The 55,410-nt window shown below is 45.2% G+C and overlaps 2 protein-coding genes across 2 annotated transcripts; one reads left to right on the top strand and one right to left on the bottom strand.

The window, feature by feature from the left end:
- Positions 1-27,426: 27,426 nt before the first annotated feature.
- LOC131479256 (merozoite 31 kDa surface antigen-like) lies at positions 27,427-28,473 on the bottom strand. Its single transcript, XM_058659803.1, has 2 exons — positions 27,915-28,473; positions 27,427-27,821 (listed from the first exon to the last, which is right to left on the bottom strand). Exons 1-2 carry the CDS (start codon positions 28,471-28,473, stop codon positions 27,427-27,429), a joined length of 954 nt encoding a protein of 317 aa, XP_058515786.1.
- Positions 28,474-49,132: 20,659 nt separating this feature from the next.
- LOC131479255 (merozoite 31 kDa surface antigen-like) lies at positions 49,133-49,940 on the top strand. Its single transcript, XM_058659802.1, has 2 exons — positions 49,133-49,703; positions 49,798-49,940. Exons 1-2 carry the CDS (start codon positions 49,133-49,135, stop codon positions 49,938-49,940), a joined length of 714 nt encoding a protein of 237 aa, XP_058515785.1.
- The last annotated feature ends 5,470 nt before the right edge of the window (positions 49,941-55,410 follow it).

Genomic DNA, 55,410 nt, shown 5'->3' with positions numbered 1-55,410 from the left:
AGTCTCCGCAAAGACACATCTCAGATGCTGTTAGGAGGGAGGACTGAAAAAGCATTGGAAACAAGCCGTCTTGAATAGCGCATGATAATAGACTACCGCTGATACTGACTGAGTGTACTACTCGCCCATACCCTCATTAAAATCTGACAGATATATACATGCGTTTCTCTCGTCTTCAATTCCTTCATAATTTTCAAGACAAAAGTAATGCGCAGCTGTGACCCTGCCTTGTGGAGAGGTCTCTAGCGGCAAAATAATGAGAATATTTACGGATACGAGGCATGATATACACAAATAAAGGCGTACAACACATACATACAAGGGCACGGAGAGGTATCCAGATTGTAGACAGTACGCATACCGACAGAGAAACACAGACATTCCACAGACACAGATCAACAAACAAACCGACACAGAGACAGGCACAGACAAAGACACATCGACCGAGACAGACACACAGAGACAGTTGCAGAGAGGAAGTGACATAACGACACACAGACAGACCATAGACCCACAGAGACAGGCACATTGACAGACAGAGTGAAGGGCAAAAACTGACATACCGACACACAGACAAACCGCCGACCCAAGGATACAGACAAACAGACATACAGGAAGAAAGTGGCTTAACAACACAGAGACATACCACTCACCTACAGACACAGACAAACATACGTACCACACCCGACGAGGACTTTCGTGTCCGGCGTACAAAAGATCTCCTTTAAGTAAAAGTATGCAGAAAGGGATGGTGTGATTTTGCCTACCGTCTTCCCGACTGCATATATTCATCGTGGAGCGGTGTGTGCGTGTGTGCGTGTGTGTGTGTGTGTGTGTGTGTGTGTGTGTGCACGTCACTGTCTGTATACCGACCTGCAGTCCACCATGCACGCACCCAAGCTCTTCCCACATAGAGGTCTTTGTATACGCGTGCTTGCAGGATGAATGCCCAGCATCTCATCACAATACCAGGGGCAAGCGCAGCACCCGCAGCCACACCATCAAACGTAGCAGCAACAGCGTTAGCGGCAGCAGCAACATCAATAATAGTAGTATCACTGCCAGCACTGAAACGGGAGACAGAGAAAGAGAGGGAAGGCCGGGACCACAGCAGCAGCAACAGCAGCAGCAGCGGCAGCAATAGCAGCAACACGCGCAACAGCAGCAACAGGCGCAACAGCAGCAACAGGCGCAACAGCAGCAACAGGCGCAACAGCAGCAAAAGCCACAGCAGCAGCAACAGCCACAGCAGCAGCAACAGCCACAGCAGCAGCAACAGCCACAGCAGCAGCAACAGCCACAGCAGCAGCAACAGCAACAGCAGCAGCAGTACTACAGCGGAGAAGTGCGGGATAAATATAGTCAACATCGGCTAATCCTGTGAGAGACACAAACAGGCAACAAGACAAGTCACTAGCTACTCAGCAGCAGCAAGCATTTACAGCAAAAGCAGAAGCAGAAGTACACGCAGATGCAGCAGCAGAAACAGATGCAGCAGCAGCTCGAGTGTGCAACTATAGCAGCAGAGAGATATACATATAGAAAGAGGCAGAGATATATATACATATATATATATATATATATATGCTCTGCACAGAGAGAGATAAACATATACACAAAGAGAGAAAGATATACATAAATACACGTATATACACAGAAAGAGAGATACATATATATCAATATGTATATATATGTATATCAGCAGGAGCGCGCGCAGCAGGAGGAGGAGCAGCCGGTAGAGCAGCTGTGGCAGCAGGAAGCAGCAGAAGGAGAAGGAGCAGGAGGACTAGCAGCACAAATGTGAGCCTATTTACACTACGCGGCAGTAGCAGCAAGAGTTTCAGCCAAAGAAACAACACAGGGACAGTTGACTAGAATTTGTACATATGTATGTACATGTATATATATTGAAGGTCATCAGCAATGTTTTGCTTGCGCCTGCAGACGCATGTAGCGAGGAGACGAGACGTGTGCTTCGTGGCAATCGTACCTTGGGGAAATAAGACTGTTTACTATGTAGTCTGATGCATTTCTTTGCGTAGAAGGTGAGATATTCTCTAGATGTATGAATCTATTAACTAATGTACACGCAGCCATATATATATATATATATATATATATATATATATATATATATATATATATATATATATATATATATATACGCAAATACACATATAGAGCTGCGAATGTGTATTAATATATTTGCGCAACTCATGCTGCAAAAGAATACATCTATTCACATGTAAGATATATGTACGTATTGACATAAATGTACATATATATATATATAATGGTAGTTAATATAAACATATATGTATACATATATATATGGATAGTATATATACTGGTATCTACAATCCTTTATACACAAATACATATACATATATATATATATATATACTGGTGCCTCTTCAATACATATAATTGATCTGGTGGATGAATAGGCGTGTATATATATCCCCGTATGCAATAGTTCTATATATATATGTATATAAGATACCGGTGTCTACAGTTCCATACGCGCATACACAGATTTATACTGGTCCCTTTATAATATATATATAGAAATATATATACCTAAATCAATTAATGAATACAACTGCGCAACCTCTGTATATTTCTAAAAATACATATGTATACCGAAATCGTACGACTGCATAGAGAAACATGCAAGTGCAAAGGCATGAACAGTCTGGTAGGTCCACATATTTATGCGCGCTCAATGTTGGTAACCATTAAGTGCAATATGCAGTTTACTACTGCTTTCAACCGTTCTTTTTCATCACTTCTGCAGCCGCATACCTTTTTTTTCCTCTATTCCGCAAAATCGTAACTTCCTTTCTTACTCTCGCTTTCACCCTTTCTTTCTTTCTGTCTCTCTGTCTATATCTCTCTCAAATATGTACCTCGTATATATGTATACATATGTGTATTTGAATGCTTGGTAAATGAATTACGCTTTCATAGGACTCCCATACATACACATACACATGTATATATGTATATGTTTCCAGAGGGGTGAATCTTATATCAAATCCCGTAGGGAGCAGTACCTTCATGAAGGGAAATCTCGGTTGCTGCCCCATGGATGTTCAGAATGATAATGCGTGTATTAGATACATACATACATACTTACATACATAAATACATACATATATATATATATACATCCATACATATATACATACATACCTATGTAACTACATATATGCATACGTACAACGACACACTCCCCCCTGTAGACATACAGTCACCGCATCTACTCACTATACATACACACACATACACAGACTCACTACGCAAATACATACAGACACACACCCACTACATACACATAATCGTGCACACACTACACAGATACTCACACCAACTACACACACATGCGCATACGCACACACACACACACACACACACACAAACACACATGCGCATACGCACACACACACACACATGCACAACCAGAACCCAAACAGAAACATACGTACACAATAACATACCCACACAGCCGCACAAGACATAGAAAAGGGCCCGATAATCAGTTCTCCTCCTCAGACACAGACACACACATATACACATACACACACACATACACATACTCACATACACATATACAGATACATACGCACACGAACACACAAAGATATGCACACATACCCACACGCACCCACACGCATTATCACACAGAGAGGCACGCACACACACACGAACGTACACGATTGTAGCGATGGAGCTTGCAGAAAAGGAGAGGAAGCGCACATACTACTGTAGCAGTAGGGTGTGTCGCGGTGTGCGTGTGTGTGTGTGTGTATGTCCGTGCGTGTGTGTGTGCCTATGTGCGCGTCAGTGTGTGTATATTCGAGCTGTCTGTACTACCTGTACATTTTACAGCGGATAATTGCACAATTACTGGATATCACTTTATTTTCTTGATATTCACAGCGAAGTTATAGACACGAAGGTGAATAGTATTACTAATAATATTACTAGTAGTACTAGTGATAGTATAGTAAGAATGAGTATGTTGAGTTGTTTCACATACAACAGGGGGATCGAAAGACACCGCTGACTACTATTAGTTTCGGTAGCAGTGACAGTATGAGTGGTAGGAGTGGTGTAGTTATATGATGTATTGAAATGCCTTGAATATACATGACTATACAGACAGACAACTGAGTAGTGTTCGTACTACTGGTAGTAGTGATTGTAGTACGAGTATAATATTAGTGGTAGTAGCATTGATAGTGGTGGTGGTAGTAGTGGTGAGAGTTGAATTGATAGTAGTAGCGGTATTAGGAGTGATAGTAGTAGTGATTGTAGAGTGAGCGGTAGGAGTAGCGTAGCATTGTGGTAATGGTAGTAGTAGTCTAGGTGTAGTGACAATGTGTACTGTGCTGCCTTGAGTACAAGTTTCTAGTTACGCTAGGGCGTGTGCTGGCATAGTATTCGACTGTAACAGTAGAGCAGTGCTGTATATCTATGATTAGGTACTTTCCAAATATACAGAGAGTGATGTACAGGGACCTATAAGGGAAGGGGAAAGTATACTCTTTGCAGGAAAAAATAAGGGTAGCTGTAGACCATTGTGTTTTTTGTTAAGCCATTATAGTAATATCACCCTACTAATGTTGCCCTAGTGTTATTACAGTCTGATATATATATATATATATATATGTATATAAATAAGCATGAACGTACAAATATACATACTATATTATATATATCAACGTCTACATATATGTATAAATACTGAACTAATGAGTAAACGTGCACAGTGTACTGTGTAATGGTATCAGGGTAGAAGTCTGTGGCCTTCGCAAAAAACAAGAAGGCAGCACTATATACACCTCGTCTGTTCTACTGAATAGGTGTACTGACTGTTAATACTAGTACCCTAGTGATATATTACTTATTAGAAGTATAGTGATATATTATTTACTATTAGCGGCATAGTGATATATAATACACTACGAGGGGCACAGTGATACATTTTATTTTAGTAGTGGCTTGGTGAGATATTATATACTACTAGTGGCTTAGTGAGATATTATATACTACTAGTGGCTTAGTGTGATAGTATATACTACTAGTGGCTTAGTGAGATAGTATATTCTACTAGTGGCCTAGTGAGATATTAACGACTATTAGTGGCACAGTGATGTGTTATATAACACTAGTGGCATAGTGATAATATAGTCCGCCTCTAACATATATATTTATATATACATATGTGTATGTATATAGTGAAGAAATTAGCATGTGTACACAATGCAATGTTCAGTTAGAGTAGTAGTAGTATATGTAGTATTGTAAGTAGTATTGTTGTATCATTAGTGATGATAGCAGCATTAGCAGTATCTGTATTACCAATAATAATGCTAGGTCAGACCATTTGCTGTCTAGCTATACACATCTAGTGGGATAACAGTAATGTCATAATATATTTTTATACTCTAGCATGACATATTTATATATGTAATATATATATATATATATATATTGTGAAGACCTTAACAAGTGTACAAAGTGCGCCGTTTCGTACTAGCGGGAGTAGTACTACTGTTCGTACTAGTAGTAGTAGTATTAGCAGTATTATTTGTACTCGTCATAGTAGTCGTGATAGCAATATTACTGGTGGTAGGAGTAATGGAGGTATTATTGTTGTAGTAGTGATGATAGAATAATTAGTAGTAGCGGCAGTTTTATTAACAGAAGTGGTAGTAGGAGTAACAGAAGTAGAAATAGTAGTACTAACTGAAGTATTATTTGTTGTAGTAGTATTAGTAATGATAGAGGTAGTTGTAGTTTCACTACTGGACATATTCGTTGTAGTAGTAGTCTTGGTTGTAGTAGTAGTAGTAATATGACTTGCAGTATTAATAATACAAGTACTAATCGTAGCAGTAGCAGTACTAGTATTAGCAGTTGTTGTAGTGATAACAGAAGTACTAGTAGCAGTAGTGTTAGTAGAGTAGTAGTAACAGTAGTAGAAGTATTAGTAGTAGTAGAATTAGTAGTATTAGGAGTGTTAGCTGTAGTAGTAGTAGTAGGAGCACTAGTTGAAATATTACCTGCACTAGTAGTGATAAAAGAGTACTGGTTGTATTAGTAGTACTAGTCGTGCTTAGTAGCAGTAGTAGTAATAAAAGTATCAGCAGCAGTAGTTAGTATTGGTAGAAGTATTATGAGTATTAGTAGCAGTGCTGAAGTGGTAGTGGTTCTACTGAAATCAGAGTACATTGTTTGTTACGTGTAGCTGTAGACAATGCAGTGGGTGGCGAAAACATAATACTATGCTTATCAAATATCAGAGTTTGCTACTGCTATATGTGGTAAAGAGTACTAGCAAGGTGTGTTCGTATGATGAATATATATATATATATATATATACTTTGATTGTGTGGAGTAGTATCATACTGAAAAATTTCAGCGTTTACTGTCTGGAAAATAAAAATGATGCTATTGTACATAATACACCTAATAACAATCGTAATCTATCGTAGACTGCTGTACAAGCTGTTATATATGTATGTATATATATGTTTGTATATGTATGTATGTACGTATGGTAGAAGAGAGTACAATATTGCCCAATACTATACGTATATTGTATCGCCGAGTAGCCTGCTGTCCAATTTGGTATATATATGTGTATATACAATAGGATGGAGTGTTTTATGACCTGTTTGATCCATATATATATATACACATATAGTAGGATAAGTAAGCTATTGCCCAACTTGCTAAACGCATATATGTATATATACATACATACATTAGTAGCAGGGCAGGGTATTTGACGACCTGTTTAGTATATACATATATATCGGTATGTCGTAGAATAGGGTAGAGTATCGTTCAAGTTGATATATATATATATTAAATGTACATCCATTTGAGCGTAGAGTAGAGTGTTGTCCAGTCAGATATATATACATATATATATATATAGTAGTAGTACTAATCGCAGTAGTAAAAGTAGTAGTGTGCTGGCTATATGTGACCTGGCAGAGTCTTCTGTATTCAGCTGAAAATATATGGGATTCCACATGTAGAGCACCAGATACACATATACGTGTATTATACTAGAACAACAGAAGAAACTAATCTGCTGTATATATATCTCTAATCGACTAGAAACTGTATATAGTGCACGAGGTACTCGTACTAGATTACAGCTGTAGACAGCACTCTACTCTCTCTCTCTAGAGATATATATAATGAGAGCGAGAGAAAGAGATAGGGAAAAAGGTACTTTATAAGTGTAGTGCACGGTGGACCTCGTATAAGAGTATAGTATAATAGACCAGTATGCATGTGTCTGTGTATGGCTGTAGGTATGTTTATATCGGTGTCTACTGTATGTGTCTGTGTTTGTGCGTGTCTGTGTCTGCCTATCTGACTGTGTCTCTATGTCGGTGTCTGTCTATCTGTGTCTAGCTGTCTGTATGTGTCTGGCTGTCTGTCTGTGTCGGGCAATCTGTCTATCTCTGTCTTTCTGTCTGTCTGTGTGTAGTCGTGCAGGTATGTACGCAGGTACGAGCGACTATCAGTATAAATAAGTGTATTACCTGTCTCTCCGCGTGTGTAGGTGGGTACTGTATGACATCATGAGAGGTAGAAGAGCGCAGATGCCCTCTGCGATGCAACTACTTCGGGAGTTGCTGCAGGGCTGCTATCGTGCCGTGTAGCGCTGATGAGCACCACGCTACGAACCGAAGGTACACCTATCGACGTCTGCTTCAAAAGGCAGTTACAGAAGGTAGTCTGCCTTTGCCAACAACACCTTCGAAGTAAAGTCCGAAATCTCACATAATTTTTCTTTCCCTGTATTTTTCATCCAGAAGCTATTCGTGCTCGTCTATTCAGCTGTTTCGGGGAGACTTGTGCCTGGGAAAAATTTTTCAGCAGCGGCTCCCGTTCCCTGGGGTCGGTGCACTGGCTGTCCACCGTCACACCCCCTCTGCGACTGCACGAGACACTCGTACCCCTTTTAGCGTAAACGTCGAGGTGTTTGCTTGTCTTCATGCCTGTAGGTCTTACTCTGCCTGTCACTTTTTTTTAAGCCTACGTGAGATCCCTTTCATCTCACCAGTAACGTGCGTGTCCCCGCGGCAGTCGGCAGTGCCTTGTACGCTGCGCAACTGTGTCCGCCAGGGCCGTCCTGCTACGGCAGTCACCAGGCCCCTTTGCTGGATCTACAGAAGACTCACAAGCACCAGAAAAGTGCTGCAGAGCCGCGAAAAGGACGTGCTGAAAGGCTCTTGTGAGGATACTACATATTCAATGGAAGCACAGCCCTTCTAACTATCGCCCCTGCTCCATCCAGCACGGCAGGACAGTGCCACGCGGAAGGGAGACGAGATTTGCGGGATCTTCCACACTGACAGATAGCTGTTTATTTTCTTGCGTACACGTACAAAGGATGCAACACCATGACACACTATACTTCCTTATTTGCTGGCCTCTCTGCGGCGCGTGGCTCACCTCGTCCTTGAGTGGACCCGCTGATGGCTGACCCACATTTCGACGAACAATGCAGGACGACAATACCTAATGCCTTGTGGTTCTCTTGCGAAGTTCGGGTGTAGGGTGCAGCCGTTAGGCTGTCACGCGCTTAGTGGATGGATGCGAGATGCGGCGTGTGGTGAGTTACCACCCCTGCACACATGGCCTCGCCAGTCCGGGGGCCGCCAGCGTATTCCATACGGCTGGGGAGACCCGCCGCTACGTCCGTCTGCGTCCAATCACAACGTTGGTGTCCACCAGCTGTTATAAAGTGGCTGATGGCTCGAAAGGCGCTCGCGAGTCCATTTGCAGCCCGACGCACACTGTGGGATACGGCATAGCCGCTGCATGCGACTCAAGTGCCTTTTGGTTGCTGATCTTTAGTGAGTATAACCGGTGGAGCGTTTGAGGCCCACAACTATCTAAAGGAGGACTTACAATGCTGTGACTGGTCTGTTAATCGTGGTGGTACCGTCCGCATCTGCAGTTGCCCGCAGCGTACCGTGGTATTCGATGGTCTATGCAGGCGTCACCGTGTTTGGAAATAAGTGTGTTGCGTTGACTGTAGCTGCGGACTCCTTTATCCTCATGAAATATGTACTCCTTGCTGTCTGTGCATCATCTCTTTGAATCCCCGCCAAGGCCGTCCACATATATCGAAAAAGTCAGTTGCATTGATACACAGGTACGGCGCATCCTGTGATCCCTCAACAGGAAGCGGGCTACGTACAAAGACTTAGCGGGCATCGGTCTTGGAAGACGATCTACGAGGGTGCCAGGTGTTGATCTGCCTCTAGCGACAGGTGACTTGGGATGGCGCCAGGTGTGCAGGTGCTTCTGGCTAGGGCAGCGGTCTCGGTACTGCTCGTGAACTTCGCTGCCGCCAACGGTGATGAGTCGACCGGACAGATCCAGACCCTAACGTGCAATAGTAAGACAGACGCGCAAAAAGCAGGCAGAGATGGAGAGGGTGGAGGGGCTACGACGGTCTTGAAAGGACAAGCCACATTACCGGGCGCCCAGATAGCACTGGCGTGCCTAGTAGCAAAGCACACCATCGACCCCAAACTTGAACCCATCCAAAGCAAATCAGAAAATAGTAAGAGAGTACAGTCCGTTTACGTGGACCCGAAAGGGCACAGTTCTGAGCCGTTGCACACTGCGGTTTCAGGTGCTACAGGAACGGCAGCTGGTGGATCCGGCGAGAACGGCACAGTAGTGACTCTTGACGTTTCCGCAGTTGCCAAATACAGAGAAGAACATTTACATACGCTGCAAAGCGACCGGTGCTGAGGCCTCCGTTGCCAATAGCCAAGAAGTGAGCGAAGCAGATGCGAAGAAGGTCTGCGTTTTCGCAGTGACGGTGACACCACCACTCCCACGAGGTAAGTACAAATAAAGGAATTACTACGTCTTAAGCTTAGAGCGAGGCACTTCCGTCTAGTTCACGGCATGTACTGGGTTGTTCTGTTACGCAGGTCCACAATCGTGCGTTGTTCCGGGCGCCACCGTCGTGTTTGGGATCCCAGGAGAGGGAGACTCGACGCAGTTCAGTTGCGGATCCGGAATGAATCTGAACCCGACAGATGGAACGAAGGTGCATTCGGAAGACTGCGCCACCGAAGAGGACCTGAAAGATATGACTCTTTCGGGCCCCGCGGTCCCCTCGCAGGGCTACTACACGTTGAGAGCTAATAAGAATCCCCCGAAGAAGAAGATTTGCTATTTGTGCGAGAATAATGCAGCAGCTGCCGTAAAGACCACCGAGAAGTGCAAGATAATGATCACCCTTCGCGGAGGCTCCCCATTATTTGCACGGTCAGTGTTCGGTGTCCCACTAATCTCTGTCCTGACGTTGCTTCATCTTGCTTAAGCATTCCAGCGCCTGCGTAACATCGGCAAAATCACGCGGACTTCGGTGCTGGCATGCAGCTTTACAATCCTCACTCCTGGTATGTGAGCCATAGGACGAAGCCGGTTGGTGCACAAGCACATGTCCAGTTGGGACCACTGTCGGAGAGCCACTAAACAGGAGCCTGTGTTGGCCAGCAGATACGAAGGCAGCTGCAGCGCCCAGCTGCGCAGGGCGCGCACACATGCTTGCCTGTGTGGAAAAGCGGTCGCGAAAAGCAAAGAACCACAAATGGAGCCTTGCTAGCCCCCTCGCGTAATAGGCTTGCAGCAATTGATAGCAACAGTAGGGTCAATGCAATGTACGTATAGCTACACTCTCTACTGTACATACACTCCTTTAGCCGCTAAAAGTGTCTTAGCGGCTGTAGTGCAGTAACGATTGTGACGCTAGCATCTGGTGTCGACCCGTGTGACCTCGACGTAGACAGGCAGTGCATGTGTCTTCCAGGCTTCGTCAGCGAGTGTGCTGCCTTGTTTCCTCCAGAATGCAAAATTGTGCACTCACATTATGCCCACGTCCCCCGCGTGCGTAGTTCGGGTGAATCGTCACGGCGCACAGCATCGCAAACTATTGATACAGAGCACCATGCACGTGTATGAGGCAGTGAAGATCGACACGTTCGTGAGGGTAGATCACAACATAACCACGCAAGTGAGTAGTCCCAGCAGATCGCAGCGTCAAGCGTTGAGCGACAGCGCTGCAGATCCTAGTGTCAGTACACCTGCACATACACATAGTGTGTGTACTTGCGTATGATTCTGTATGTTATATATGAGTTTGCAAGCGTGTCAGTACACCTGTATCGATGAACAGCGCCCACATACACTGATGCTTTGTACGATATAAACGAGGTGAGAAGCGTGTCAGTATACCTGTTTATGCGCAGAGCGGGTATAGATACCACGCATGACTCCATATGTGGTATATCTACATTCACATGGGGTATATATATATATATATATATATACGTAAGAGTTTGTAGGTTGCAAGCAGGAACAGTAGCAGTTACAGCAAGCAGGAGCAGTAGCAGTAGCAGCAAGTAGGAGCAGCAGCAGCACGGCGCGTGTTTGCTATTGAAAGTGGAATGGTAGTAGAAGAATGAGATGTGCTCACGAGACAGTCTCTGAAGATCACTCATGTGAAGCTTCCATAATTCCCCATGCTTTGTGAGTAGTAGTCATGACATCTTCTGCTACAGCATGAGCCTCATGACTTTCCTTTAATTCCGTCTGTTATAGAGAGATAGGGGTTCCGTCTTTCTTCGAAGCGTCATGGAGAGGTAGCTCTTGAGAGCCTGATACATGTTAAAGCAAGAAGCTTACAGTTCTCAGAAAACGCTGCCTGTGTTCACGCAGGTGAGGGGGCGGGGGTGACGCATGTACATGTGTAGGAGCGGCGTTGTGATAGTGCGGTGTGCATCACTCTTCACAGTTGTCGTCGTACACTTTTGTAGTAGATATGCAGTTGCTCCGCCTGCTTTTTCTGGGAAAGATGGAAGCAGAAGCGTCCTAGTCGTTTTCCAATGATACCCCCAACCGGTGAGTGCACTGCCAGTGCTCGTTCAAATAGGATAAGCCGCATGCTGGACGACGTCCTGTGGTGTACATACACCCATTTTAATCGCCCTAGACTTATACCTTCTGGGAAATTGGCTAGGGGCTATCGATAAGCAGGACGGCGATCTCTGCTGTACTTGTACCCATTTTGTTGCCCTAGGCTTAGTTCTCTCGACTACATAAAGGACTGGAGCTTTTCGCATGCTAAATCACGGCCTTCAGTGTATGTACACCCATTTTGGCTGCGTAAGGGTTATTCGTCCTCAAACCACATCTAGCAGCTTTCCGCATGCAGACAACGGCCTCTGATGTGCTTACACCCATTTCGGCTGCCATAGGCTTATTCATTATGAGATATCTGACTAGCGGCTTTCAGCAAGCTGGATGGGATATCTCATTTGTACATACGCCTACGTCTGCTGCCAATGAATTATTCTCGCCCACCGTCGTGGCTAGCGGCTGTAAACCTTTGCGAGCGGTCTCGCGAACACGCGTATGCGTGTTCATGTATATTCGCAGCCAACACTCCCGACGACGGACGAAAGTGACGGAAACTAGGTTGGGGAGGCTGCAGGAAGCATCGTTTTCTAGATGCACTCACCTGGTGCATTCGTGCGTCGTAGTGAAATACTTACCCATAAATACAGAAATTAATTACACGTTGTCCACACCGGCTGGTTTCTCAATCGTTCTATAGGCGTGCACGTGCTTCTAGGGACGTTGCAAAGAGAGAGGAAAACGTACGCCCGGCAAACGGCGTACGTCATACATGTCATCGTCTTGCGTGGATTTGTAATATAATATGTATGCCAGCCTTATCGTCTAGTATGTAGATATGAGGAACGCATTGGCATGTATACATACTGCTCATGTATGTGTACGCCTTAGCTTACACTACTAATACGTGTGTCTGCGGTAACGTATACTACTACTGTATGTGTATGTCGTAAAGTATAGCGAAGTTGCAAAACGAGAAATGTAGAGACGCCACACAAATGACGTGCGCTTCATACACATGCCAACGTCTTGAGTCATTATGGTGGTATATTTGTATGTGCATGTACGCTTCGTCCGCTTGACGAGATAACACGAACCAGTGCAACCACTGCGCCGCTGCTTTAGCTGTACGAAGAACGCCCATTCAAAGTACATTTGTGACACGCGTGCTCGTAGCCACACGTGCCACATCTGCCTACACAGACACCCGTGACGACACTCATTTTACCAAAATATATGTATAGGTATATATAGATATATCTATCTATCTATCTATCTATCTATATATATATATATATATATATACAGGCCCGTGTATGAGTTCTGGATAGAAGTTGTTTGACGTCAAGATAGATATGAACACGTAGAGAGAGAAGCAAGCGACGCCAGCTGCGGTTTGTTCTAAACATTCGTCACAATACACACAAACTTAGTTACACACATAGAGACATGAATATACAACGCTTTAAAGATACTACGCGCATACACATAGTGTTGTTGTGTACTTTAATTCTCTTTCAACACCCCTACGCAGCGGCATGCACGTACATATCCATCCGTGTACGGTCCTAACATGCGCTTCCGCCGCTATATATACATACATATACACACAAATATATGCATACGCATATATATATATATATATAGATGGAGACAGAGAGATAGAGAGATTGATGTGCACAAGCCTCGGGTCATCGTCGGTTGGTATCAGGGCACAGGACACATCCATGGAGCGTTGCCTTTTGTTTGTATGTAAAAAGACACGCGCATCGCCGACATGGAGAATCATAAAGCCGCCACGAACCTCTGCCACCCCTTCCGCCCTTCACGGCTTGCATACAGCTTTCGTCAGGCCGTAAACACACATTTCGAACGCTGTTATGGGGGAGTACTGAGAATGCATCCCGAGCAGGCCGTCCTGAAATTCAGCTCGACCATAGGCTAGCTCTGATAACGAGTAAGCCTGCTACTTTCCCATATCCCACATACAGTCAGACAAATATATACATGCACTTCTCTCTTCTTCATTCCCTTTATAGCTTTGAAGACATATAAAATATGCAGCAGTGACTCTATCCTGTGGAGAGGTCTATGACGGCAAAAAATATTAGTATGTGTAAGGATATGAGGCACAATATACACAAATCAGACCGCACAGGAAATACATAACGAACACACGGAGAAGTACACAGATTGTAGACAATAGGTAGACCGACGGAGAAAGACAGACAGTCTACAGACAACAGACCAACACAGATCCTGACACAGAGATAGACAGACACAGGCCGACCGGAACAGACAGGGACTAGCACGTAGAAACTGACGTAACGACGCACAGACGGACCACTGACCACAGAGACAGACAGACACACAAACCGACAGTCAAAAAACTGACGTAACGACACAAATAGATACCACCTACCCACAGACACAGACAAACACACGTACAACAGCTACGAGCCGGTGTGCAGGAGATGTTCATTGAAAGGGCATAAGCAGAAGGGACGGGTGTGAATTTGATGGCTTTTTTCCTGATTGAATTTATGAATTGTGAAGCTGTACGCGTGTGCATGTCACAGGTTACATACCGACCTGCATTCCACCCTAAACGCAGCCCCGCTCATCACACAGAGAGGTCTGTGTATATGCGTGCATGTGGGATGCATGTCCAGCATTGCATCACGATATCAGCAGCAGGAGCAGCATCCGCAGCCACACCAGCAACAGTAGCAGCAACAGCGTCAGTAGCAGCAGCAGCAGCACTGATAATACTAATGATAGCAACAATACCACCGCTAAAACGAGAGACAGAGAGAGATGGAAGGCGAGGATCGCAGCAGCAGCAACAGCAGCAGCGACAGCAGAAAGAACAGTGGCATTATCACAGTGGAGAAGTGCGGGAAGAAAGATGTAGTCAACATCAGCCAATCTTGCGAGAGATGCAGACAGGCACCAAGGTGAGCCACTAGCGGCTCACAACAGGAGACGATGTTGCATTTTCAGCAAAAACAAAAGCAGATGCAGAAGCAGATGCAGCGGCAGCAGCAGCGCGAGTGTGCAACTGTAGCAGCAGGAAGAGCAGCAGAAGGAGAAGAAGCAGCACAACTGTGAGCCATTCATAGTATGCGGCAGTAGCAGCAAGAGGTTGAGCTAAAGAAACGACACAGACACAATTGCCTAGGTAAAGCGCAGTAATTACATTTTTTTCTTCGCGCCGTAAATCTGTGGAGTATTATATATATAAAACCCTCGGGCATTCCGCATGCATGCTGCAATGGCAGAACAAAAAGCTGCGCTTAGCATGTGTCAAAATTTTTTTTTCGTATCTCCCTTGTCACCTGCATTCAACGCAGTGTAATCGTCACTTGCATATGACGCTTTCGTGCTTTCGTTCTCTCTTGCTTCCTCTCACTTTTCCAATTCCTTAACTCTTACGTAAGAAGTACCTGGAAATACACACTTTCTGTTGTACAGAGCGTATCTTCCTCTCTCCCGCTTCCTTTGTACCTCTTCAGTTCTTTCATTTTCTCTCTCCTTCTCTTCCTCTTTCTCTCTCTGTCTCTCTGTCTGTCTGTCTCTCTCTCTCTCTATAATGTTCTTCCTCTCTGCGACCACCCTTTTCCACTTGTGAAACACTGCCCTAACGATGTCAGTGCAGCTACATATATATATATATATACATATACTTATATTATTACGCATATACATATCTATTCCATACAAATATATGTATACATATATATATTCACCATTCTAGCGTCCTAACAGTCTATGTCTCTGTCTGCCTCGAAGTGTACATACATAAGTATATATATCTAGTGGCCTGATGGTGCGCGTTGTCATGTAGAATTATGAAAAGTGTATATCCACATATATTATTATATATATATATCTCGAAGATAATTAGCATTGTTTTTGCTTACGGATGCAGACGCATGTAGCGAAGAGAAGAGACCTGTGGTTCATGAGTAGGCACGTCATATCTGTGTTAGATGTACGAATGTGTACAGTGGTGTACACGCTTCTGTATATACATATAGATGTATACATACATACATACATACATACATAAACACATGTACAGCTACGGTTGTGTACTAATACATATGCTCAACCCATGCTCTAAACATATATATCTATTTATATGTAGAATATGAATACGTATTAACATGAGTATATATATCATGATAGTACAAGATAAACATTTATGTATGAATGTATGTATATGTATATAAGTATATATATATATATATCTATATATATATATATATATATATATATGGGTAGAATATATACTGGTATCTACAGGCCGATATACATACATATGTGCATATATATATCTCTCTCTCTCTATATATATACTGGTGCCTATAATACATATAGGCTGTTCGCTGGATGAATAGGCGTGTATATTTATACTTATATGCAGTAGTACTATACATGTATAAACGGGTGTCCACAGGTCCATATACACGCACATATGCATATACACTGCTCTTTTACAGAAGATATACGTGAACCAGTTGATGACTAACAATGTATAGCCTCGGTGTATATACATATATATATATATATACATACACACATACATATATACGTATGTCTACCGAGGCTGTACGATTGTGCACGTAACATTTTGGATGCATATGTAGTTTACTACTGCTTTCTACCTTTGGATTTTCTTTCCTCAGCCGCTTCCTTTTTTTCTCCTCCATTCTACGAAGTCTTAGCTTCCTCTCTCTCCCTCGCCTTCGCCCTTTCTTCCTTTCTTCCTGTCTCTCGCTCTGTCCATATCTCTTAATCATATACCTCATATATATGTATATGAACGCTTGGTTATTTGGTTAATTATGCATACAACTCCCAGATATATATATATATATATATATGTATATGTATGTATATGTAAATGTTTCCGAAGGGGTGGACCTGTTATTAGATCTGGTTGGGAGCAATACCTACATGAAGGAAAATCTCCGTTGCTGTACCATTAATGCTTGGAAGGATAATGCGACTGTGTAAATTATACACACATACATACGTATATACAAGCTTACATACTTATATACGTACATGTTTGCATACATACAACGACACACTCCACCTATACACATACAGTCACTTACACCCACTATCTACACATCCACACACATACACACTACACGAATACATTCACAGACACACCCACTACATACAGATAACTATACACACACACACACACACACACAAACACTACACACATACATACACCACTACACATACACACACCCATTACACACATACGCACACCCACTACACACACGTACACACACACACCTGAACTACACACACACACCGACACTAAACACACACACACACACACGCACACACTACACACATAAATACGCACACGCACACACACATACACACACACATACACACACACACACAAACCTATTCACTACACTAAGTACACAAACAGGAACATACATGCACACTAATACACCACACAACCGCACAAGACACAGAAGGGGGCTCGATAATCATATTTCCTCCTCAGACACAGACGCACATATACACAGACACACACATACATACGCACACGAACACACAACGATACACACACACACACATCCACGCACATGATTATAGTAAAGAAGTTTACAGAAGAGGAGAGGAAGGGCACACACTACTGTAGCATTGGTTTGTGTTGCCGTGTGTGTGTATGTGTGTGTTTGTATGTATGTCCGTATGTGTGGCTTTGTGTCTGTGTGTATTTGTGTGTGTGTCTAAGCGTGTGCCCAAGTGTGTGTCAGTATGTGTACATCCGTGCTTTCTGTCCCACAGGTAGCTGTACATTGTAGAGCGAGTAATCGCATTACTACTAAGTATTATATTATTTTACCGATTTTCATAGCATGGTCATAGACAGAGCTGAGTTTTATTACTGTGAATACTACTGGTAGTACTAGTAATAGTATAGTAAGAATATGATTAGTGAGCTGTTTTGAATGCAACTGCGGCTCTACGGACAGACCTGACTAATCTTAGTATTAGTGTTACTGGCAGTAGTAGTGGTAGTAGTGGTGTAGTAATGTAAAGTACAGAGCTGCTGTGAATACACATGAATATATAAATAGAAATCTGAGCAGTGTGCTAGTAGTACTGGTCGCAGTATTGGTTTTAGTTGTAGTGATATAGTATTGATAGTAGTGGTGATAGGAGTAGTGGTAGTTGTACTGATAATAGTAGTGGCAGAAGCAGTGATAGTTGTATTGATTGTAATGTGAGTAGTAATAGTAGTATTCACAACAGAATTAGTAGTCGTATAGTAATAATATGTATTGAGCTGCCACGAGATCACGCCACTAGTTACGCTAGGGCATGTGCTGACATAGTATTCGATTGTTATATTAGAGCAGTGCCGTATGTACCTGACTAGGTAATTACCGGGTATGCAGAAAGTAATGGACATAGACTATTAGGAAAGGGGAGAGTATACTTTCTGCAGAAAACATATACGTAGACCATCGTGTTCTCTGTTAAGCCATTTTGATAATAGCAGTCAAGTAGTACTGCCCTAGTGCAATCGTAGTCTGCTGTATATATATATATATATATATATATATATATACGTAGACGTGTGTAATACGTATACTATGTATAATATATGTCAACATCGACATAAAGGTATATATATATATATCAATAGTAAAGTAGTGCGTAGAGGTGCACAGTGCACTGTGTAATGGTAGCAGGGTAGAATTTTCTAGTCTCTGCAAAAAACATGTAGGCAGCACTATATATACATCCCATGTTCTACTAGAGAAGTGTACTGACTGTTACTACTAGTGCCCTAGTAAAATATTACATACTACTAGTGGCATATTGATATAACACATATTACTACTGCCACAGTGAGATATCACAAACTACTGGTGTCATAGTGACATATAACATACTACTAGTGACATAGTGATATATTACAGACTACTAGTGGCATAGCGATATTATATATGCTATTAGAGGCCTAGTAATATATTGTATACTCTTAGTGGCATAGACATATGTTACTTATTAACAGAGGCACATTGATATATCATATACTACTGGTAAAATAATACTATATACATACTACTAGTGGCTTACTGAGATATAATATACAACTAGTGGCATAGTGGTATACTATATACTACTAGTGGCATAGTGATATTATAGTCTGCTTTGCACATATATATATATATATATATATATATACGTACATATTCTGATGTATATAGAGAGGAAATTAGCACGTGTACGTAATGCAGTGTTCAGTTTTAGTAGTAGTAGTAGTAGCAGTATTGAAAAAATAGTTTTGTACTATTAGTGGTAACAGCAGTATTAGCAGTATTTGTATTATCAGTGGTAATGCTAGGGCAGACTGTTTGCTGTGTAGCTGTACATAGTGCAGAGGGATGACAATAATGTCATAATATATAGTGATACTTTAGCATGACGTACATATATACATATATATACTGTGAAAAACGTATCAAGTGTAGAAGGTGCGCGGTTTCGTACCAGCGGGAGGGGTACTATTGTTGATATATCTAGTAGAAGTAGCAGCATTAGTTATAGTCGTCAAAGTAGTAGTAATAGCAGTATCATTAGTGGTAGTATTGATGACAGTATTATTGTAGTAGTAGTAGTGGTAGTAGAAGAGTTGTTAGCAGTGGCAGTGGTAGTAGCACTAGAAGTAGTAGTGGGAGTAATAGAAGTAGCAGTAGTAGTACAAATAGTACAAATAGAGTATTAGTTGCAGTAGTAGTAGTAGTAATAATAGAAGCAGCTGCTGTTTTACTACTGGACATATTAGTTGTAGTAGTAGTAGTAGTACGGCTAATAGAAGTAGTAGTAGAAATATTACTTGCAGTAGTAATAGTACAAGTATTAGTTTAAGCAGAAGCAGTACTAGCAGGATTTTTAGTAGTGTTAGTAATTGAAGCATTGGTAGTAGTAGTGATAGAGGTATTATTAGTATTAGTAGCAGTGGTAAAGTAGTAGAGGTAGTACTATTTCCGAGTGAGGTGTATGCCCCATTTAGCTGCAGACAATGTGCCGGGTAGCGAAAACATAATATTATGCCAATCGTACATCACGGTCTGCTGCTACCACTATATGTGGTGAAGACTATTAGCCAGGCGTGTAAATACGATATACATACATATCTGTTTGTATGGAGTAGGATCGTAGTGAAAAATGCTGACGTTTGCTGTTCGCAAGACAAAGGATATGAGTGTACATAATGCCCTTAATAATATTCGTTTCCTATCGGAGCCTACTGGAAAACCTGTTATATATATGTATGCATATATATTACCGTACACGTATATATTGTAGAAAAGAGTAAGATGTTGTTCAATCTTCTTAACATATATACATGTATAGTATCGCGGAGTTGAATGCTGTCCAGTCTGCTATATATATATAGTACACCAGAGTATTTCACAACGTGTTTGATTAGTATATATGTATATATAAAACATCGTGAGATAGGTAAGCTAATGCCTAACCTGCTACAGGTATTTATATATATATACATTTACAGTAGAGCAGAGTGTTCTACAAACTGTTTTACATATATATATATATATATCGATATATCGATATATCGTAGAGTAGGGTAAGGTAACGTTCGAGTTGATATAGATATATATATATATATTTTAGTATACATCAAAGTACTGTCCAGTCCGATATATATATATATATATATATACGTATATATGCATATATAGTAGTACTAGTAGTAGCAATAGTAATGATAGTAGTGTACTGGGTATATGTGACTCGGCAGAGTCTTCTGTAATCAGCTGGAAGTATGTGGAGGTGCATATGTAGATCGCCGCATATATATACATGTGCGCGTGTTAAACTAGTACAATGTATGAGAACACTCTTTTATATATATATGTATATATATATATATATATACAGATATATATATGTATATATATATATGTATAATTGACTCGAAACTGTTGCAGTGCACGAAGTAATGATATTATTATTATTATTAGACTAGTACAATGTATGAGAACACTCTTTTATATATATATGTATATAAATATATACAGATATATGTATGTATATATATATATATAATTGACTCGAAACTGTTGCAGTGCACTAAGTAATGATATTAGTTTATAGCTGTAGACAGCAGTCGGCTCCGTATATGTGTGTATAGAGAGAGCTACAGATATATATATATATATATGTGTATAGTGCACGGAAGGACTTCTTCTAAGACTATAGACCAGTATGTGTGACTCTGTGTGTGGGTGTGGGTATCTCTGTATCGATGGGTATTGTATGTATCTGTGTCTGTGTGCCTGTGTCTGTTTATCTGTGTGTGTCTGGCGGTCTGTATGTGGTTGTATGTTTTTCTGTCTCTGTGCTTGTAGTGATATAGGTATGTACGTAGATATGAGTGACTGTCAGTATAAATTAGTGTATACGCTGTTCGTGTGGGTGTCTATAGGTGAGTCTTGTATGGCCTCTTGAAAGGGAGAAAAGGGCGCAGACATTCTCTTGCGGTGCAGCTACTTCAGAAGTTGCTGAAGGACTGCTGTGGCGCACCACGCTACGAAACCGACGTCAAACCTATAGAAGTCTGCTTCTGAAGGCATTTGCAGAAGATGTTTCGCCTTTGTTTGCCACCAACACCTTTGGGGTAAAGTCGGAAGTCACATATTCCCTTCCTTTCTTCATATCATACAAGAATATCTAACTAACGTTCTCCCACATACATATATATATACAGGCATATTACGTTCTGTATGTATATAGGTATGTGTATATGCATGGGTATATATACATACACATGTATTTATACTATGTTGTGCATTGTGCTGGGCATGACATTGTCCGTATGATCTGCTCAGTGGTTCATAAATACGCTAGACGCAGTTATTTATCTTTCGAATCTGATGATGATACGATGAGGCTGCCCTCTTCCCACAAGTTGCTACTGCTCGCTACATCTACTATTGTTGCTGTTGCACCTTACTTGCTTTCAAACGCTGCTGCTCCCTATCTGCTATTGCTTCTATAACGCTAGTGCTGCTGTCTCTCCAGGTGTACTACGGCTGCTGCTGCTACTCGTTCAGTTGCACTATATGTGTTGATACTGCTGCTGTAGCACCGTATTTGTTACTGCTGCGATTGCTATTGCTGCAGCTGTGGCACTGTCCCTACTACTGGTACTGTCGCGTTATACCTGTTGCTGCTGCTGCTCCTATAGCACATGTATCTGCTGCTTCTGCTATTCCACCTCCTCCTGCTGCTGCTGGACATCTGCTCGTGCTGGTGCTGGATATCTGCCCACTAACACTCCTGCTAGGTATACTACTTCCAAAACTGCTACTGCTACTACTACTACTCTTATTGCTACTACGTATACTAATACTACTGCAACTATCACTACTACTACCCCTACTACTGCTGCTAAGACTACTACCACTATTATAACCACACCGACTTCTACTACTACTACTACTACTACTACTACTACTACGATTACATATACTACCAGAAAAGAAGGAAATATGTTTTCTAGCGAGCTACATACATCTTCGTGTACATGTCTGGCGTCGCCTTGCACGTCCCCTACACAAGTGGCGAGGCCTACAAATCAAGAATAACGCTTTCTTAGGATTGATCCCAGACTTTGAAAATGTACAAAAATTCACGGTTGCGTCAGAATATTTGTGTGTTTCAAGCTTGCAATAGACTGCTTGCGTGTTATGAACTTGCAATGTACTCTCTGTATGTTACGCGTGCGAGAAGCCTCTGTGTGTTGCGCTTGCGAGAGAGTACGTATGTGTGACGACGCTTGCGAGAGCACATATACATATGTGACGCATGCGAGAATGCATGCATATATGCGACGCTTGCAAGAGTGTACATGTATATGTGAGCCTTGCGAGAGAATACTTTTATGTGACCCTTGCGAAAGTATATATATAGATTTATACATGTATATGTATGTGACGCTTGGGTGAGTCTAAATATATATTTATATACATATATGTATATGTGACGCTTGCCAGAGAATAAATTTATCTCTCTCTCTCTCTCTATATATATATATAATATATATGTACATACATGTAACGCTTGCGACATTAACTACACATATGCATACATAATATATATATATATATTTGTGAGGCTTGAGAAAGTATGTATATATATATATATATGACGCTTGCCACAGTATATTTGAACTGATGTATATGTATGTATATATATGTAACGCTTGCGACAGTATATACGTATATACATATATGTGTACGGTATGGAGAGAGTATGTCTGTATGTTACGTAAGTGTGTTGTGTGTTGGTAGGATACTTGTGTACTACGAACATGCGAGAGATAGCGTGTGTGTGTTACCGACCGGCATGTATGTAAGACTGACCACGCCTGCATGTGTGTGTCATACAAGAGAGTGTGTGTGTGTGTGTAAAATGATTTCTGTCTTTGTATGCACGTTGGTGAGGCATAATCTCATGTAGGCGAGGCCTCTCTTGCCGACATCCTGCATGCAGACGAGTGCTACGCAAGATGAACAGCATATCTCAGCCGGCCCCCAATATCAAAATAATATATTAGTGTGACAGGCAGGCTTCATGCGTGTGTGTAGACACACACGCACACACACGTGTTTAAGTCTGTCAGTCCATTGCTCACGAAAAGGCAGAGCTTCCTCCTACATTGTCGGTATACATAATCGCGAAGGCATTATTAGGAGGAGTAATAGTAGCAGTAGTATCAGTTGTGTTAGTGCTAGTATTAGTATTGGTGGTAGTACTAGTGGTATGTAAGTGGTCCTAGTGAGGTGGTGGCAGTGGCACTAGGCATCGACGAGAGGAGGCCATCCAAGTCAGCTAGGTGCCTGCTTGAATACATGTGTTAGTGGTTCAACAGGTTTCTTTCCGCACCGTTACTCACGTCGAACTAATTTAACGTAAACGTTTTACAAGCATGCACAAAATACACATAAATCTTTATTATCTCAAGTATCTATATCTATATGCATATATATATATATATATATATATATATTTATATATATATGGGTATCGCGTATGTGGGGCGACGATGTGCTATTGGCTTTTATAAGAAGGTGCCCTACTACAGGAGGAATTACAACGCTTTTCTGAAAAAGACTTGTGACAGAGAGGACTACTACACCACATACACGCACAGCGGCACGTGGCAAAATAAAACATACATAAGTGATGCTGCATGTAGCAAGGATCTTTTCACATGTAACATCTGCAATCATATATATATATGTCTGTGTAGGTGGACATGTATGTAGCTTCGTACTAATGCACCAAAGGTACGTCGGTTCAAAAGTGTATTTCGTAAAGATCGTATCTTTGTGGATTTTTCTCTGCAACGGCGGCGGTAGGCCTTCTTCATGTGGATGGCGTGCTCAGAGAATTCGGAGCATGACATGCTTATTTGTATGCAGACATCGCGTATAGCGTTATTTCCTCAGTCTGTCTTCTCTCTCGTAGCTATCACTGTATACATGTTCCCAAGCACAGACCTACAGCCCCCGCGCTAATGCTGCCCTTTCTTCAGTGTATATATATATCATCGAGGTGTTGCCAGATCACGTTAGATAGAGCTAGTAATGTTTTCCTCGCCGCGAAAGTTTCCCTCGGCGGCACGTGATCATTGAGTTGTGCCCAAACGTGAAGACCGTGACGCTTACAGCGGTCGTTACTCTTGCAACATGAGGAGCGTTGAAAGTCTAAACAACTCTTTGAGCAAGCCTGCGGACACACTATTTTAGCGGAGGCAACGCTCTCTTTTTATTCAAATAAATTATGGCATGCGCGGGATCTTATGAGGGGAATCTCATCTTGCGGAGACTTACACGTGTAGTAGAATTTTTGGGCACCGTTAAATTCTTTTTTTAAGGCGCGCGTCCCCTTCGTGTACACAGCACCAGTATGGCACTGTCATACTATGGGCACGCACACATATAAGAGCGTTCGCCCCTTCGTATTCTTCTCCACACTGGATACGCCGCCGTTTATGTATACAGCTACAAAATGGAAAGCAGCCCGAGAATTCACGCACGCGCGACGCAACTGGCACAGTGGCGGTCATATTCCTCTTCTTAATGGACAGGTTCACGTGTGTACACAGCTACGGTGTGGACCCCCGTCCTATTTCAAGGAGCACTGGCCAGTGCACTCACTGATTTGGGGCATTATGAGATACGATCAGGACGCTTCTGCGTCTAACCTTTTCTATTAAGAGCAGGCAGAGCAGCTGCTAGTCTACTACGAAAATGGGCAATGACAACAATGAGGAATGACGCACACCGCACTATCACACCACGTCTCCCCTACACGTACACATGCGTCCACTCCTGTCCGATCACCTGCATGAACATAGGCAGTGTTCTCTGAGAGCTGTTAAGCTTCTTGCTGCAGTGTATATCAAGCTCTTGAAAGCTACGTGTTCATGACGCATTGAAGAAAGATGGGACTCGACTCTACCTACCTCATACCGATTAAAGCAAAGTCTTGAGGCGCATGCTGTAGCACGTCACGATGACTACACACAAAGCAGAGAGAACTACGGAAACTTTACACGCGTGATCTGCAGCAATTGTCTTGTAAGCACTTGTCATACTGCTACTGCTGATGCTGCTTGCTGCTACTGCTGATGCAGCTTGTTGCTACTGCTGATGCTGCTTGTTGCTACTGCTGATGCTGCTTGTTGTTACTGCGGCTGCTTGCTGCTATTACATTCCTGTTGTGATCGTGCTAATTCTAACGGAGCGCGCGTATCAATGATCCTCCTCTTACGAACCATTTACACGTTTCCGAGCATGAAGAAAAACCCTGTGCCTAAAATCAAGGCTGTATTAAGCTGTGCCGCGTTGTTTACATGCTAAGGACCTGGGCGTCCACTGCACCAAAATGCAGACGTTCGTGTGTACAATATGCATTGCGTTGCGGTTTCGGTCGTCCTTTCTGTCAAGAGATTCCAAATCTGGCTTTTCCTTTTACTGAGATTTCCTCTTCATGCAACCACAACGCACTTTTGCCGAAGTCATGCAGTTCCTGTACCGTTTGACCTACCACTATTATACACGTTTGCTACAGTTTCGGTATTCATACGGGTGTACGCATGTGGACACCCCTGAATACACAAGCTTCCAGTTATATACTGGAGCAGCCGAATATACAGGTGGTTTTGATCACACCACATTCCCGGCAGCACCCATTTTGATGACTTCACGTCCGCACATGCCTCTCATCTCCTTCACGTAACATAAAAACTCGTACGTGTGTAGTTACACCTTACGTGTAGGTACGAGTGTACTGGCACTCCTATCAGCTCGTCAACTCGTGTATGTAACCTATCAACTCTTACGCCTCTATATACATCCCTTGTGTCAGTACAGGTACGACATATAAAGTCAAACGTGTATCTATACCTCTATGTGATGTACAGGGATACTGACAAGCGTGTCACCCAGTTTATCACAAAAAGTCATACATGTATACACCCAGTTTATCACAAAAAGTCATACATGTATATATACCCTATTCGTGTATACAAATGTACTGACACGCGTGCCAGCTCATACATAACGTACAGAGTCATACGTATACATATAACCTATGCGTATGTATATGTGTACTGACACTAGGGTCTGCAACGCCCTCACCCAACGCTCAACGCAGTTATCGAAGGCGACTACTCGCTGTCGCTTGCGTGGTTATGGTGTATCCAACCTCGCGAAATCGTTGGATCTTTACTGCCTCAAACACGTGCATGGTGCTCGGGTATCAAAGTACGCGACGCTACGCGCAGTGGAAATTCACCCGAACGAGGCACGCCGGGGATGTGGGCACATTTGAATGCATAGCTTCGCATTTTGGAGGAAGCAAGGCACACTGGCCAACGGAGCCGAAAAGACGCATACGCTGCTTGTCTACATCGAGGTCACGTGGGCCGACACAAGATGGTCGCACTCCTTTACTGTACTGCAGCCACGGGAAGATTTTCGAGAGTAAAGGAAAGTGGGACAGCAGAGTGTGTTGGGTACATCACTTTGGCCTCTCTCGCGCTATCAATCGCTGCAAGCCTGTGAGGCGTGTGGGCTCGAAAAGGTTTAATCCGTGGTACTTCGCTTTTCGTGACCTCTCCTCCGCAAACTAAAGCACGTGTACGCGCACTGCGCAGCTTGTCGCTGCAGCTGCCTCCGTATCTGCTGGCCAAAACAGGCTCCTACTTAGTGGCTCCCCGATACCGTGGCCAACCGGACATGTGCTCGCGCACCGGCCGGCTTCTTGTTGTGACTGACATAACGTAGCTCAGTATGAAAAGTTGCTTGCCGGCACCGAAGTCAGCCTGACTTTGCTGATGTCACACAGCCGCTTGAATGTTCAGGCAAGATGAAGCAACGCCAGCACACAGGGTAGTGCGACGCCGAACACTGATCGTGCAGAGAATTGGGAGCCTCCGCGAAGGGCGATCACTATTTTGCAGTTTTCGGTGGTCTTTTGGGCAAGTCCTGCATCTTCCTCACACAAGTAGCAAATCCTCTTCTTCGGCGGATTCTTGTCAGCTTTCAAAGTGTAGAAACCCGGTGACGTGCTCCCGGGGGGCGTAAGGGTCATATCTTTTAAACCCTCTTCGGTGATGCAGTCATCCGAATACACCTTCTTTCTGTCTGTCGGGCTCAGCTTCATTCCGGATCCACAGTTAAACTGCGTGGTGTCTCCCTCTCCTGGAATTCCCAACATGACAGTGGTGCCCAAAGCTGCGCACGACTGTGGACCTGCATGGCAGAACATCCTAAAACATGCCGTGAACTGGACGCACGCGTCTCGCTCCAAAGTTTGTACGTGGTGAATCATTTAGGGGTACTTACCTTGTGGAAGTGGCGCTGGCACCGTCAGTGCGAAAACGCAGACTTGCTTCCCATCTGCTCCCTTACGGCCCTTGACAACGACTGCGTTTTGATTCGCTTCGCAGCGTATGTAGATGGTTTTCTCTACATTTGGCAGCTGCGGAAAGGTTAGAATTACTGCTGTGTTGCCGCTCCTTGATCCACCGTCCGTTGTCCCTGTTGCGCCTGGAATCGCAGTTTGCAGCTGCACGGATGTGGGTCCCTCAGTGTCTACGTAAACAGACTCTACTCTTTTCTTATCATCACCCCCTTCGAGGGGACTAAGCTGGGGGTCCCACGTCTGATCGTTTCCTGCACACTCCAATTTTATCTGGGAACCCGGTGATGTGGCTTGCCATCTCAAGACAACCGGAGCCCCTCCATTCTCCACTTCTTTATTTGTAACTTGCCTGCTTGTCTGTTTTTCGCATTTTAGAGTCGGGATACCTTCGGAGGAGGTACTACCATTGGCGGCAGCGATGTACACGAGCAGCACCGAGACCACCGCCGTAGTCACAAGCAACTGCACACCCGACGCCATCCCAAGTGGCTTGTCGCTAGCGGCAGATCAATAGCTGGCAGCCGTCGACGTTGGCCAAGACCGGTGCCAGTCAAGTCTCTGTTTAGCCTAACGTAAGGTAATTCTCTCTCCCTGAATTTCATAGAGGATGGGCCATACCTGTGCATCAATGCAGCTGACCTTTTTGATCCATGCGGTCTGCCTGGGCGGGAATGCATAGGGATGTTACCCAGACGGCAAGAAGCAATAATCTCACGAGGATAAAGCAGAAAGCAGCTACAGTCAACGCAGCACAACTAAATCTACAAACGGTGGCGCCTGCATAGACCGTCAACTACTATGGCACGCTGCGGACAACTGCGGATGTGGACGTACCACAACGCATGATACATACACTCATAACATTGTAAGACCTTCCCTGAATAGCCATGGACCTCAACGCTCCACCGGTTGTACTCATAACAAATCAGCAACCAAAGAGCACCTGAGTCGCATACAGCGGCTGTCCGTATCCCATCGTGTGTATGAGGTGAAAATGGACTGCAATCGCGTCCGCGCCATCAGCTACTTTATAAACAGCTGGTGGACACCCACGTAAAGACCCACGTGGTGCTTTGGGAGCAGAAGGACGCAGCCGCGGGCCTCCCAGCCGTATGGAATACGGGGCGGCCCCCGGACTGGCGAGGCCATCTGTGCAGGGGTGCTAACCCACCACACGCCGCATCCCGCAACAGCATAAGGGCTGCACCCTACACCCGAACTTCGCAAAAGAATCACAAGGCATTTGGTATTGTCCTCCTGCATTGTTCGTTGAGAATTGGGTCAGCCATCACCAGGTTCACTTGCGGAAGAGGTGAAACAAGTGCGCCATACGGAGGCCAGCGAATCAGTATGGATAATGTGTCCTGGTGTTGCATCCTTGTTACGCAGGGGAAACAGCTGTCCGTCAGTTTCGAATATTCCCCAAATTTCGTTTCGCTTCTCCGTGACGCTGTCCTGCCGGTGCTGGGTAGAGCAGGGCGATAGTTAGAAGAGCTGTGCGATCACCGAGTGTGTCTCCTTACAAGGGCCTTTCTGCAGGTCCTCTTTGCTGCTGAAATGCGCTCGTCTGGTGTTTATTAACATCCTTTAGATCTAGCACGGTGCCGTATTGACTGCGGTAGCAGGACGGCCCTGGCGGATACAGTTGCGCATCTCACAAGGCACTGCCGACTGCCGCGGGGCCACGCCTGTAACTGCTGAGATGGAAGGGAGCGTGCATAGGCTCGGGAAAAACTGACAAGCAGAGTAAGAACTACAGGCATGAAGACAAGCAAACAGGTCCAAGTTTACGTTGAAAAGGGGACGACTGTCTCGTGCAGTCGCCGAAGGTGTGTGACTGTGAACAGCCAGTGCACCGACCTCAGTGAAGGAGCCCCGCTGCTGTAGGATTTCTTCCCTTTTTCTCAGACACAGCTCTCACGAGATACCTGGATAGACGAGCACGGATAGCTGCTGGATGGAAAAACAATGGGTTGGTGTAGAAGTGAAACTACCGAGGGCCGCATACCAAACGCCCGCACCGCTATTGCAGTGCCTCGTGAGAGTATTGTGAAATTGGAGTATACCGCAAATAGAAAGTTTTCCTAGTATGACATAGATAGCAGAGCCTCAACTGTAAAGTTTTCGAGGAGTCTGTCCCTGCAGGGACCCGCGTGGCTTGTGCCGACGATACACGAGAGAACTCGGCGCGTAAGCAGCGTCGTCACTGCTTTGGTATTCATCGTGTATCATTGTTTAGTGGTATGGCCGTGTCTTGCTTCGTATGACCTCCTCCTTCTTGTCGCTTGTGCTTCTGTCGGCTACTCAGTTTCACTTCAGCTTCCCTTACATGCTTTGGTATTCATCGTGTATCATTGTTTAGTGGTATGGCCGTGTCTTGCTTCGTATGACCTCCTCCTTCTTGTCGCTTGTGCTTCTGTCGGCTACTCAGTTTCACTTCAGCTTCCCTTACACGTACCTCTTGAGTGCTGCCGACAGCTACCCACCAGAGATGGGGCTCTAAACGAGTCCGTGTAAGCCAAACTCACTCACGTTGAAGCTCGGCTGGTGCCGTCACTGAGACTCCTCGATAACTGCGTGCTTAGGACTTTGTTTCTAGCTGACCCCCCAAACACCAAATACACGTGTTCGCGTGGAATTATATATATGAAGTTAGTGTAAGGTACCACTCCAAAACAAATCAATAGCATGCAGATGCCTATGCCTGTGCACACCGGATATATAGCGTCGAAAATGATTACATGTGCCTGGTCTTACCTGTCAAGGATGTGGAACGTGTAATTACCGAAGCGGTCTACGTAAGTTTAAAGCGGGCTAATCTCACGTAGGGGTCTGCTACAGTCTCAAGACAACGAGTCTTAGTGAAGTCACAACTCACAGCGGCAGAGTCGTCCTCGACAAGGCGGGCAGTGTACAAATGTACATTTAACCGCAAGTAAATCATAAGCATAATTCTCATTCTTATTGTATTTACTTGTTGGCTGTTAAGTCTGTCCCTGTCTCTACACACCTTGACGTACAATCAGTTCAGTTCTAACCCTCGCGATAGTGGTGTTCTCCCATATTCATGTGTAGCTATAAAGACGAAAGAAGAGGCTCGGTTTCCTCGTGAAGAAGAGCATACTTCCTCATTCAGCACGTGCTTGCAGTCGACAGCAGTATGACCCAGTAATGATCCAGATAGCCACGTGATGCATCATTATGTGGAAAGGATGGCGCACCTCTATATACATTTCTCTGCTCTGCCTGCAATCATGGATATATGTTTGCTGAGTCTATGTACATCCTAACCTGGACACGCTGACTGACGGATAAACGTGGACGGCAGCTGGTTGTACAGCACACAAAGCAATACGTACGTATAAGCCCAATGTGTATGTAGCAGGTAATCTCCCACACTAGTCCCATGATCTCCAATGCTAGAGGCCTTTGTCATGGCAGAGCCAGAACTTCCCTGTCCCTTCTTTCGAAATGTCTACAGCTGATCATGCGTCTGTTGCAGAGGCATGGGGTTGTCCCTAATACACCCTATTCTCTACTGTATACACATGTCCTGCTGTGTGTATGCGTATCTCTACGTCGATGCGATGGCCGTGAAAGACATATTATCCACTTGCAAATGGCAGGAGAGGCGTCTTTTGCGAGTGCGTGCGCACATTCGAGCCTCAAACCGGCTTCATACGGGCCTCTTCTCATGACCCAGGCACAATAATTCAAAGAGGCGCTCTCACATGCGAATAGTACCAATTTGTCTGCGTGACACTGGAGTTTCTCTTGCCAAGCTTCGTTTATGTGTATACAGTTTGCTCGAGTCTCTCAGGCCGCTAATTACATAATATCAATCTCAGCTTGTGCACTCATCCACCCAAAGAGGCAGAAACGCACGTAGGACAGCCAGGGTCCAGAGTGAGTGACACTGTCACACTTAAATAGGAAGCTAGGACATGTATGCGCATTTCTATTTATATAAATATATACGAAACACAGGGGAAGCCCCTTCCGTAGTAGCGGGAGCTAACGCGGGGTATACGTGCTGGGTGCTCGTCGTTTTACGCTCACAGATAGAGCGGTACGTGAGAAGCCACGAGTGCTGTGTAGGAGTACGTTAAGTTGAATTAGGCTTCTTATATGATACCTTATTTTAACCGAAACGTAGGCGCGCGGGCATTCAAAGGCACGTCCTAAGATAACACATTTTCGTGAAGGGTATACTTCTAGTGTAGAATATGGCTGCACACGGAGACTGTAACATAATCTTAGACATGTAAATGTACTTCGTAGTATCAACATTTCCTTACAGTACACATGTGTGTGTGTGTGAGAATAAACTGGAAAAGTAGGATCTGCTTGCATATTGGTAACCGTACCGGAGGCTTGCGGATGTGATTGCACGACGTAGTCCTACTCACTTCCTTAGAGCATATACGTGTGCGTGTTGTGGAAAGACACTACAGTTAAGGTCAAACGTGCTTCTATAATGATAACCCAAAAAAAGCCGTGCGCAGGGAAATGCACCTCTTAGTACTCTAAATGTCCTTACAGTATGTACATGTGTGTATTGGTATCGTGCTGACAATCATAATGACCCCACAATGGGCGAACAGGTTAGGAGCTGGAGAAAATTTTTCTCTGTGATACCGCCGCCGTGCCCGCAACGTTACGCGTGCGAAATCCCTTGGGGTGCTCGCATGCTCGACAACATCCTGTGGTGTACGTGCACCCATTTTAGCTGTCCTAGACTTTTTCCATTTAATAGATGGCTAGGGGCTATCTGTAAGCTGGACGACAATCTCTGCTGTACATGTGCCCATTTTGTTGCCATAGGCGTGATTCTCTCTACAACATAAAGGGCTGGCTGCGTGCCGCATGCTAGACGAGGGCCTCTAATGTACGTACACACATTTTGGCTGTCCTAGGCTTATTCGTCTTTAGAATTATAGCTAGCACCTTTCCGCAGGCCAGACGACGGCCTCTGGGATACGAGCAGCCATTTTGGCTGCCCTAGGCTTTTTCAGTTTGAGATTTTTGACAAGTGGCTTTCGGCGTGCTGTATGGCGATCTCACTTACATACACCCATGTCTGCTGCCATTATATTGTTCTCGTCTACACTAGTGGCTAGCGGTTGTAAACCGGTGCGACCGGTGTTGCGAGCACGCAGATGCTATTCGTGTATATTCGCAGTCAACACGCCCGAAGACGAACAGAAGTGACGGAAATTCATGTTGGGGTTGGCTGCAAGAAGCGTTGTTCTTCAAATGCATATATGTGTTGCATTGATGCGTCGTAATAAAATAGGTACACATGAATACAACTGTACATGTTGTCCACTCCGGCTAGCTTCTCAACAGCTCTACACGCGTGCACGCGCTTCCAGCGGCGTTGCAAGAACAGAGAAAACCGTGCGTCAGGCAAACGACGTACGTCACACGTCGACGTGTTGCGTGGATGTAATATATGTGTATGCCAGCCTCATCTCCTAGTATGTACATATGAGGAACGCACGAACATGTACATATACTACTCATGTATGTGTACGCCTCAGCTTAGTCCACTCTTGCGTGCGTTTGCGGTAACATATATTGCTACTGTATGTGTATGTCGTATCGTATACGCGCGCTTCATACGGCGACGGTGCAAAACGAGAGAACTACGGGCATCGCACAAATGAAATGTGCCGCATGTACACACCAACGACTTCTGTCAGTATGAAGATGTGTTTGTAAGTGAATATACGCTTTGTCCGACTGCTGGGGTAACGCAAACGACTGCGCCGCTGCTGTGGCTGTACGAGAAACTCGCTCTCAACGTACATTGTGTACATATCCACACGTGCTCGTGCACACGCACTGGCTTCTCCCTCTGAAACAATATGAGCTCTCCTTTTATATCAGACATGTGCCTACAGAGGCAGTTCCAACTACCTTACTTATATGTATATATACATGTATTGGTTACGGTTGGACTTCTGTACACAAACTGTTTGATATCAAGGTGGATATGAACATGTATGTAGAAGCAGCAAACAACGCCAGCTGCGGGTATTTCCGTATATTCGCTACAATACACGTAAACGCACATACACACGTACAGACATGAATCTACAACCCTAGAGAGATCCTAGGCGCATACACATAGTATTACTGTGTGCTACACCTCCCTTTCAACACCCGTGTGCAGTAGCGTGCACCTTGCATTCCATCCGAGTACGGCCTCGGCATGCGCTTCCGCCGCTATATAAACATACATATATGTATTTATAAATATATACAAATACCTATATATACATACATAAAGAAAGAGAGAAAGGGAGAGAGATAGAGAGAGAAATATTGATGTACACAGGCCTGAGATTAGATCTGGGTGGTATCGAGGCATAATCATATCCGTGAGCGATCCTTTGTGTCTGTATACTGAATAAATACGCACATCGCCGACAGGAACTAGATTGAGGCGGCCACACACAGATATATACGAGGAGTATGACACATGTAGAAGAGACGTGTAGGTTTATCGCGATCATATAAGATATGAAAACACACATACACATATATGTGTAGAGAGAGAGATAAGAAGAGATACATATGCGTATATATTCATATATACATATCTGTAGTAAAGGATACATAGATCCATGTGTTTGCAGAGATTAAATTGTCGCGGCAGTGACCCTGTTATATCCCGCGTTGCATATCGTAGTCTTTTTTATCATGCACTACTCCCACAACAACCAATGGTGCACTCTTCCGCAGTTAGCAGCCTCCTGTTTGTGCTGCTCTGTTGCTGCTGTCGTTACTCTCAGGGAGACTTTCTTTTGTTGTCGTGTGTGGGGTAGACGCTGTGAAGATACGTCCTACATAGCTGTAGTGATACTAAACGCAACATATATATATGTATATATGTGTATACCTCAGAGTTTTTGCTGACGAGTGTTGTGTGATTCGAGCGTACTACAAGAGTGCTACTGCTTGTGCTACTATTACTCCTGTTGCTGGAAAGTTGTCGTGCCCTGTAGGAGGGTGAGGAAGCCTTTTTTTTAGTGCTGTTCCTTTCTATTATCGGTTGTTTTGCTCCTATTACACCTGCTGTCCTCCTATTACTGCTTCCTGTTCTCTGTTTCTGATAGACTCCTTCCTCCTTTATTCCGTGCTAGTCTAACTGCTGCTGCTGCCACTTTTTTTCATGGCTGCTGCGGCTCCTGCGTTCATGGCTGCTACAGCTTGGTCTTCTACGGCTGCTTCTGCTTCTAATGTGGTGAGTACAGTTGCTGCTACTTCTGATATTACTGTCAATTGCTGGTGTTGGTGCTACTCTCTTTTCCTTTTAGTTAACAGTCGGACTGGTAGTAGATTTCCTGCTTCTAATGCTGCTGCTGCTGCTTCTTTGCATACTTCTGCTTCTGCTACTCTTCTTACTGTCAGTTGCTGTTGTTGTCATTGCTATTACTCTGCTTTCCTTTCATGTAATAATCATTGTAGTAGTAGTGGCAGTACTTGCAGACGATTTGCTGCTTTTAGTGGCACTACTACTGCCGTTGCTGCTGCTTTGAATATTGTTGCTCATTCCACTGGTCGTACTGTCAATTGTTGCTGTTGTTGTTGGTATTGTTGCTGCCGCTGTTGTTGCTATGACTCTCATTCATTTGTAGGTAATAATAAATTCGCTCTTGTCGATTGAAAAGCCGATGGAGCGCATGAAAAACTGAGCGAAGACGAAATTCTAGGGGCAATTGCTCTTACATTATAATACCTCCTTTTCCACTAGCACTGCTACTACGTATACTACTACCAACACTACTACTGCTACTACAACTGCTAATTTTACCGCTACTACGTATTCAAGTAGGACTGCTACTACCACTACTACTACTATTACCCGTATTATAACCACAAGGACGTCTGCTACTACTACTACTACTACAATTACACTCACTATCAGAAAAGAATAAAGCACTGATTTCTCGTGAGCCACAAACATCTCCGTGTGTATAAGCAGTTGCAGTAAACTGTACGCGTGTTACGCGTGTGATAAAGCCTCTGTGTGTTGCGCTTGCGCGAGAGTACATATGTGTGACGACGCTAGCAAGAGTAAACATATATATGTGGCGCTTCCGACAATATATGCACATATAGCTATATATACATATATATACATGTATGATATATATATATACATATATGTATATATATATATATATGCATGTATGATATATATATATACATATATTATATATATACATATATATATATAAATGTGGCGCTGGCGACAGTATAAGCATATGAATACATTATATATATATATGTAACGCATGCGACAGTATATTCATATATACATGTGGCGCTTAGGATAGGGTATGTCGGTAAATTACGTAAGCGTGTTGTGTATCATCATTGCTGGTGAAATACCTCTGTAATACGAACATGCTAGAGATTGCGTGTGTTACTGATTGCACCTGCATGTGTTGGACATTTGCAAGAGAGAATATGCGTTAAAATGTTTTCTGTACTTGTATGAAAGCTGGCGAGGCGTGTTTTCCGGTAGGCAAGGCTCTGATGCCGACGTTTTGCATGCAGACGAATGCTACGCAAAATAGAGCAGCATATCTCAGCCAGCCCCAGTGTTATGATCGTATACTGATGTGACTTGCAGGCTTCAGGCGTGTGTGTAGATACACACACACACACGTCTTCGAGTCCGACAGTCCACTGCTCACAAGAAGACAGAGCTTTTTCCTCCTATTTTGTTGCAACCAAAGATTGCAAAAGCATTATTAGTAGTATTAGTGCTAGTATTAGTATTAGTAGTGATAGTGGTACTCATGGCGGGTGAGTGGTCGTGTTGAAAGTAGTGGTAGTGGCAGTAGGCTTCGAAGAGAGAAGGATTTCCAAGTCAGTTGGAACCTTGCTTAGTTGCATGTGTTAGTGGTGCTGCATGATCCTATTCGCACCTTTACTGATGCCGAACTAATTGAACGTAAACATTTCATGAACATGCACAAAATACACATGAATATACATTATCTTATGTATCTATATCCACATATATATATATATATATATATATATTGCATAGGTTCGGCGAATGTGTGTTACTGGCTATCCTAAGAAGCTGCACTACTACGGAAGGAAAAAGCGCTTTCTGAAAAAGACTTGTGACAAGGAGGATTACTACACCACATACACACACAACGACACGTGGCAACACAGAACATACACAAATGATGCTGCATGCAGCAAGGACCGCTTTACATGTAACATCTGCAATCACATATATGTAAATATACATTCATGTATGTGTAGGTGGACATGTATATATGTTCGTCCGAATGCACCCAAGCATAAGTCAGCTATGCTGTAGATGTCGCAGAGAACGTATCTTTTCGTGAGCTTTCTCCTCCAACGGCGGTGGGATACCTTCTTCATATGAATGGAGTGCCCAAAGACTTCAGAGCATGATATGCGTATCTGTCTGCAGGCACTGCGTATAGCCCCATTTCCTCAGGCCGTCTTCTCTCTCGTAGCTATCAGTATATGTGCATTTTCCAAGCACAGACTTACAGCCGTCGCGCTAATGCTGCCATTCGTTCATTACATATATATAATATATATATATAAATAAATAAATGTTGTCCTGGTGTTGCCAGATCGCATTAGATAGAATGCCGAAGATTTTCCCAGCGGCGCATGATCAGTGAGTTGTGCCCGAACGTGAAGACCGTGACGCCTCCCGTGCGCGTTACTCCTCAAAGTCAGGAGCGTTGAGCGGGCCTGCCGACCATTTATTCACAACGAGACGACGTTTCCTTCCTAGTTTAGAAAATTACAACATGCGCGGGGCATTGCTAGGGGACTTCATATCACGGACACGTACACGTTTAAAGAAATTTGTTGGCAAAGTTATATTCTTCTCGTCAAGGCGCACGCCCTTGTGTGTACACAGCTCCAGTACTAGGAGACTGTCATATTATGAAGATGCCAACACGTAAAAGCGGTCGATTAGTCATATTCTTCTCTTCCTCACTGCAAACGCCCCCGTTTGTGTACACGACTACAGCATGGAAAGCACCCCGAATATGTACGCACGCGCGGGGTAGCAAACACGTTGGCATTCATATTCTTTCCATCACTGGACAGGCTCATGTGTGTACACAGCTACGGTGTGAAAAGAACCCAAAGGGATTACGAACGCGTGACGCATCGGGCACGGCGGCGGTACCATAGAAAAATATCTTTTCCACCTCCAAGCCTGTATGCCTTTTGTGCGCTCATCATGAGTGTCAGTATGTTTCAGTACACACATGTACATATTCTAAGAACATGTAGAATACTGTCGTGCCTTTCCCTGCGCACGCCTCTTTTACAGCTATCATTGGAGAAGCAGATTTGACCTTAACTCTAACATGATTTCAAAACGCGCACACGTGTATACTCTGAGGTGATGCGTAATACTACGACGTGCATATACATGTGCAAGCCTCCCTTAAGGTTATCAATATGCAAGCAAATCCTACCTTAACAGTATGTTTTCACATACACACACAAGTGTACTCTACGGGAATGTGTAATACTAGAAATGCATTCACATGTGAGCATGTGTTACGGGTTTCGTGTGCAACCATAGTTCACACTAGCGTACATATTCGACAACATTAGAACGTGCCTTTATATGCCCGCACGCCTATGTTACAGTTTCTGTAAGATATCTAGAAGAGGTCCACTGAGGTCCACTACAACGTAGCTTATTTTTGCACGGCACTCGCATGGTCTCACGTCTCTCTCTGTTTGTAAGCGTTAAACGACGATCAGTGTGAACGTATACCCAGCGGTAGCGCGCGCTGCTACTGGAGGGGTTTCTGCTGTGTGATATATGTGTCTATATATATATCTATACAAGCATTTACTAGCTTCGATTTGCAAGGTGACAGTATTACTCTGTCATACGTGCGTTTCCGCCTGTTCGAGTGCACGAGCTGAGATCGAGATTGTGTAATAAGCAGCTTGAGAGACCCTAATGATCCGTATACACACATAGGAAGCCTAGTCGGAGAAACTCCAATGTCAGACAAAAAGCTGGTACTTGTCGCATGGATGTCTTTTCGGAAATACTGTTCCTGCAGCCACTTCTTTGTTTAACCTGCTTGTGCTGGTGCGAGTGCTGGGCACCATCACGTTACAAGGTGGTATCATGAAAGAAGGTCTATTTGAAGCCTGTTTGCGGCTTCAACGTGCGTACGCAGTCGCGGGGAACGCCTACTCTGCCATTTGCACGTGGTCAGAACTTCCTACACAGACGTCGTATAGACATACAGACATGGATACACAAACTAGGACATAATTATATAGTAGAGCATAATAGGGCATATTAGGGGCAACCCCATACCTCTACAGCGAAGTCATACTCAGCTGAAGACATTTTTGAGGAAGGAAGAGGGAAGCGTTGGCTCCATCATGACGAAGGCCACCAGCACTGGAGATTTTGTTACCACTGTAAGAGATCCCTTGCTACATAGACATTGGGCATATACTGTGTATGATGACTTTGCATGTTGTACAACCAGCTGCCCGCCATATTTATCAGTCAGTGGATGTGTATATGTTGTGATTTACATACACTCACCAAACACACGTCCACATTTGCAGGCAAAGGATACGTATAAGAAGATGTGTTATCCACTCGAAATGATAATGCATCACGTGGCTATCATTATCATCACTGAATCATACTGCTTTTGACTGCAAACACCTACTGGGTGAGGAGGTATGCTCTTTTCTACGACAATGCCAACCTTATCCATTCGTCTTCATAGCTGCACATGAATGTGATCGAGCACCCTCAACACGAGGGAGAGAACTAGATTGATTGTACGGCAAGTTGTATAGAAACAAGGAGAGACTTGACTGTCAACACGTAAATACAGTAAGAATGAAAGTCATATTGATGATTTACTTGCGGCTACATGTACATTCAGATATGCCCGCATTGCCGAGAGGGACTTTGCGGCTGTTAGTTGTAACTCTACGCAGAACCGTTGTGTAGAGACCGTAGCAGACCTCTACATGAGAACGGCGAGCTTTACGTTTATGTGATCCGCTTCAGTAATTGCTCGTCCCACATTGTCGACACTTAGAACCAAGCACATGTCATCATCCGACGCTGTATAACCGGTGCGCGTAGGCATAGGCCTCTAGATGCTATTGATTTGCTTCGGGGTTATACCTTACACTGATTCCAAATGTGTACATCCGCGCGAATACCCGTACCTTGTAGTTCGCGGCCCAGCAAATTTGCATGTGTATCGTTTCACCTGTCTAGGACACAAAGCCAAGCAGGCAGCCATCGAAGAAACCTCATGTGGCAACAGCAGCAAAGCTGCTACTTGGGCGAGTTTGCCCTATACGGACTTATTTAGAGTCTCGTCTCCGGTAGGTTACTGCCGGCAGCACTGAAGTAGTATACGCTAGGAGAGGGGAAGCGAAACTGAGTAGTCGACTGGAGCACAAGCGACAAGAAGGAGAGCGACATACGAACGAGCACACGCTTATAGCACAAATCAATGCTCCAGGATAGGTACCAAAGCAGTGACGACGCTGCTCATGCGCAGAGTTATCTTGTCGATCGTCGGCACAAGCCCGACGCGTTCCTACCCTGGCAAACTCCTCGAAACTTCCATATTTAGAGCTCTGCTGTATATGCCATACTGCGAAAGCCTTGTATCTACAGGTCCGCTTCAGATCTACAGTTTGCTCAGGAAACAGTCTAGTAGCGGTGCCGGTGTGGGGTTCGCTGTGCGGCTCTCGGCAGTCTCGCTACTACACCGTCCCCAATGTTTCTCCAGACAGAAACTATCCTTGTCCATCTGTCCAGATGTGTCGTGAGCAATGTGTCTGAGGAAAAGATGAAGCTTTTCAGCAGCAAGGCTCCTTCCCTAGGGACGGCGCATTCGCTGTCCACAGTAACATCCCTTCGGTGACTGCACGAAGCACTCTGCCCCTTTTCAGCGTAAACATGCACGTATTTCCTGGTCTTCATGCCTGTAGCTCGTACTCTGCTTGTCAGCTTAATTCGTGACTATGTAAGCTTCCTTCCATCCCACCAGTCACAAGCGTGACAGGGCACTGTGCTGGATCTATAGGGGGGTTCGTAAGTACCAGAGTAGTGCTGCTAAGCTGCGAGAAGGACGTGCAGAAAGGCTCTTTTAAGGATCCATACTCAATGACCACCCAGCCCTTCTAGCTATTGCACTGCTACAGCCAGCAAAGCAGGACGGTGTCACGGAGAGAGGAAACGAGATTTGCCGGGTAGTCTCAGCATAATGATAGGTGCTTTTTCTGCGTACGGGTACCAAAGATGCAACACTGTGACATACTATCCTTCCTGGTTCGCTCACCTCTGTGCTGCGCTCGTGAGTCACCTCTACCGCATGTGGTTTCGGCGATGGCTGACCAGCAGTTCGATGAACAGTGGAGGAGGACAACTCCAACTGCCGTAGGGTACGCCTGCAGCGTTCAGGTGTAGGGTGTAGCCTTGAGGCTGCCATGCCGTAGTGGATGGCTGCGGGGTGCGGCGTGTGGTGGGGTATCACTACCGCACACACGGCCTCGTCCGTCCAGCGGACCGCCCCGTCTTTCATACGGCTGGGAGACCCGCAGCAACGTCCTTCTGCTCCCAGAGCACCAAATGAGTGTCCACGCTGGTGTCCACCAGCTGTTTATGAAGTGGCTGCTGGCGCGGAGGCGATCGCAGTCCATTTCCAGCTGCTACGCACTGCGGGATACGGACAGCCGCTGTATGCGATTCAAGTGCCTTCTGGGTGCTGGTCCTTGGTGACTACAACCGGTGGAGCGTTTGAGGTGTCTCGGCTATATAAGGGAGAACTTACAATGCTGTGAATGGTTTCTCATCCATTGTGGTACGTCCACATCCGCAGTTGTCCCCGGCATGCCATGGTAGTTGATGGCTTATGCAGGCGCCACCGTCTTTGCAAAAAGTTGTGTTGCGCTGACTGGAGCTGCTTACTGCATTATCCTCATGAAATATACACTCCTTGCTGTCTGTGGAACTTCTCTTTGCATCCCCGCCCAGGCCGACTGCATAGACCAAAAAATCAGCTGCGGTGATGCACAGGGACGGCGCATCCTCTGACCCGGTTACAGTAAACGGGTCACGTACGAACACTTAGCGGGCTTGGCACAGGGTCGACTTCTGCCAGGTGTTGGTGAGCCTCTAGCAACAATCGACTCGAAATGGTGCCGGGTGTGCAGGTGCTTATGGCTAAGGCGGCGGTCTCGATACTGCTCTTGAACTTGGCTGCCGTCAACAGCGGTGACTCGCCCGGAGAGGTCTCAACTCTAAAATGCGAAAAAAAGACACTCCCCAACAAAACAGGTAAAGAAGAGGAGTATGGAGGGACTACGCTTCTCTTGGAATCTCAAGCCACATTACCGGGCTCTCTAAGAAAAACTGGAATGCTTAAAAAATGCCCACCTTCGACCCCCCGCTTCGACCCCTCAAGGACGAAGAAGATGCTAAAGAGAGAGTAGTCTCCGTCTACGTGGGCCCAGGGAGCGATACACCTGAGCCGGTGCAAACTGTGATTCCAGGCGCATCAGAGACGACAGACGATGCTTCCGACCAAAAGGACAAAGTAGTGACTCTGACTTTTCCGCAGCTGCCAAATACAAAGAAAACCATTTGCGTACGCTGCCAACCAAGCGGAGACAAACTCGCTGCTAGTAAGCAGGACGAAGGAGAGGCGAAGCGGGTCTGCGTTTTGCAGTGACGGTGACACCACCGCCTCCTCGAGGTAACAACAAATAAACGATTTACCACGGAACAACTTTGAAGTGAGGCACGTGCCTCCAGTTCACGGCATGTGTTGTGGGAATGTTCTGTCACGCAGGTCCGCAGTCGTGCGCTGTTTCGGGCGCCACCGTCGCATTGGGAATCCCAGGAGAGGGAGACACGACGCAGCTTAGCTGTGGATCCGGAATGACGCTGAGCCCGACAGATGAAAAGAAGGTGTTTGCAGATGACTGCACCACCGAAAAGGATTTGAAAAATATGATTCTTACGGCCTTCGCGGAGCGGTCAAAGGGATATTACACGTTGACAGCCCAGAAGAATCCCCCGAAGGAGACGATCTGCTACTTGTGTGAGAAAGGTGCGTCAGAAGCTGAAAAGAGCACCGAGAAGTGCAAAAAAATGGTTGCCCTTCGCGGAGGCTCGCAAACCTCTGCACGAGCGTTGTTTGGCGTCGCACTACCCTGTATTCTGATGTTGCTCTATCTCGCTTGAGCATCCCAGCGGCTGTGTTACATTGTATAACAACGGCGAGGTCAAATAGACTGCGGTGCCGGCAGGCAGCTTTTCATACAACAAGAAGTTGGCCGGCGCTCAAGCACATGTTCAGTCGGTTACCTTGTTGGAGAGCCAATAAAACACGAACCTGTGTTGAACAGCAGATACGGAGGCAGCTGCAGCGACAAGCTCTGCAGTGCGCGCACACGTGCTTGCGTTTGCGGAGGAGAGGTCGCGAAAAGCAATGTACCAGGGCATGAGCCTTTCTAGCTCACACGCCTGACAAGCTTACAGCGATTGATAGCAGGAGAGGGCCAGAGCACTGTACGTACATTGGCAATCTCTGTTGTACGTATATTCCTTTACCCCGAAAGGGTTCTAGTGGCTGCAGTACAATAACCACGATAGTGCGACCATCTTTTATCGACAAAAAGAACTGCTATACCATACACACAGCGACAACATAGAACATACTTAAGTGTTGCTGCATGCAGCAAGGACCGCTTCACATGTAACTCCTGCCATCATATATACGTATATATATATATATATACATGTCTGTGGAGGTGGACATGTATGCAAGTTCGAACTTAATCACCAAAGGATAAGCCAGTTCGGCTGTAGGTCTCGCACAAAACTTTTTTGTAGAATCTTCCCTGCAACGGCGGCGATAGACGTTCTTCATGTGGATGGCGTGCTCGAAGACTTCAGAACATGACATGCTTATCTGCCTGCAGACACTGCGAATAGCCACATTTCCTCAGGGTGTCTTCTCGTAGGTATCAGTGTATACTAATTCCCATGCACAGTCTTACAGCCGCCGCGCTGATGCTGCCCTTTCTTCAATATACATACATATATATATGCTGACGAGGCGTTGCCAGATGGCATTGGATAGAGCTAGTAATGCTTTCATTTTTGCAGAAGGTTTCCTCGGCAGCGAGTAATGAGTGAGTTGTGCTAAAACGTGAATAGCGTGACGCCTACAGCCGTCCTTACTCCTGCAACGTTAGGAGCGTCGAAAGCTCAAACACTTTTCTGGGTGGGCCTGCGGACAATTTATCTAGAATGAGGCGACGTTTTCTTCCTATTTGAAGAAATAACGGCAATCGTGGGATCCCATCAGGGGACTCTCATCTTGCGCAGGCGTACACGTGTGACAGAATAGTTGTTGGCAACATTATGTTCTTCTCAAGAGGCACGCCCCTGTGTTAACACAGCCCCAGTATTAAGGGACTTTCATCTCATGGAGACGCACACATGTTAACTGTTTGCTCCGTCATATTCCTCTCACTGGATATGCCTCCGTTGGTGTAAACAGCTACTGAGTGAAAAGCAATCCGAGAAGTAGGGGCCGGGCACGATGGCAGTCATATTCCTCTCCTCACTGGTCAGGCCCATGGATGTACACAGCTAACATGTGAAAAGCACCCCAATTACGGACGCGTTACGTTGCGGGCAGGGCGGCGGTACCACGCAGAAAAATCCTCTCCAGCGTCCAGTGTGTCTGCCCATTGTGCGGTCATCACGAAGGACAGTCTGTATCGATACACATATATACATACTCCAGGACATGCAAAGCACTAAGACGTGCATTTTCCCGCGCACCCCTCTTTATACAAGCAGATTCGACCTCAAATGTAGTATATTTTCACAACAGGCACATGTGTGTATACAAAGTAATGTGTAACACTACGATGTGCATTAGCATGGGCATCCCTCCGTTACGGTCATCAACATGAAAGCAGATCCTACCTTAATAATATGTTTTCACACACACACACACACACACGTGTGTACTCTAAGCAAATGTGTGATACTAGAAAATGCATTTACATTTGCGAACCTGTGTTACGGTTTCCGTGCGCAACCATATTCTACACTAGCCTGCATACTCTACAAAAATGTGTAATATGAGAACGTGCCTTTGTATGCCGGCACGCCTATGTTGGGTTTCCGTAGAATATTATATAAGAAGCCTACCATAACTTAACATAATTTTACACGGTACTCGTGTCTTCTCACGTACCGCTCTCTCTGTGAGCGTAAAACGACGACCAGACTGACCGTATAACCAGCGCTAGAGCCCGCTACTACTGGAAGGGGTTCTGCTGTGTCTCACATGTATGTATGAGTTTGTATATATGCACATGCAGGTACTAGCTTCGTTTTGCAGTGCAACAGTACCACTCCTTCTAGACCCTAGCTGTCCTACGTGCGTTTCTGCCTGTTTGGTTGCATGATTGCACGAGCTGAGATTCAAATTATATAGTGGTGGTCCCAGGGACTCGAGTAATCTGTATACACACAAAGGAAGCCTAGTAAGAGAAAGTTAAATGTCACGCAGAAAAAATGAGACTTCTTGCATGAGAAAGTGCCTTTCAGAGATATTGTGCCTGCGGCCACTTCTTTATATGAGCTGCTTTTGCTGCTGCGAGTGCTCGGCATCACCACGTTACACGGTTTTGTCATCAAAGGAGGTTTATACGAAGCCTGTTTGAGGCTTCAGCGTGCGCACGCACTGGCGAGAAACGCCTCCCCTGCCATTTGCACGTGGTTAGGATTTCCACCATGGCCGTCGCATCGACGTACAGACACACATACACACAGCAGGACATGAGTATACAGTAGAGAATAGGGCATATTAAGGATAACCCCATACGTCTACAACAGACGCATAATCGGCGGTGAACACTTCTAAAGAAGGGAAAGAGAAGCTTTGGTTCCGTCAGAAGAAAGGCCACTAGCACCAGGGAGGTCATTTGACTACTGTAGGAATTCACTTGCTACATGCACATCGGGCTTATACGTGCGTATGACTTTGTTTGTTGTACAACCGGCTGCCGTCTACGTATACCAGTTAGTGGTTGTGTACAGGTTAGCGTGTACATGGACTCACCAAACATATATCCATGTTTGCCGGCAGAGAAAACGTATGAGAACGTGCGCCATCTTTTTAGAATTATTTTCATCACGTGACTATCATGGTTGTCACTGCGTTATAATGCTTTCCACTGCAAGCACGTACTGCGTTAGGAGGTATTTTCTTCTCTACGATAATATCTACCCTCTCCACTCGTCTTCACAGCATCAGATGTATATGGATAAAGACAACCAACACGATGGTGAGAGATGGACTGATTGTACATCAGGGATTATTAACAGTGTATTAACAGGACAGACTCGTCTGTCGACAAGCAAATACAATCAGATTGAGAATCATGATGATGATGATGAGTAGCAGACATCTACGTAAGAGTGGCTCGCTCTACATTTACGTAATCCGCTTCAATTAATACTTGTTCTACATTCTCGACAGGTAGAACCAGTCACATACAGCCGTTGCCAACGTATATGTCGGGTGCGCCTAGGCATGGGCCTCTACATGCTATTGATTTGTTTCGGAGTGGTACCTTACATTAACGTAAAATACATACATACGCGCGAATATGCGTATTTTGTGTTTTGCGGGTAGGCACATTTGCATGTGTATCACTTGGCATGTCTAGAGACCCAGCGTCAAGCAGGTAGCTATCGAAGAAAGTTCATGTGGCGACAGCAGCAGAGTTTTTAAGCAATTAATACTTGTTCTACATTCTCGACAGGTAGAACCAGTCACATACAGCCGTTGTCAACGTATACGTCGGGTGCGCCTAGACATGGGCCTCTACATGCTATTGATTTGTTTCGGAGTGGTACCTTACATTAACTTTAAATAAATACATACGCGCAAATATGCGTATTTTGTGTTTTGCGGGTAGGCACATTTGCGTGTCTATCACTTGGCATGTCTAGAGACCCAGCGTCAAGCAGGTAGCTATCGAAGAAAGTTCATGTGGCGACAGCAGCAGAGCTTTTAAGTGAGTGAATGTGCCCTATATGGACTGGTTTAGAGTCACGTCTCCCGTGGGTTGCTGCCGGCAACACTCATGAAGTGTATGTAAGGAGAGCGGAAGCGAAACAGAGTAGTCGACTGGAGCACAAGCGACAACATGGAGAGGGAGATACAAAGGAACATACAAAGGAACATACAACCATAGCACAACTCAATGCTACAGGAGGGATACGAAAGCAGTGACGACGCTGCTCACTCCAGACTTTCCTAATCAATCGTCGGCACAAGCCACGCGCGTCCGTACAGTGGCAAACTTTTGGAAAGCTGTATATCTAGAGTTCTGCCGTATATGTCATACTACGGAAGCTTCAATCTGCGATACTACTTCAAATTTACGGTATGCCCAGGAGACACTGCAGTAGCGGTGCGAGGGTCCGCGGTGCGGCTCTAGTGGGTCCCCCTACTACGTCAACCCCAATGTGTTTCAATCCGAAAGCTATCTTTTTTCATCTATTCAAAGCTTTTGTGGGCAGTGTGTCTGTATAGAAAGAGACAAATCCTTCAGCAGCAGGGCTCCTTCCCTGGAAAGCTATCTTTTTTCATCTATTCAAAGCTTTTGTGGGCAGTGTGTCTGTATAGAAAGAGACAAATCCTTCAGCAGCAGGGCTCCTTCCCTGGAAACGGTATATTGGCTGTCCACAGCCACACTCCTTCGGCGAATGGACGGGAGGCTCTTCCCCTTTTCAAAGTAAACTTGGAGGTCTTTGCTTGTCTTCATGCCTGCAGCTCCTACTCTGCTTGGCAGCTTTTCTCCAGCCTATGTAAACTCCCTTCCATCTCACCAGTTACAGGCGTCTCCACGCGGCAGTCGGCAGTGACTTGTGCGCTGCGCAACGGTGTCCGCCAGGGCCGTCGCGCTCCCGCAGTCAACATGGCACTGTGCTGAATCTAAAGGTGTTCATGAACACCGGACGCTTGCCTCTCAGCCACAAATAAAACTTACAGAAAGGCTTTTGCAGGGAGAGACACTCGAGGGACGCACAGCCCTTCTAGCTATCGCCCTGCTACAACCAGCACAGCAGGACGATGTCACGGAGAATGGAAAACAGATCTGCGGGATCTTCCAAACCGACAGCTAGCTGTTTTTGCCGGGCACACTATCCTTCCTGATTCGCTGGCCTCTGAGCTATGCACGCGTTTCACCTCTTCCGCAAGTGGACCCGTCCGACGAAGAGTGGAGGAAGACAATACCAAATGCCGTGTGATACTCCTGCAACGTTCCGCTGCAGGGTGAAGCCTTGATAGTGTCGTGCCCATAGTGGTTGGTTGGGGGATGCGGCGTGTGGTGGGATACCACCTCTGCACACATGGGCTCGTCAGTCCAGGGGACCGCCCCATATTTCATACGGCTGCAACGTCCTTCTGCTCCCAAAGCACCAGGTGGTTGTCTACCTGGGTATCCACCAGTTGTTCATGAAGTGATTGTTGGCGCGGAGGCCGTCGCAGTCCATTTCCAGCTTATACACACTGGGAGATACGGACAGCCGCTGTCTGCGACTCAAGTGCCTTTCGGTTGCTGATCTTCAATCAGTACAACCGGTGGAGCGTTTGAGTTCTTTGACTATCTAGGGGAAGACTTAATAATGCTGTTATTGGTTTATCATCCGTTGTGGTACGTCCACATATGCAGTTGTCCGCAGCGTGCCGCAGTTGTTCATGGTCTATGCAGGCGCCACCGTTTGTGGAGATAGTTGTGTTGCGTTGACTGGAGCTGCTTTCTGCTTTATCCTCATGGGATTATTGCTCCTTGCCGTCTGTAAAACATCTCTCCGCATCCCAGCCTAGGCCGACTGCATATAAAGGTCAGCTGCACGGATGCAAAAGTACGGTGCATCCTATGACCCGTTGACAGAAAACGGCTCAGGCACAAAGACTCAACGGGCGTCGGTCCCGGCACAAGGTCGACGGCTGCCAGGTTTTAATATGCCTCTAGCGACAAGCGACTTCGGATGGCGACGGGTGTGCAGATGCTCGTGACTACGACGGCGGTCTTGGTACTGCGCTTGAGCTTCGCTGCCGCCGGCGGTGACGTCTTCTCCAAAGAGATTCAGACTCTAACATGCAAGAGTACGACAGGCTCTCAAAGAGAAGTTCAAATTGGGGCGGATGGAGAGGTTGCGGTTCTCACAGAAGGGCACGCCACGTTACCAGGCTCCAAGATAAAACTGGAGTGCCCAGCAAGAAACCATACCTTCGACCCCGAGCTTCAATCCCTTGGTGGCAAAACGGAAGATAAAAAGAGAATAGAGTCGGTCTACGTGGACTTAAAGATCAACACATCTGAGCCGTTGCAAACTGCGATTCGAGGCGCAACAGGGACGACAGACGGTGCACCCAGCAACGACAACACAACAGTGACTCTGACTTTTCCGCAGCTGCCGAATACACAGAATACGATCTACATACGCTGCAAACCGACTACTGCTGGAGAACCCCTAGACACTGACAGCGCAGACGTGGGAGGAGATGCGAAGAAGGTCTGCGTTTTTGCAGTGACGGTGACACCACCACTCCCACAAGGTAAGAACAAATAACTAGTTTACCACGTTTGATGGCTGGAGCGAGGCACTTGAGTCCAACTCACAGCATGTTTGGGAAATGTTCTGTCACACAGGTCCACAATCGTGCGCCGTTCCGGGCAGCGTCGTTTTGGGAATCCCAGGTGAGGGAGACACGACGCAGTTTAGCTGTGGATCCGAAATGAAGCTGAGCCAGACAGATGAAAAGAAGGTCTATTCGAATGACTGCATAACTTAAGAGGGCTTGAAAGATATGACGCTTACGCTCTCCGCGGGCACGTCACAAGGTTATTACACATTGAAAGCGGAGAAGAAGCCCCCGAACAAAACGATTTGCTATTTGTGTGAGAAAGATGGAGCAGCTGGCGCAGAGACCACCGAGAAGCGCAAAATATTGATCGTCCTTCTCGGAGGCTCCACACCATTTGCACGTTCTGTGTTTGGCGTCGCACTACCCTGTGTACTGGCGTTGCTTCATCTCGCTTGAATACCCCTGCAACTGTGTAACATTGTGCAACAACAGCGAGGTTAGACAGATTTCGGTGCCTGCAAGCAGCTTTAAATACTGAGCTATGTTACGTGAGCCATAGCAGGAAGCCGGATGGTGCATAAGCACATGTCCAGTTGGATCCGTTGTCGGAGAGCCACTAAAGCGGAGCCTGTGTTGGACAGCAGATACGGAGGCAGCTTCAGCGACCAGTCGCGCAGCGCACCCACACACGTATGCGTGTGCGGGGGAGATATTGCGAGAAGCAAAGTATCACGGATTAAGCCTTTCTAGCCCACACGCCTAACAGGCTTGCAGCCATTGACAGTGCGAGAGGGCCCAAAGCAATGTACGTACAGCGGCATTCTCTACTGTACGTATACACCTTTAGCCCCTGGAAGTGTTTTAGTGGTTGTAGTATAGGAATGAATGTGATGCAACCATATTGTGTCGACCCGCGTGACCTTGATGTAGGCAGCCAGTGCATGTGTCTTCTAGGCTGCATCAGCTAGTGTCCTGCCTGTTTGCCTCCAAAATGCAAAATTGTGCATACATCGTCGGCGTGCGTAATTCGGATAAATTTGCACGGCGCACAGTGTCGAACTTTGATAGTGAGCACCACGCACGTGTGTTGAGGCAGTGAAGATCCAACACTTTCCGTGAGGATAGATCACTACAGAGCCACGCAAGTGACAGCGAGTAGTCCCAGCAGACCTCTACGTTAGGCGTTGGGCGACAGCGCTGCAGGTCCTAGTGTCAATACAGCCCCACACACAGATAGTGCGTATACATGCGTGTGACTTAGTAAGTTATATATGAGTTGGCAAGCGTGTCACTACATTTTTATACTTGAACAGCGCCTACATACACTTATGACTTTGTATGATATATAAATGGTGTGACACGCGTGTCAGTATGCGTGTACATGCACATAGGGAATATATATACACGTATAACTTTATATGTAGTATATGTACGTACGCATCGGGTGTATATAGATACGTAGGAGTTTGTAGGTTACATGCACAAGTTGATGAGCGGATAGGAATATTGGTACAGTCGTACCTACACATAAAGTGTATATATGCACGTATGAATTGATATTAATGAGCTGACAGGCGTGTGTGCACGCGACGTCATCAGATAGGGTGGGGCAAAGGTTGTGACGTGATTAAAAACTCCTGAATATTCCGCTGCTTTAGTATATGACTGGATACTTGTGGATTAAGGGGTGCACACGTACACTCCCTATAAATACGGAAACTGCAGCCAAAAAGAAAGTATATCACAGTTGTACGTCTAACGGTATAGGAATTGCATGGCTTCGGTAAGAAAGTGATGGTGTTGTATGAAGAGGAAGTCCCAGTGAAACAACAACCCAGCGTTGGCGTCGTGCCCTGGACACGGACCGAAAGGTACTGCGACACTAGTGCATACTGTACACACGAACATACGCACATTGGTGCGGTGGACGCCCAGGAGTTTACGATGTAAGGGACGGGGCACAGCTCGATACCCTATTAGTACAGAATTGAGTAAGACACTTAGATGTCTGCTGTGGATGCTGCTACAGTTTTCCACACGTACACACGTATACGTACATTATATATATATATGTTTACACATGCCCGGAGACGTGTGAATTGTTGGCGAGAGGCGGATTATTGATATGCGCACTCCGTTAGAATTAGCACAATCACAACAAACATGTAGCAGCAGCACTAGGAGCAAGTAGCAGCAGCAGCACTAGGAGCAAGTAGCAGCAGCAGCACTAGGAGCAAGTGGCAGCAGTAGTACCAGCAAGTAGCAGCAGCAGTAGCAGCACGCAGCAGCTGCAGTAGCAGCAGCAGTAGCAGCAGGAGTAGCAGCAAGTAGCAGCAGCAGTAGCAGCAAGTTGCAGCAGCAGTAGCCGCAAGTAGCAGCAGCAATAGCCGCAAGTAGCAGCAGCAGTAGCAGCAGCAGTAGCAGTAAGTAGCAGCAGCAGTAGTAGCAGTAGCAGCAAGAAGCACCAGTACGCAGCAGGAGGTGCCAGCAAGCAGCAGGAAGTACGAGCAAGCAGCGGAAAGTACCAGCAAGCAGCAGGAATTAGCATTAGCAGCAGCAACAGTTAGCGTGCCGCCATCGAAATTGGAATGACACCACGTCGAGGTATGAGACCTGCTCACAAGACAGCTGCTGCAGATCACGCATGTGAAGTCTCCATAGTGCTTTCTGCTCCATGTGTACTAGTCGGGACAATTCATGCTGCAGCACGCGCCTCAAGGCGTTCCTTTGATTAGCCTGAGGTAGTAAGATAGGAGTCCCGTCTTTCTTGGAAGCGTCATGGACAGATGAGTCTCGAGAACTTGAGACACGTAAAAGCAAGAGGCTTTAGTGCTCTCAGAAAACACTGCCTGTGTTTCTGCCGCTGAGGGGGCGGAGGTGGACGCATGTGTGTGTATAGGAGCGGTGTGGTGATTGTGCTGTTTGCGTCACTCTTCATTGTATATTTTCGCAGTAGACTAGCAGCTGCTCTGTCTGCTTTGTGTAGAATAGGTCAGAAACAAAAGCGACTTCGTCGTATCTCAGTGACACCCCAAACCATTGAATGCACTGCCAGTGCTCCTTGATACATGATGGGCCATGCGGGACAACGTTCATTGGTGTACGTACACCCATTTTAGTCGCCATAGACGTATGCCTTCTGGTAGATCGCCGGCAGCTATCTGTAAGCTGGACAAAGATCTCTGGTTCACATACACCCATTTCTATTACCGAAGGCCTAATTCTTACTACACATAGAGCCAGCGGCTCACCGCGTGTTGGAAGAAGGCCTCTAGTGTACTTACAACCAATTTGACTGCCCTAAAGTTATTCGTCTTCAGAGTCATAGCTACCAGCTCTCCGCATGCAAGACGACAGCCTCTGGTGTACATACATACACCCATTTTGGGTGCCCTAGGGTTCTTCATTCCGAGATTATGGCTAGCGGCTTTCAGCATGCTGAATGGCGACCTCATCTCCACATACGCCCATGTCTGCTGTCATTGAATTGTTCTCCTTCACAGTATGGTTGGCGGCTTTATACATTTGCGGCGTCGCGAACACGCATTAGCGTATCATGTATAATCGCAGCCAAGATGCCCCAAGACGAACAAAAATGACGGTGAGTTAGGTTTGTGGTGGCCGCAAGTGTCGTCTTTAAGATGCATTCATGTGGCCTATTGGTGCATCGTTGTGAAATATGTCCACATGAATACAAATTTTCTTGTCCACTGCGGTTGGTTTCACATTCGTTCTATACGCGTGCACGCGCTTTTAGCGAAGTTGCAAAAAGAGCGGAAAACGTACGCCAGGCAGACGGCATACGTCATATATGTCAACGTGTTGCGTGGGTATGTAGTATATGCATATGCTAGCCTTATCGTTCAGTGCATACATATGAGGAACGCACACGCATGTATATAGACTACTCATGTATGTGATTGCCTTAGCTTGTACTATGTCTGCCGTAATATACACAACTAGTGTGTGTATAGGTAAATATCGTGTGTGGACGCCTGATACAGCGACGTGGCAAAACGAGAGAACTATGGACGCCACGCAAATGACGTGCGCTTCATACACATGCCAACGTGTTGTGTCATTATAAACATACGTTTGTAGGTGAGCTTAAGGTTCGTCCGGCTGTTTAGGTAACACAAACGACTGTGCCGCTGCTGCAGCTGTACGAAAAACGCGCATCTCAACATAGGTTTGTGACACGCGTGCTCGTCGGCACATGTGCTCGTGCAAACACATTGGCTTCTCCCTCTAGAAACATATGAGCTTTTCTTTTCTTTCTGGTATATGCCTACGCAGACGCCCCTGACGACCTTCTTTTCATCAGTATATATATATAAATATATATATATACATATATATTGGTCAGGGTACGAGTTCTGTATACGAGTTGTTCGCTGTCAACATGGATATGAGCGTGTAGGGAAAAGAAGCAAACAACACCAGCTGCAGTTTTCTATTCTTACAGCACACACGAACGCCTATATACATATATAAACATTTATGTACAACGCTACATAGATACTACTTGCATACACATAGTATTACTGTGTACTTTACTTCCCTTTCAACACCCGTGTGCAGCGGCATGCGCCTACAAATCCATCCGGGTACAATTCTAACATGCGCTTTCGCCGCCACATATACACATATACACACATATGTACATGTATATACACATATATACATATATATATTGATGTGCACGGTCCTGGTGTCGGAGCTGTGTGGTATTGAGACATAGACATAACCGTAGAGCGTTCCCTTTTATTTGTATATAAGTAGACAAGCGCGTCGCCTGCAAGAACTAGATTGAGGCGGCCACACACATACATATACGAGCAGCATCACACACGTAGAGGACACATGAAGGTATCTCGTGATCATCCCACATAAAGCTAGGTGGAACAGATCAAGGCGCAATGTATAGAAATACACATATGCAGATGTGTATATGTGTGGTAAAGCTAGTTAGATCAGATCAAGGCGCAATTTATAGAAACACACATATACTTATGTGTGTAGAGAGAGAGACAAGAAGAGATACATATACGTACATATTTATATATACAAATCGATAATATAGAATGTATAGATCTATGTGTTTGCAGAGATTATAGTGTCGCGGCAGTGACCCTGTTTTATTTTGCGCTGCATGTCTTAGCCTGTAGCATGATGGTTCACGTCTACAACAGCCACCGCTACAATCTTCCGCATTATGCAGCCACCTGTTTGTGCTGCTCTGTTGCTGCTGTTGTCGCTGTCGTTACCCTCAGGAAATCGTTCTTTTGTTGTTGTCTGTAGGGTAGATGTTGTAGAGATACGGGCTATATAGCTCCAGTGAAAGTAATACAATATACGTATATGTATATGTTAGAGCTCTTGCTGACGTGTGCTGTGTGATTCTACTGTACTACTAGACTGCCACTGTTTGTGCTATTATTGCTGGTGCTGCTGAAAAATTGTCGCGCCCTTCGCGGCGGGTGGAAAATCCTACTTTTTCACTGCTGCTGTTCTTACTACCACCGGTTAGTTGCATCCTCTCATACCTGCTGTCCTTCTGGTACTGCTTCCGGCTCTCTGTTGCTGATGAACCTCCTATCGTTTTTTCCTTCGCTCTAGCTGCTGTAGCTGCTGCTTTCATGGAGCCTGCAGCTGCCGTTTCCATGGCTGCTGCAGC

Source organism: Ochotona princeps, unplaced genomic scaffold (genome assembly GCF_030435755.1).
Source record: "Ochotona princeps isolate mOchPri1 unplaced genomic scaffold, mOchPri1.hap1 HAP1_SCAFFOLD_1937, whole genome shotgun sequence".
Taxonomy (NCBI): Eukaryota; Metazoa; Chordata; class Mammalia; order Lagomorpha; family Ochotonidae; genus Ochotona; species Ochotona princeps.
This window is presented reverse-complemented; position numbering and strand designations above follow the sequence as displayed.

What these genes read in the sequence shown, in the direction of transcription:
- LOC131479255 (XM_058659802.1), top strand. Translation starts at nt 49,133, where the DNA reads ATGGCGACGGGTGTGCAGATGCTCGTGACTACGACGGCGGTCTTGGTA. An exon ending in GACACCACCACTCCCACAAG is followed by an intron (nt 49,704 to 49,797) that starts GTAAGAACAAAT and finishes TCTGTCACACAG; the next exon opens with GTCCACAATCGTGCGCCGTT.
- LOC131479256 (XM_058659803.1), bottom strand. Translation starts at nt 28,473, where the DNA reads ATGGCGTCGGGTGTGCAGTTGCTTGTGACTACGGCGGTGGTCTCGGTG. An exon ending in GCCAGCGCCACTTCCACAAG is followed by an intron (nt 27,822 to 27,914) that starts GTAAGTACCCCT and finishes TCTGCCATGCAG; the next exon opens with GTCCACAGTCGTGCGCAGCT.